The 70,904-nt window shown below is 45.2% G+C and overlaps 2 protein-coding genes across 3 annotated transcripts; both read left to right on the top strand.

Moving 5' to 3' along the window:
• Positions 1-11,336: 11,336 nt before the first annotated feature.
• Positions 11,337-40,372, top strand: Acad9 (acyl-CoA dehydrogenase family member 9). The gene is made up of 18 exons (XM_075950447.1): positions 11,337-11,570; positions 17,380-17,473; positions 19,106-19,207; positions 21,753-21,859; positions 22,623-22,723; positions 23,481-23,559; positions 24,404-24,578; positions 26,324-26,397; positions 28,762-28,837; positions 30,418-30,488; positions 30,684-30,803; positions 34,837-34,965; positions 36,259-36,338; positions 37,009-37,135; positions 37,356-37,433; positions 38,209-38,337; positions 38,953-39,025; positions 39,713-40,372. The coding sequence occupies exons 1-18, from the start codon at positions 11,400-11,402 to the stop codon at positions 39,811-39,813; spliced, it is 1,887 nt and encodes a 628-aa protein (XP_075806562.1). The 5' UTR covers positions 11,337-11,399; the 3' UTR covers positions 39,814-40,372.
• An 11,030-nt stretch (positions 40,373-51,402) lies between these two features.
• LOC142836342 (uncharacterized) lies at positions 51,403-66,579 on the top strand. 2 transcript variants are annotated; one of them, XR_012908048.1, is made up of 5 exons: positions 51,403-51,582; positions 58,863-58,989; positions 59,474-59,569; positions 61,102-65,983; positions 66,280-66,579. XR_012908048.1 is itself a non-coding variant. In XM_075950568.1 (4 exons), the coding sequence occupies exons 1-4, from the start codon at positions 51,580-51,582 to the stop codon at positions 63,276-63,278; spliced, it is 2,403 nt and encodes an 800-aa protein (XP_075806683.1). In that variant the 5' UTR covers positions 51,455-51,579; the 3' UTR covers positions 63,279-66,579. The 2 variants fall into 2 exon arrangements, 1 of the variants encoding a protein (XP_075806683.1); XM_075950568.1 differs by having other exon boundaries at positions 51,455-51,582; positions 61,102-66,579.
• Positions 66,580-70,904: the final 4,325 nt, after the last annotated feature.

Raw genomic sequence — 70,904 nt, 5'->3', positions numbered from 1 at the left:
AAAACAGGTTTACAGAAAATTAGAACACAAACGGAACAAATTAGGAGAGACTGAATGAAGACTCCTAATGACTTTCAAAGATTGTTGGAGACTTTTCCAGTATAGAACATTTCCAGTTGAGATAACACCTGATCTAGGGGCTGGAGAGATGGCTCAGAGGTTAAGAGCAATGCCTGCTCTTCCAAAGATCCTGAGTTCAATTCCCAGCAACCACATGGTGGCTCACAACCATCTGTAATGAGGTTTGGTGCCCTCTTCTGGCCTGCAGGCATACACACAGAGAGAATATTGTATACATAATAAAAAATAAATAAATATTTAAAAAAAAGAAAAAGAAAAAATAACACCTGATCTAATAATTCATTTAAGCAAAACCCTAGATGGTGACAAAGACTTAAACAGTCCCATGGAATTAACAGCTGAAGCTGAGAAAGAATTAACTGTTGTTGAAGAGAAATTACAGAAGGCACATGTGGAGGGTAGATTCAAATCTTAATTGTATTCTAGTCATATTACCTTCCAGAATTTCCCCTACAGGAATTTTAATTCAGAGGGAAGATATTATCTTAGAATGGATCTGTTTACCACATAAACCAAGTAAAAAAGTAAAACTTACATGGAAAAGATCTCTGAATTAATTATAAAAGGAAAATTGACACTTCATCAACTAGCAAAAATAGACCCAGTAGAGATTATAATGCCTTTTACTACTGATGAAATTAGAAAATTATGGGAAAACAATGAACCCTGGCAAAGAGCTTGTGCTAACTTTTTAGGAAAGATTAATAGCAAGTATCCTAAAGTGACAGAATTAACCTTATAAAGATAACTACTGGAATTCTTCATCAAACTGTACATGATGCAACAATTACTGGATCCATCCTATACTGATGCAGGTAAATAAAGGCAGGTTACAAATCAGAAGATTTGAGTCAGGAGGAACAAAGCTTTTATATTTCTGTCCAAAAGACAGGACTATATGATATCGTTCTAAGGGATTTTAAAAGGCTTCTCAATATAGTTACAGATTCACAATATGCAGAAAGAAGTGCCTTGCATAATGAAACTGCTGAATTTACACCAGATGATACAGAATTGACTTCATTATTCATTCAGGTTCAAGACATAATCAGGAATAGGCTTTGTTCCGTATACATAGCACACATCTAATCCCATATGGGTCTGCCAGTTCCTCTAGCACAAGGTAATGAAGAAATTGATTGGTTATTGATTGGAAATGTGCTGAAGGCCTCAGAATTTCATAAAAGACATCATGTAAATAACAAGGTTTAAAGAAAGAGTTTCCTATTACATAGCAACAAGCCAAAGAGATCATAAAGAGATGTCCTGCTTGCTCTTTCTATAACCAAACACTGCTACCTGCAGAAAATAACCCAAAGGGTATTCAAAGGAATGAAATATGGCAGATGGATGTGTTCCACTTTGTAGATTTTGGAAAAGTAAAATATGTACACCACACCATTGACTCCTATTCAGGTTTTCAATGGGCAACTGCTTTGAGCTCAGAAGGCTGTTTCAGTAATCATACATTTATTAGAATCTATGGCCATTACAGGTATACCTACACAAATAAAGACAGATAATGGTTCAGCATATGTATCTAAGAAAATGAAACAGGGTTCTCTTATTTAATATAAAGCGTATTAGAAGTATACTAAACAATCCTACAGGTCAGGCAGATATAGAAAGATCATATTCAACTATAAAGGGTATGTTAAATAAACAGAAAGGATTGGAAAACATCCCCAGAAATAGATAACACAGGCTTTATTAACCTTGAATTTGCTTAATGCTGATGAGAAAGGAACAACAGCAGCAGAGAGATGTTGAATAATAGAAAAAACTTCTCAGTTTAATCAGCTGCTGTATTTCAAGGATGTGTTGACCTCACAATGGAAGCATTGGAGAAGGGGTTTTGTTCTTGTTTCCACAAGTGAAGAAAAGCTATGGATACCATCAAATTAATCAAGATTCAGTTTGAAAAGGAGAAACCTCTTGAGGAAGAGAAATGACAGCTCGACCATAGAGGTGACAACCATACAGGTGGTAAGGAAACCTCATAAGGGTTGGGGCAGGGTTATGTTCTTGTCTTTGCAGGAAAATACTCGTCTTCAAAATGAAGAAAGGCCCTGGATGTTTGGATGCCTAAAAAGGATAAGACAGATATCCCGAAATGATCACCAAGCAAAAAGAATTATGACTTATTAGGACAAGTCATCTTCAGGATAAAAATCTATGAACGGATTGTGTGCTTGTGTGTGTGTAATGTGTCATGATGGGTAAAATGTGGGATGTGGGTAGGATGTTTGCAAACAGCTTAGACATTAAAAATAACCATAATATTACATAGATATATAATGGAGCCAGTCAATGTCTCTATAAAAAAAAGTTTCCAAGAATAAGGTCCCCATGAAAGCCATTATACACACAAGAACTGATGTTTCTATTAGTAGAGACTTTAAACAGGATCCTAAATCCTAAATTTAGCCCTAAACTTCTAATCCAAATACTAAAACCTCATTAACCCATGCCTAATTCCCCTAACAAAACCCTAATTTACCCAAACCCTAACCCAATCTCTAACCTACCTTAATCCTAACCATAACCCTACCCTAACCCTCTAACTCTTATTCTGGAGAGGCGCCAAGGACATGGGAAAGTCCCAGACCCAAGGCAGTCAATGCCTTTAGGAGCCTGACCACAGAAACTTAAACTTGTCAACTATAATTTATGCCTTTAAAATAAAAGGCTAACTGGCAGGTATGCTTCTGTCTGGAAAATGCCCACTTCCCTGCTTGCTGGCCCCACCTTGTGGCTTTAGTGTAAGATGGAGATGCAAACTATCCTGGCTTCAGTGACATTTCTCTTCCTTTCTCAGCAGTATCGCATGCTGCTTACAGGGAGATTCCAGCAACAGAGGAAAGCAGGTGGTTGCTGTGGCAGAGACATAGCCTAGCCTACAGAGTGAGTTCCATGCCAGCTGGGGCTGCAAAGTGAGAGCCTCCTAAAAACAAACAAAAACAAAACCTCTGTTGGAGATTTCTATAAAGAATCTTTCATTCCCTACCCATGCTGTTTTATGTTTAAGAAATGCAGAGCAAAGCACTTTTATTTTTTGAGACAAGCATATATTGAGACAGATACAGAGACACAGAACAGGCATAGGCAATAGAGACAGTTCAGATCTCTCTCTCTCTCTCTCTCTCTCTCTCTCTCTCTCTCTCTCTCTCACACACACACACACACACACACACACAGAGACACACACACACACAGAGAGAAAGAAAGAGACTTGGCTGTAGTAATCTCTAATAGATTAACTGATCTATTGTGATACTAGCATGAGATCTTGGAAATAAAGGGGGAGAAGTTAGGGTTTGATAATGATATGCTTGTGTCAAGTTGACAAGGAGTCAATTATGCTTGCTAGTTTGTCAACTTGACACAAGCCAAGATCACTTGGAAAGAGATAACTTCAACAGAGAAAATGGCACCATCAGATTGTCCTGTAGGCAAATCTGTGGAGAAGCTTCCTTGATCAATGATGGTTGTCCTCCTTCCATTCCTGCCTTGGCTTCATTCGGTGAAGGGCGATGATTAGCATACATTAGACAAACACCTTCCTCCCGGAGTTACTTTTTACTAGTGTTTCATCAGCAATAGAGAGTAAGATTAAGGCAGTGCTGATCAATTAACCTTCTAATACTATTTCTCAACTGACGGTGGGCAGATTCTCTACTTAAGAAAACTACAAAATTCCCTATCTTATCCTTTGACTGAAGAGGAAATTCCACATTTCCCGTAATAAGAGTTATCTGGAATTCCTGTCAAAGGGAGCTTAAAATCATTAGCTCTCCAAGAAGACATAAATCTTGCAAGACTAATATGTGAGGTTTAAGCAAGAGTAACGTTAAAGTGTCAATCAGTGACTGCAGAAAAGATGAGAGCAAGCAAAGTCATGGCCATGCTTATTTTAGAAGAATCTTCCTTTGGGAGTGCAATCACTTGGACTGTGTTCTTTTTTTAAAAAAACTCATATTGGTAATTATAGTAGTCTGAATGTAAATGGCTTCTATAATCTCTTAGGGAGTGGCACTAATAGGAGGTGTGGCTTGTTGGAGTGGGTATGGCCTTGTTGAAGGAAGTGTGTCACTGTGGGGGTGGGCTTTGAGGTTTTCTATGCTCAGCATGCCTTCCAGTGTCTCAGTCAACATCCTGTTACCTGCAAGATGTAGGACTCTCAGCTCCAGCACTGTGTCTGCCCGCATGCCGCCATGCTCCCAGTCATGGTGATAATGGACTGGACCTCTGAACTGTAAGAGAGCCACCATAATTAAATGTTTTCACTTATAAGAGTTGCTGGTCATGGTGTCTCTTCACAGCAATAAAAGCCCTAACTAAGACAGTAATGATAAAAGTTTCTATCTCCTCTCCTGATCTCCAAGGGGAGATGTTTTATGAAGACATCCCATTTAGAACTATGCTCCATGGATTCTCTCTCTGCATAACATCTGGCTGCGGGTCTCTGTGTTTGTTTCCATCTGCTACTTGAGGACGCTTCTCTGATGATGGCTGAATAAGCCACGGATCTATGAGTATAATAGAAAATCATTTGGAGTGATTTTATTACTACTTTAGAACAAAAGAACCAATAGAATTTGATTTTACCTTAAGTCTCTGGGCTATCTAGTCTCTGGTTCTGAGTCAGCCACACAGTGTTGGGTATGGGTTCTATCTCATGGAGTGGGCCGTAAGTCAAATCAGACATTGGTTGATTGTTTCCACAAGTTTGTGCTACCACTGCCCTAGAATATTTTGCAGTCAGGAAACCATTGTAGATCAGAGGTTTTGTGGCTACATTTGGTATATACATTTCTCTTTTGGTATTCTATAGAGTAACTTCCTGTATAAAAAGACACTAGAACATAGGGGTGAAGGTTCTATGTAGGTATTAGCTTGAACTCTTCATGGGTGTTGTCTTAGCAAGGGGGCTTGCTGTCAATTTGTGGAAAGCAACCTATTGTCTTGGAAACAGCTTGGGTTGTTTGGGGATTTCCATGGGACTTCTTTGTCCAACAACTCAACTGGATGTAACCCAGTCCCAGTACTGTATGCTTTGTTTGGTGACAAGAGACAGCCAGTTAGGACTCTGTCTCCCCATTACTTGGAGCTATCATTAGGATCACCTTCCTATATTTTACTAAGTTTCACTATGCTAGGTGTCTTAGTCAGTGTTCTATTGCTGTGAAGAGTCATCATGACCATGACAACTCTTATAATTGAAAGCACTTAATTGGGGCTTGCTTACAGTTTGAGAGGTTTAGTCTATTATTAGAATGGCAGGAAGAAAGGCAGCAAGCAAGCAGACATGGTGTAGGAGGAGCTGAGAGTTCTACATCTGGATTCATAGGTAGTAGAAAGATCAAATGTTTCTGATCCTGGCTTGGGCTTTTGAAATTTCAAAGCCTACCCCCAGTGACATAGTTCCTCAAACAAGGCCGCACCAACTCCAACAAGGCCAGGAGTCTTAATCCTTTCAATTAGTGCCACTTCCTTTAAGCCTAAGGGAACTGTTTTCATTCAAACCATCACACCAGGTTTCCATACCACCCCTCAAATGCCCCTCAATTCTAGTTGTCTCTCCTGTTATTCCCTACCCATTTCCACCATATCTTGTCAATCCAGCCCCCCGAAACCTCCAGTCCACATAAAAATCTATTCTATTTTTCTCTCCCAGGAAGATCCATTGTGTTTCCCCTGGTCCCTTCCTCTATACCTAATCTCACTGGGTTTGTGGATTGTTACTCTGTTATCATTTATTTAATGGTTAATATTCACATACAAGCAAATACATATCTTATTTATGTTTCTGGGTCTGGCTTACCTCATTCAGGATGATCTTTTCTAGTTCCATCCATTTGCCTGCAAATTTTATGATTATTTTTTTAATAGCTGAGTAGTACTCCATTGTGTAAATGTACCACATTTTCTTTATCCATTCTTTGGTTAAGGGACATCTAGGTTTTTTTTTTTCCAATTTCTGGCTATTGCGAATAGAGCAGCAATGGACATAACTGAGCAAGTGTCCTTGTGGTAGAGTCTTATAGGTATATTCTCAAGGGTTGTATAGCTGGGTCTTGAGGTAGATTGATTCCCAGTTTCCTGAGGAACTGTCATATTAATTTCCAAAGTGACTGTACAAGTTTGCACCCCCACCAGCAATGGAGGAGTGTTTCCCTTGGTCAATATCCTTGGCAGTGTGAGCTGTTACTTGTATTATTGATCTTAGCCATTCTGATAGGTGTAAGATGGAATCTCAAAGTGGTTTTGATTTGCATTTCCCTGATGGCTAAGCATGTTAAACTTTTCTTTAAGTGTTTCGCAGCCACTTTAGATTCTTCTGTTGAAAATTCTGTTTAGATCCGTACCCATTTTTAACTGGATTATTTGGTTTGTTGATATCTAGTTTCTTGAGTTCTTTATATATTTTGGATATTAAACCTCTACTGGATGTGGAGTTGATAAAAGACATTTTCCATGCTGCAGGCTGCTGCTTTGCCCAACTGATACGGAGTGGACAGCCTGTCTTGACCCTGATTTTAGTGACTTTAGTGAAATTGCTTTGAGTTTCTCTCCATTTAAGTTGATGATGGCTACAGGCTTGCTGTGAACTGCTTTTATTATGCTGAGGTATGTTCCTTGTACCCCTCATCTCTCCAAGCCTTTTGCCATGAAGGAGTGTTGGATTTTGTTAAAGGCCTTTTCTGCTTCTCATGAGATGATCATGTGTGGGTTTTATTTTCTTTCAGTTTGTTTATATGGTAGATTACATTTGTTGGTTTTCATATGTCAAACCATTTCCGCATCTCTGGGATGAAGCCTACTTGATTGCAGTGGATGATCTTTTTTATGTGTTTGATTTGGTTTGCAGGTATTTTATTGAGTGATTTTACATCATGAATGAAATTGTTCTGTAATCCTCTTTCTTTGTTGGGTCTTTACATGGTTTAGGTATCAGGGTAACCACGTCACCTTGGTGGAGTTTTCCTTTGATGGGTATGCAGTGTCTTTCCCTATCTCTTCTGATTAGTTTTGGCTTGAAATCTATTTTGTTAGATATTAAAATGGTTACACTAGCTTGCTTCTTAGGTCCATTTTCTTGGAATATCTTTTGGCAATCTGAGGTAATGTTTATCCTTGATGTTGAGGTGTGTTTCTTGGGTGTAGCAAAAGGATAGAGGGGGTTTGCACCTATTCTGTTAGTCTGTGTCTTGTTTTAAACTTTCTTTTTATTTACTCTTTGTGTCTTTCACTTCATGCATCTTGATCCCATTCATTTCTGCATCCCTTCAAATCCCCCCTCTAGGGCTGGAGAGATGGCTCAGTGGTTAAGAGCATTGCCTGCTCTTCCAAAGGTCCTGAGTTCAATTCCCAGCAACCACATGGTGGCTCACAACCATCTGTAATGAGGTCTGGTGCCCTCTTCTGGCCTGCAGACATACACACAGGCAGAATGTTGTATACATAATAAATAAATACATATCCCCCTCTGCACTTGCAACCTTCCCAATAAAAAAAAAAGTAAGAGAAAAAAAGGAAAAGAAAAGGAAAAAAATCTCATCATGGAAGCTGTAGTGTGATGCAGTGAGTCACACAGCAGACCCTTTTGTCCATACATCTTTTTTTTAAAATTTATTTATTTATTATGTGTACAACATTCTGCTTCCCACACACCAGAAGAGGGCGTCAGATCTCATTACAGATGGTTGTGAGCCATCATGTGGTTGCTGGGAATTGAATTCAGGACCTCTGGAAGAGCAGTCAGTGCTCTTAACCTCTGGGCCATCTCTCCAGCCCTTGTTCATACAGCTTTACTTGCAAGTGTTCATTGCAGAGTCATTCATCTGCTTCCCGGCCTTTGGTTTCTAACACACTATCGATGCTGGGTTCTCACTGGGACTCCTCTTGGATATCCTGTTGTTGCTCTGTGTTGTGGAGATCCTGCAGCTTTGGGTCTGTAGGACTGGTCCCTTCACATGCTCCAGCAGATCACAGATGGGGCGGATGTTGGGGTGGGCCAACTCATAACCCTGGTTCTGGGCCCCGGTAGTGGCAGGGTTGCCCAACCTGCAGGCTCTCCCTTGTCCTCACCACCAGGGGGAGCTCTCCAGCATTGCCCTGGCTGGTTCACCCCTTGCAGCACTAAGCAAAGGGCAGGGCCAGTTCTCTGCTCTCAAGTCCTCAGGGTCTGCTCTCCCACACCTACACCATCAGCGCCAGTTCTTCTGTGTTGCCCAGGTGAGGTGCAGGGACCAATCTCCAGAGTGCCGCAGCTGGTGAAGGGCAGGGCCAGCTCTCCCACCCACCAAGGGCAGCCGGGGTGGGGTGCGTCTCTCCCCTGCGCACATCACCATATGGCAGATGAGGGGTGGCGTCAGACCTCCGATTCTCAGTTATTGGAGGTCCATTCACCCAAACGTCCGTCTATAGGGTCAGCTCTGCTGTACAGCCCAGGTTAGGTGCAGTTCCCACTTTCTTGAGTGCTACATCTGGTAAAGGGGGGGTGTCAGATCCCTCCCCTACCACAGGCGGCAGGGGCAGGGGTGGGGGGCATCTTTCCCTCTTCCGTGGCAGATGAAGGGAGTGTGGCCAGGTTTCCTGCTCTCAAACCCTCAGGGCCAGCTCACTGGTGCCTCTGCGAACAGGGTCGCAAACAGGGCAGTCTCTACTGTACTGCCCAGACAAGGGTCCTGCTTTCCTGATTGCAACTGAGTGATGTACCTGGTGTGGTGGGGGCAGCTCCCACGTCTATTGCTGGAGGCTAGGAGCTAGGGGTAAGGAGGGACATCTTTCCCCGGCCCACACAGACTAGTAGTAGGGAGAGTCCGCCAAGCTCACAGCTTCAGGGCTGGCTCACCCACACCTCCACCAACAGGGTCAGCTCTGCCATGCTGTCCAGACAAGGCGCAGGGCCAGTTCTCCTGAGTGTTGCAGCTGGTAAAGGAGAGGTCAGCTCCCTCGCCAGCTGAAGGCAGTAGGGCGAGCGGGGAGGGCATCTTTCCCTTCTTCCCACTGTGGCACTGCAGATGAGGGAGGCCATACCAGCTATGACCATCTAGAGCCCGTAGGGCTGCCTCAGTTGTGCCCCTGTCAGCTCTACTGTGCTGCCCAGGTGAGGTGCAAGATCTGTTTTCAGGGGTGCTGCAGCTGATGACATGTTGGGTCAGGTCTCCCACCTGCTACAGGTGGCAAGAGGAGAGGGGAAGAAGGGCATCTTTTCCTTACCCACACCACCACATGGTAGACACCACATGCTTCTCCCATTCTTATGTCCTTAGGACCTACACCCCCGCAAACGGGGTCAGCTATAGTGTGCTGCCCATGTGAGGTGTAGGACCCTCTCTTCTGAGTGTTGTAGCCCGTGAGGGGCAGGACCAGTTCTCCCTAGAGCTGCGGCCAGCGAAGGGTCTAGCATCTCTGCCTTTGGTGGTATCAGGAGCCATGTACATCAATGGAGAACACCAACAGAGCCATGGACTCCCAACAGCAGCCCAAGCCCAGACAGCACTAATGTATCAAAAAAAAAAAAGCAGTGCGTGAGAGAAAGACGCTATAGGATAGAGCTCAGGTGGGAGGGAAGAGGAAAGACCAGCCTCTGGGGACAGGAGCTGCAAAAGAGAAGAGAGAGGCAGAGAGAGAGAGAGAGAGAGAGAGAGAGAGAGAGAGAGAGAGAGAGAGAGAGAGAGAGAAGGGGGGCAAAGAAGCAGAAAGAGACAGAGAAAGGAAGAGACAGGAGTTGGGCAAGGCCCACCTTTTGAAAGGGAACATAGCACAGGAGGTGCTCTTAGTGGCTGCAGCTGAGGACATTTCCTGTTAGGACCTCAAGGGCAGGCCAGTACAGATGCCTGAATACTAACATCACCACTGTTCTTGGTAATGAAGCACCCACCTCAGGCTGCTCCTCACCTATTTTGTTTTTTCAAATATGCCCCTTCCCACAGGACATGCACTGGGGGAAGGAAGGTTGGAGATCTTTGTGATCTTTTGGGAATGGGGTCAAAGTAAAAAGGGGGACCACAGCATGTGTTCTGCTACATGAGATGAAAATAAAATATTTAACTCTTGTATAGTAGTAAAATATAGCATGATAGGTGTCCCTTTTAAATAAACCCTAGCAATAAGTATAACCCTAAAGGCCAATCCCTAACCCCCTGTGCTAACCTCATGGAACCCCTTAGCCCCCAGCTGACCTTAAAACCCATTTGCCTTTGGTGGCTACTGCAGTAATGGCACACCATGACCAAAAGCAACTTGGGGAGGACAGGGCGTGTTTACACTTCTACATCAGAGTCAGTCATCAAATGAAGTCAGGGCAGTAACTCAAGCAGGAACCCGGAGGTGGGAGCTGACCCAGGGGCCCTGGAGAGGTGCTCCTGACTGACTTGCTCCTCACACTTTGCTCAGTCTGCTTTCTTAGAGAATCCAGGACCACCGGCCCAGGGATAGCATCACCCACTATGGGCTGGGCCTTCCCCGTCAGTCACTAATTGGGAAATGCCTTTCAACTGAATCCTATTGTTAAGAAAAACCTCTCCACTGGCGCAAAGAACTCCAATCAAACCAGATTAAGACACATTAAATGTCCGAGTTTAACAGATGGCGGACTCCCGGGTGGCCAGTAGGGGCCAGGTTCACTGGTGCATAACCCAGGGCGTGGTGGACTTAGGAAACTGTATGCCTTTAGTGCTTCATGTAATCTCTCCTACAAAACGGGATCCCTCCACTAACACAGTTAAAAGGATTTGGTAGGGGTGGGCTAATAAAATGGGGGCGCTTGTCGTTTTATTATACTCATTTGGTAATATCCTAAGTCCTATATTAAGCGAGACAAGAACAAAGAAAGGCTATGTTTCTAAGTCTATTTGCCTAAATCAATTCTTCTGCTTAAGGGCCGTGATGAGAATGAGCACACAGGCTCCCGTGTTTTGGGAGCCCAGATGGTACTTTATTTAGCAACTTGACTTCTGAGTATTTTCGTTTTCTTCTTGGGAAAATAACAAGAAGAAAATGCCTAGCCTGTTTGGATGATTAAAAGAAATTACAATTTTTAAATTACATACTTAGAAATTACATACAGCAGTGTTTGACGCAGAAGACAGCTCATAAACGCATTCCGGACCAAACTGTCCAACAGCTTTAGTAAAGGTTTCCTCCTCAGAGCCTCCTCTGGGATCATCTTCAGATGGTGCAGTGCGTGCGTCCTCAGACAGCGCGGACTAGCTTCCGGTTGCGGAGGGCTTTTCGGCCGGGGTAATTGCGTCATCAGGAGGCGCGGCGGCGAGACTTCCGGTGATCTGAAGGTTGGTGTGAAGAGAAGCATGTCTGGCTGCCGGCTCTTCTCTCGTCGGGCAGCGGCTGTGGCCGCGGCGGCGACTGCAGCGCGAGCTTCCCGGGTGCCCAGGGTCTTCACGGCGACGAACCGCCCTCTGCACACCAGTCTGCGGAGCTGCTCCTTCGCCAAGGAGCTCTTCCTGGGCAACATCGAGCAGGTACGGCAAGTCCTGGCTGCCCTCGTCCTCTGCTTCCGCTTTTCGTTGGTACCCGGCCGGAGTGTTTAAAAGACAAACACCTGAGAGGCTGAGCTCGGGGATATGGGCCTTTGATCGGGTCGCCGAGGTTTTTGTTTTGAGGCAGGATCTCAGTAAGTATTAGCCCAGGCTGACTCTGGACTCATTCCGTACACCAGTCATGCCTTGAATTCGTGATTCTCCTGCCTCAATCTCCAGAGTATTGGTGTGCAGTTGTGTGCCATCACACCCGCCTTCCTAGCTATTCCTTGTCAAGGAAATGTCTGGACTCCTGGAAGAGGTGATTACGAAGACATCTCCTTTTTCTGTCTGGAAATGTGATTTCTAAACAACACAGTCAGTGCCGCTTCTCTGGCTTCCCTTCAGCTCCGAAACTTTCCCCCAGGTTCCGTTCCCTTTGCAGAGCTCCACAGCCCAGCTTGTAGCAACCTTCAGGCCTTCACCTTGAGAGTGAGAAGGACTGTCAACGAATTTGAGTTCGCTTCTTTTAACTATGTTCCCTTTAGAACAGTCTTCTCACATTGACTGACTGACTGTATTACAGCAGAATCTAAGACACGGACTGGGGTGGCTGCCCTGCTACAAAGTTCAAAGCTAACGTTGAAGTGAGGGAACCATTTTTCCCACAACTTGTGACGGAGGGTGATGTGTCTTGAATTCTCGTGCCTTTCAAAGGCATGGGGAAAAAAGGGTCATTGCCTACCCTCTTTTAATCTTTAAATCCCCTCCCCCATCACATCGGCTTTGCTTCCAGTTTTACATTTATGTAGTTGATGAGAATCCCAACGGGTAGCTGTCCTCCCTGGTGTCATCGACACCCTACTACTATAGTGAATTGTCTACCCCTAGCAAAAGCTGGCCTGGCCCTTAGAGCTCAGCTTTCTCACTTATTCAAGGATAATGCTGCTTCTTGAACCTGTGCCTTCAAGCTTTGTCCCAACAGCCAATAGCCATCTCAACATCGCCGGATCTAAGTAATTGCTTGTCGTTCCTATTTCCACCCCACCCACCATTGGTATCTGATGCAGGGAAGTGCTCAATGCTTGTTCTGAGAAACCATTTTCTCCTTTATCTCCTTTTGTTAGTTCTTTGGCTTCTCACCCTGTAGACGTTGGCCAGTGTCTCTGGTGGCCCAGATGAAGTCGGGTTTTTTTGTTGTTGTTGTTTGTTTTGTTCTCTTTCTTTTTTTTTAATGTAGAGGTAGTGGTTGTGTTGATTGCTTGTTTTGACAAGGTTTTGCTGGAACTCAAGATCCTTCTACCTCTGCCTTCCTTCCTGAGTGCTAGATTGCAGTCGTATGCCACACCTAGCAAACAGGAAGTTTTCTAAAGTTCAAGTCCATGTTCTTTCTTTTCATTTACAGCCAGTCCCTTGATGAACTAATTCAGTGTCCTAGCTTTAAATCCACCTCTATTATTATGGTTCAAATTTAGTTTTCCACTCAAGAGTTCTTCCCTTAACCCAAACTCTCCTCTTAGATGTGTAATAAGCATCTTTGATAAGCATGTATAAAAATTCTCCCCTGTGTGGTCCCCCCCCAGTCTTGCTTTTTCCAGAAGCCTATTTACTGTAATAATGGAGGCTCTGATTTGACACATTCTCCAGTGACACCCTGATTCTTCTTATTGTCATAGTCCTCATTGAATCCTATAAGTAAATCTTTCTTTGTCTAACTTCAAGTTTTATTCCGAACCCGACTTCACTGCTCCTTCCTGGATCTGTCAAACACAGTTCTCAAAGCACGTCTGGGCCTTGATTTGACAGTGTCTGTGATACTTTAGAGCCTCGGGGGTGGGGAAAGGGAAAGTGTCCCAGTTACCTGTGCCAATGACTGCCACAGGATCAAGCCGGAGGTTGAATGGGTGAGGTTTATGTGACATTAGCATTAGTTACAGCTGCTTGGCTTTTGTAATTGACTTCTACAGTAGAAACACTTGAATAACAGGTTCTGTTGCTTTACGGACTTGAAAGATGACTTGAAAGATATGGATTGAAATTAAGCTCCCCTCCCATGCTGTCCCTCTTTCAGTTTTGTCTCTGGTTACTAGTGGATGCTTTCCTCCTGACTCCCATCATCTCCCCCTGAAGTTTTATTTTATGTTGTTTGTTAGGGTTTTGTTGGTTTTTTGTTTTGTTTTGTTTTGTTTGAGGAGGTTGTTTTGTTTGGTTGTTTTGTTGTTGAGACAGGGTCTTGTCGTGTAGCCCTGGCTGGCCTGAGATGCACTATGTAGACCAGAGTGGTCTTGAACTCATAGGAGTTTGCCTGCTCTACCTTCTGAGTGTTGGGATTAAAGGTGTGCATCACTGTGCCTTGACCCCTGAAGTTTTTAGCACTTTAATTATGTCTGGAGACCAGCTACCTGCCAGATATTCTGTTCTTGCCTAGTCTACTGGAAATCAGAATCACCCTCCTCTCACACAGCCATTTGACCAAGACTAAGTGACCAGTTGGGTTGTGAAGGTGATGGTTTGAGCTTCTGCACTCCTAGGAGTTGGCAGCCATGTTCCGAGAGCTGCAGACAGATGAGAGGAGCCATGTTTCCCTTTGAGTCGACCTTGACAGTGGAATGCTGGTGGGTAGCAGCATATTCCTTTAATAGAATAGAGACCAACTAGCCTTTTGTCCTTGGCCAGAGAAGCACAAATAGATTCTGGAGCATTGCTCATGTGGAGAATCAAGCACTTGAGTAATAGGGTAGCAGGCAGGGAAGAGTGAGGGCTCCCCTGTGATGAGGGGAGCCAAAGAGATGGGAGACTCCTGAACCTGGAAACTTGTGACCTGTCCCTGTTCAGCAGCTCTGGGTCCAAATCAACATCCCATATCAAGCAACTGTAGGGATGATTGGACCTCAAATGGTCACAGGCCCTCAAGCCATGTGGGGTGATTTCAAAGGCCAGCAGGGGACCCTGGCTAGTAGAAGTCATGTCATTCTTCAGGAGAAAAGTGTGATTCTTTGAAAGAAGATGGCCCCCGGAGGTTGTGGCACTATTAGGAGGTGTGGCCTTGTTGGAGGAAATGTGTCACTGTGAAGGAGGGCTTGAGGTCTCATATATGCTCAAGATACCACCCAGTGTGACAGTCCACTTCCTGTTGCCTTCTGATCATGGTGTAGCCAGCACCATGACGGCCCACACACTGCCATGCTCCCCGCCGTGATGATAGTGGACTGAACCTCAGAACTGTAAGTCTCCAACTCAATTAATTGTTTTCCTTGTAAGAATTGCCTTGGTCATGGTGTCTCTTCAGAGCAATATGAACCATAACTAAGATAAAGAGAGTGGTCATGAGAAGAGCTGGAGTCTCACACAGACATGGTTACTTCATGGCGCAAGTATGTCCTTTCTGACCCTTACAGCTACTTTCTCTGATGAACAGGATTGTGTGTAATGTAGGAGAAACTGCACTAATAGAGGACATGAAAGTTGCTCAAATCTTAGCCACATGTAAAGAGTGGCTAAGCTCAGGTTGCGTTTTTGTCCTGTGACCCTGCTACCTCACGTGTTCAACACAGGGAAGCAATATCCAAAACATAGGAAAGAGCTGCTCAAGGGGGCCATATATGGTGATTGGAATATGCTCTTACTGGGGAGCTTTCGAGCTCACACGAAGACTAATGTCCGTTTTATTGAAGAATCTGCTCATCTATTGTTTTGTACAAGATTCTCAAAGGATCTTGAGGAAATGTGACCTGCACATTGTTGGTGAGAAAATGGAAGTGCTACTGGAAACTGACCTCAAAAATTAGTAAACAGCAGGGGGTCTAAATGGAAGTCCCAGGCTCCTTGTTTATGGGGACACTCTCCACCCTTGTTATTGATGAGGAAACTTGAAAATGAGGATTCAACCCACCTGCATGCGGAGGAAAAATTGATGCAAATAGTCTTAGACATAAACCCCATGCCTGAAGTGTCATATGAGTTTTTTCTGCTTCTCTCCTGGGACCCGGTGTGGAAGACAGCACATTTCCCTCCCTTCTGCTAGTCACAGCAGTGATAGGGGCTGGACATCCAGTGTGACTGCAGTGATAGGGGCTGGACATCCAGTGTGACTGCAGTGAGAGGGCTGGACATCCAGTGTGACTGCAGTGAGAGGGGCTGGGAATCCAGTGTGACTGCAGTGAGAGGGCTGGACATCCAGTGTGACTGCAGTGAGAGGGCTGGGAATCCAGTGTGGCTGCCGTGAGAGGGGCTGGACATCCAGTGTGACTGTAGTGAGAGGGCTGGGAATCCAGTGTGACTGCAGTGAGAGGGGCTGGGAATCCTCTGTGACTGCAGTGAGAGGGCTGGACATCCAGTGTGACTGCAGTGAGAGGGGCTGGGAATCCAGTGTGACTGCAGTGAGAGGGGCTGGACATCCAGTGTGACTGCAGTGAGAGGGCTGGGAATCCAGTGTGACTGTAGTGAGAGGGGCTGGGAATCCAGTGTGACTGCAGTGAGAGGGCTGGGAATCCAGTGTGACTGCAGTGAGAGGGGCTGGACATCCAGTGTGACTGCAGTGAGAGGGGCTGGACATCCAGTGTGACTGCAGTGAGAGGGCTGGGAATCCAGTGTGACTGCAGTGAGAGGGCTGGACATCCAGTGTGACTGTAGTGAGAGGGGTTGGGAATCCAGTGTGACTGCAGTGAGAGGGCTGGACATCCAGTGTGACTGCAGTGAGAGGGCTGGGAATCCAGTGTGACTGCAGTGAGAGGGCTGGACATCCAGTGTGACTGCAGTGAGAGGGCTGGGAATCCAGTGTGACTGCAGTGAGAGGGCTGGACATCCAGTGTGACTGCAGTGAGAGGGCTGGGAATCCAGTGTGACTGCAGTGAGAGGGGCTGGGAATCCAGTGTGACTGCAGTGAGAGGGCTGGGAATCCAGTGTGACTGCAGTGAGAGGGCTGGGAATCCAGTGTGACTGCAGTGAGAGGGCTGGACATCCAGTGTGACTGCAGTGAGAGGGGCTGGGAATCCAGTGTGACTGTAGTGAGAGGGCCTGGACATCCAGTGTGACTGCAGTGAGAGGGCTGGGAATCCAGTGTGACTGCAGTGAGAGGGCTGGGAATCCAGTGTGACTGCAGTGAGAGGGCTGGGAATCCAGTGTGACTGCCGTGAGAGGGGCTGGGAATCCAGTGTGACTGCAGTGAGAGGGCCTGGACATCCAGTGTGACTGCAGTGAGAGGGCTGGGAATCCAGTGTGACTGCAGTGAGAGGGCTGGGAATCCAGTGTGACTGCCGTGAGAGGGGCTGGGAATCCAGTGTGACTGCAGTGAGAGGGCTGGGAATCCAGTGTGACTGCAGTGAGAGGGCTGGACATCCAGTGTGACTGCAGTGAGAGGGGCTGGGAATCCAGTGTGACTGTAGTGAGAGGGCCTGGACATCCAGTGTGACTGCAGTGAGAGGGCTGGGAATCCAGTGTGACTGCAGTGAGAGGGCTGGGAATCCAGTGTGACTGCAGTGAGAGGGCTGGGAATCCAGTGTGACTGCCGTGAGAGGGGCTGGGAATCCAGTGTGACTGCAGTGAGAGGGCCTGGACATCCAGTGTGACTGCAGTGAGAGGGCTGGGAATCCAGTGTGACTGCAGTGAGAGGGCTGGGAATCCAGTGTGACTGCCGTGAGAGGGGCTGGGAATCCAGTGTGACTGCAGTGAGAGGGCTGGGAATCCAGTGTGACTGCAGTGAGAGGGCTGGGAATCCAGTGTGACTGCCGTGAGAGGGCTGGGAATCCAGTGTGACTGCAGTGAGAGGGCTGGGAATCCTCTGTGACTGTCATACTTGTTTTTCCCTTTTCAGAAAAGTGTCTTCCCCTTTCCTGAAGTTAGTCAGGATGAGCTTAATGAAATCAATCAGTTTGTGGGACCACTGGAAAGATTCTTTGCTGAAGAAGGTTTGTATGGTTTTCTTTATCATTGCCATTTCCAGTATGTGGCTAATTGGATTGCTTACATTAGAAGCACCTTGGTGTTGTTGTTATTTTTTTTTAATCTTTTTATGGTTTATTTAACTTTATTTTATGTGCATTGGTGTGAAGGTATCAGATTCCCTGGAACTGGATTTTCAGACAGTTGTGAGCTGCCATGTGGGTGCTGGGAATTGAATCTGGGTCCTCGGGAAGAGTAGTCAGTGCTCTTAACCGCTGAGCCATTTCTCCAGCCCAGGTGTTGTTGTTATTAAGTTAAAAATAGTTCCTACTCACTGGGCAGTGGTGGCACATGCCTTTAATCCCAGCAGAGGCAGAGGCAGGTGGGTCTCTGTGAGTTCAAGGCCAGCCTGGTCTACAAGAGCTAGTTTCCAGGACAGGAACCAAAAACTACAGAGAAACCCTGTCTCAAAAAACCAAAAAAAAAAAGTTTCCATTTATAATAGAACATTCAGGAATCACCCAGTTTCTGTGGTAAGGAACTTCTTTGAAATGTTTCTACCCTGCTGCAGGCTAACACTTGTGTATGACATGCTAAAAGTGAGAACTAGAAAAGATGAATGTAGCTGAGGCCAGGCGGGTCAGACTTGCTAATCACATACTGTGGTAAAGGCTGTCTAAGATGGCATATTTGTAAGGTTAAGTCTAGATCTTTGTACTGGGTGTTTTATGAATCATCATGATCTGTGGCCCAGCACTTTCTTGGAGACTTTTTGCTCTTCTGGTTTCTTCCAGGGTAACGTCCTGGATAACTCATGTAACACACAGACAGGATACTGATATCAGTACAAGCCAGCTGACCAACATGCACTGGTGCATGTATATGTGTTATCGTATGCGCTGTTGTGTGTGTGCAGCCATGAAGGTACAGATACAGTTAGATTGTGAGGATTCTCGTGCCTCCTTTTATGACCTCACGTTACCTAGCTTCCACAACCTCTTGAAACATTTCGTTACTTACTTCTCTCATCACTGTAACGAAACTGCCTGGAAGAAGCCACTTAGGGAAGAAGGGGTTATTTTGGCTCATGTTCTGAGACTGTAGTTCATGGAGCTGAAAGTCTGGTGACAGAAGCAGATCTTTGTGACTGCTCCATCTCACACCCAGTCAGGACCAGGAGAACAGATGGTTCTGAGCTGGTACTCAGCTTGCCTTCTTGTCTCCCCTTTTAATATAACCCAGAACTGTAGCCTATGGAATAGCGCTGCCCACAGGGGAGGGTCTTCCCTCCTCAGTTAAACATTCTGGAAACTTCCTCAGAGACACACCCAGAGGTTTGATTTCTAAGTACCTCCAAACTCTGCTAAGTTGACAGATGAGTTGAGCCATAATAAAACCCTCCAGGAATCTGTGTCATGCTACACTGCTGTTTTACATGACCCTGGTCACTCACACCCAGGTCAGGAGAAAGACTCACTCAGCACCAGTGACTTAACACAGTTCTTATGAGCTTGATGGCATGACTCCAGCCACTTCAGATTGCAGACGTTTTCTGCCCCTGATATTGGTATACTATACAGAACCACTCTGTATACTTCTGTTTGTATGAACATAGCTTATTTTTTTTCTTGCTTAATTAAGATATTTGTTTTTCTCAGTGGACTCTCGAAAAATTGACCAGGAGGGAAAAATTCCAGTTGACACCTTAGAAAAATTGAAGAGCCTGGGACTTTTTGGGATACAGGTCCCAGAAGAATATGGTAAGTTAGGACAAAGGCCTTTCAGCAAGAGCTTCTCACGGTGGCCTTTTTCTAAATGCAGTCTTCCATGGACTTGAGTGCTGAACGGTGTGTAAAGCTGTGGTTTTACAGCTTTCACCTGCCTGCAACCTCCAGGTATTACCGGCACCTGAAAGGTCCTTGAGGTGTGGAATAGTACGCCAGGAACCCTTCTGAGTTGGACTGCTTTCCCGGCTCTGGGCTGCTTATTTGGAGATGTGCTATTTGGCATATTTCCCAGATCACAACTAATGATGCCATCAGGTCTTCTAGTTCCTTACCTATTGTGTCCCCAGATACTAATGTGTAAACCCCCTTCTACAGCAGAGGGTGGGCCCTCAAGTATACAGAATAGGTCCATAGTAGTGCCGAATCTGGAGCTGGTCCGAGCTGGGACACAGTGAAAGTCCAAGGAAATAAGGGTGGTGCCTAATTGCCTGCCTTGGCATCTTAACCTTGTTAACCTGGCTGAGTGATGGGTTTAAAACTGTTAACTAATGTGCCTTCCTTGAAACCTTAACATTTCTCAAGCACATTACCAAGTATGTGGAAGCTTTACTGTCTGCAGACTTCCTAAAGTATGCCCAGTGCCCAGGGCAGCCAGCCCTACATCTGTGGCATCAGCACCCTGCTTCTTCACAGAAATAGCTCGCTTGGCCTCTACACGAAACCGTTAGAGAGGCAACTCACCCAGTGGGCATCAGGGCTGTGTTCCCAAGGGACAGATGCCACCATCGTGTGCAGCCACACCAAATAGAGTAGAAAGAAGGTGAGAGGGACTGCAGCCTCGCTTCGTTAAAGAAGGAGAAGCAAGTGTTTGATCAAAAAAAGATGGGGAAGGGCGGGTGGTTGTGGCTGGAGGATCAGGAAGTGGGAATGCATGGAGGCCTGACATCATCAAGATATTTCCACAGCTGCGGAGGTAGCCCACCTGGGTGTGGAGGCATGCCGCCTCCTCAAGGGGGCTGTGCACTCTTATCCTCGCTAGATGGCTTGGCTAGTTACTGTCCTGAGAACTGTGGGTCTTACTTCTGTAAAGTGGATGTGGACACCTCTGGAATGTGAAGAGTAAATGTAAAGTCTATAAGTTCATTGATGTTTTTAGACCCTTTGTCTTTTAGTGCTAGAGCGGCAATTCCCAGAGAAGACCAGTTTTATACTTCAGGAAGTATTGGCAATGTCAAGGCACATTATCGGTTTGGACGCTGTGGGCATAGAGAGATTTGATATGACATCCTGTGGGTGGAAAACAGAAAGTTGCTCAACATAGGGCAATGCAGGGATGGTTTGCACAGCAGAAAATGAACACTATCTCAAGTGTTGCTCATTGTAGTGCAATGCAGGGATGGTTTGCACTGCAGAAGATGAACTCTATCTCAAGTGTAATGCAGGGATGGTTTGCACTGCAGAAGATGAACGCTATCTCAAGTGCAATGCAGGGATGGTTTGCACTGCAGAAGATGAACGCTATCTCAAGTGTAATGCAGGGATGGTTTGCACTGCAGAAGATAAACGCTATCTCAAGTGCAATGCAGGGATGGTTTGCACTGCAGAAGATAAACGCTATCTCAAGTGTAATGCAGGGATGGTTTGCACTGCAGAAGATGAACGCTATCTCAAGTGTAATGCAGGGATGGTTTGCACTGCAGAAGATAAACGCTATCTCAGGTGTAATGCAGGGATGGTTTGCACTGCAGAAGATGAACGCTATCTCAAGTGTAATGCAGGGATGGTTTGCACTGCAGAAGATAAACGCTATCTCAAGTGCAATGCAGGGATGGTTTGCACTGCAGAAGATAAACGCTATCTCAAGTGTAATGCAGGGATGGTTTGCACTGCAGAAGATAAACGCTATCTCAGGTGTAATGCAGGGATGGTTTGCACTGCAGAAGATAAACGCTATCTCAAGTGTAATGCAGGGATGGTTTGCACTGCAGAAGATAAACGCTATCTCAAGTGCAATGCAGGGATGGTTTGCACTGCAGAAGATGAACGCTATCTCAGGTGTAATGCAGGGATGGTTTGCACTGCAGAAGATAAACGCTATCTCAATTGCAATGCAGGGATGGTTTGCACTGCAGAAGATGAACGCTATCTCAGGTGTAATGCAGGGATGGTTTGCACTGCAGAAGATGAACGCTATCTCAGGTGTAATGCAGGGATGGTTTGCACTGCACAAGATGAACGCTATCTCAAGTGTTGCAGTGCCGCAGCAGAAGAGCCTTGATCTGGTGCCACCTGGATTGTAAATGTCTTTTGGTAGAAGGGGTTTGCGACATACTCAGTGGCTTACTGTTTGTGTAGATGTCTATATTAACAACTCAGCTTCATATATGTTTTCTTGCCTCAGAAATCTAAAGATGTATACAGAGATACTCTGGATAAGATTATAGAGGATAGTTTCCTTATGCTACTTTTTGTTTTTTAATTTTCTTTTAAAGTTTCTGCTGTTACTTTAAAATTAGAAAAATAAAATAAATCCCTTTCCCCAGCTGGAGAGTCAGCTAGACTGGTCTGTCTTCCTTAGGTGGCCTAGGCCTCTCCAACACCATGTATGCCCGGCTTGGGGAGATCATCAGCATGGACGGCTCCATCACCGTGACCCTGGCGGCACACCAGGCTATTGGCCTCAAGGTCAGTTGTCTGAGGTCCTATGTTTGGCTTTCTGGGGGAAGTAGGAGACAGGGGACTGCTCCTGTGACATAAATGGGTTTGATCACTCAGGGTCTAGCAGAGAAGCCCAGCTGCACTTGCACATGAGACAGGCTCGTGCTGTCTTTGGAAATGCACCCTTTCCTGTCCTGTCTGCACACACTCCCTGCCTGCTCCCTGAAATAAAACATGGTGTTGGGAGGGACAGCTTCAAGGGCACACAGTCCTCAAGGTTTCCCATTATCCGGGGCAGTTCTGCTGTACACAGGTGAAAGACAGTTAAATGGACTCGGCATTCAGCTTTGCAGCCCAAGATTAGGTGTCCAGACCGCAGTGATTTAGCAACAGGGTTGGAGTTGGGGAGCACAGCTTTGAAACTGTACATTCCCATACTGGGTGAAGTTCTAGCACCCCCTGTATTCACATTCCATCATCCAAACCTTCCTGTCCATAAAGGAGAAGTCCTCAGCTTGTAAATCATACCTGACCCATGGTCTCCCAGGATTGCCCTGAGGTAAGCAGGGATGAGAATCCTAGGTGTTGGCTCCAGAGCTACCACTGTGGCTGGACCTTGTGCATAAGTAGTGGGCCTTTCCTCAGCAGGTTGGCCTTCTAAGCAGCATCTGAGGCTACTGCCTCTGAACTCATACTGTTTTCTCTTGAGTGAAGTAAATATTGTCAACAGAGGGGCTGCCCTTAAAGACACCTCACTCTCAACTTCAGTTGGTCTGTGTGTTTCTTTTAGGGGATCATCTTGGTTGGCACTGAGGAACAGAAGGCCAAGTATTTGCCCAAACTGGCATCTGGGGAACACATCGCAGCCTTTTGCCTAACAGAGCCAGCCAGGTCTGTCTCCTCAAAATGTCACCTGTGTACTTGGCACCATCAAAGGTCCCTGGGACATGGCACTTGTGTGGAGTGGCTGGTTTGTATTTCCTTCTCTCTGCAGCCTTCAGAATCAACAACTATTGATAGGATAGCAATCTTCTCTCTGGCCCATTGAGACTTACAGATGGATTCCTACAGCATCTACTAAGTCAGTGTTTGTGGCTCACAAGCCTCATTCAGACTTGAGTGAGTCTTTCAGAGCACATGGGTGGATGGCAAGTCCACATTTCCAGATTAGGAGCTGAAGCTCAGAGAAGTTGTAACCAGTCAAGGGTCACACAGCAAGGACGAAGCAGGCCTGGGCAAGACTCAGATTCTGTTACAAGTCCAGCGGGGCCCTGTTTAATCGTGTTTCCCTTCACCTGAAATCCTGAACAGGCTTCCTCCTGCTGTGGCCGAACCCACACAGGGACTCTGCAAAGCCCTTGTGGAGCCCATTTCCGTGTGGGGCTTCTGCCCAGCCTGTCTCCACTACTGCCCTTTCACTTGCTGTCCACACAGATCTCATTGGTACAAGTTTTACTGGAATGTTCCCTTCTGCTTCCAGACTCTGACCATGTTTCTTGTTCAAGCATCAGAGCGCAAGTGGAACAGACATGGTTTTTTTGGTCTGACTCGGTGTTTTAAAGGCCTGTCTTATTTCCAAGCCCTCAGAAGTATTTTAATCTTACTCACAGTATTGTTCCCCCTCGGTCACATAGCTCTGTCTTTGCAGTGGGAGTGATGCTGCCTCCATCCAGACCAGAGCTACGTTAAGTGAAGATAAGAAGTACTTTGTCCTCAATGGCTCCAAGGTATAGCCATGACCTCAGTGCCCTGTCTGCTCTAGCAGGCCACTGACTCTGCGTGTCCATCTTCTGTACATCACACTGGCCGTGTGCTGCTCCTTTACCTGAACAGCCGAGGCACCGCTGAGTGGCTGGTCAAGACCCTCAGTGGCAGAGGCAGGACTGGAGCAAGGCCGTCTGACCCCATAGTCTCCTTGATTCTGTGCTCACAGCTGCTCTCGTGTGTTGATTTTCAGTTCTGGTTCCACACAATTTCAAAGACGTAAAGTGTAGTGCGGTGCACTCATGGCCCTGGCACCCGCTGGAGGAGTGCACACTCCCGGCTGCCAGTCCTTCCTCTGCTGGGTGGCAGCTGCGAGGTTTCATCAAGGACTGCTTAAGGATAGAACACTGAAATGCCGTTGGCAGTTGGGGGAAAGGATAACAATGGCCTCTTACCTAGTTAGCGTTCAGATTTCCTGCTCATCTCTTACTAAAAGTAAATAATTCCCGTCCGTTGCAGTCCATAGAGCGCTCTCCTCATCCCCACTTTGGCTCCTTTGGCTGAGAAGTAGATACAGTACATAACACTTGTACCCTTGTGTCTGTGCAGCAGTGATGAAAAGGTCTGTCAGTGGTTGGGTCTCAGTGGAGCTCAGAGGCCATCTTAGTGACTTCAGCTATGCTCCAGCCCTGCCCTGCCCTGGAGAGACCTAAGCCGCGTCTGCTCCTGTGCCCATTCACACAGGCTTGGCTTATATGGGGCTTTCCTCCCTGTCTTCCCTGATGCGGAACATCTGCGTGTTGGCCTGAAATTCAGTGGGTGGGTGGAGCTGAGGGGTGTCTCTAAGGATCTTCTGTTTTTCCTCAGGTTTGGATTACCAATGGAGGGCTGGCCAGTATTTTTACTGTATTTGCAAAAACTCAGGTGGTTGATTCTGATGGTTCGATAAAAGACAAAATCACTGCATTCATAGTAGAAAGAGACTTTGGCGGAATCACTAATGGGAAACCTGAAGAGAAATTGGGCATTCGAGGCTCCAACAGTAAGTGTGGCAGACCCGAGAGACACGTTCACTGTCCACTCTGATAACGATAACGGAAAATGACATCTAATTGCTTGTGGTTTCGGTTAAGCATGTCCGCATAATCAAATTAAAAATGCAGTCACAGCCTATGCTCCTTGGTGCGTTCAGCACTGTTGATTCTAGGTCAGTGAAGTTGGTTGGAATCTCAGCCTTGATGGCACAGTAGTGGATGTCACACAACCACGGTGTCTGGAATAAACATCCTCTGGCAGGCCAACCCATCTCTTTTCCTGGAATCCCTTCCTCTCTCTTCCTTCCATGCAGACCTGCCTTTCCTTCCCTGGTCAGCCATTGCTTCAGTGGAGGCTGGTGTCCTGTTTGTTGCTCCATTCACCCAGTACGGCCACGGCATTCTTAAACTGTTCTCGTGTAGTTTCAGAGTGGCCACCCTACAAGGGATTGTGTTCCTGGCACATCAAGGCCCACATTTGTGTGCCCTGTGTCTGTGGAGCTGAGCATTTCAACAGTGTCACTTCCCTGTTGACAGCTGGGAAGCTGGTGCCACAGCAACATGCAGGACCCCAAAAGAGGGTCCAGGAACATAAGATGAGGTCAAAAATCTTCCCCGAACCCAGTAGAGTATTCTTGCAAAGAATGGCCAGATCCTCTAGCCCATGTAGCCAGCCCTTCAGTGTGACCAGCAGACAGAGAGGTCATGTCTTGTGGGCATTTCATCTCCACACTTTGCCAGAGCAACAGCTGAGTGAAAATCATCAGGTCAGCTTATGGCACTTGGCCTGATGGTCCCTTGAACCCTGACCTTCCGTATTCTTAGTCTCTCTCTCTCTCTGGTTTAACCAGCCAGGAGTTAGGTTGTTTGTGTAGCAGAACATGCAGGCGGTGCTGCAGGGACTATTGTGCTGGGGCACTGTCCCAACCCTGCCTCACCTGTGAGCCTCACTGTGTCACTCACAGGGACCAGTGGAGCCTGTGTTTCTTTCAGGATTGCTGGTGGTCCCTGGCTACAGTGGCCCTGTCTGTCAGACGCTTCAGGATTTAGCTTGCAGCTGTAGGATTTTATTTCTTTGGTGGATGCTTCGGTCTGAAGGGTGCTGATGAATTGGTTTAGATTACTGTGTGTCTGCACACATATGACTAGCTTCATTCCATCTGCTAGCACCGCACCAAGCTGGGAAGATGCTACCCCATATACAGGGGTATGACTGTGTTAAATATAGGGAACAAGAATCCTGTTGAATCTGGGTTGGAAGAAATGCTGGTGTGCTCTATTTGCCTTTCTGTCTTTGACTATTTTGGTCCTCTCAGCCTTTGTTAAATGTTACCTTAGAAAAGTCTGGCATAGCCTTTCAAAGAATGATAGCCGCCCTTGCAGCCATGTCTCTCCGTGCTGTGCTGTTTATTTCCACTGGTCCCTGTGAGTGACACAGTGAGGCTCACGGGGTGAGGCAGGGTTGGGACAGTGCCCCAGCACAATAGTCCCTGCAGCACCGCCTGCATGTTCTGCTACACAAACAACCTAACTCCTGGCTTGTTTATTTCATCATAGCACTGATCATGTGACCACGTTCCTGCATTTATTGAGTGTCTTTCTGGCCAAAGGATGAGCTCCGTGAAGGCAGGAACGTGGTCTTTCTTCCCTGCTCTTCAGGATGCTAAGAGAGTGACTTAGTCACAGGCCTAAGGGTCAGGAGCTCACTGGTTTGCATGTGTTAGTCACCATCTTTCAATTCCACGTGTTTTAGCTTGTGAAGTCCATTTTGAAAACACCAGAGTGCCTGTGGAAAATGTCCTTGGAGAAGTTGGAGGTGGCTTTAAGGTGAGTTGAAGGCCAGTCTCATGTGAGTGCTGTGCCTTTTCACGTGTGAGTCTCGTGTTCTGCTCTGTTTTCTCTAGCACGTGAGCCTGTGCTTTATCTGTGACTGTGTGTGTGTGGCTCTTAGGACATCAGCACTGTAGAGACCGGAGGAGTGGCTTGCCCCTAGAGGAGGGGTCTCACTAGGATGAGGAATCTTTATCTTTTTCCTGTGTGAGGAATGGATTTCCCTTCCCTAGTAAGTGTGAAAAACAGAAGTCCAGGTTCCAAGAAACTAGCACCCTGTGTCTTAACTCCCTCCCTAAGCTTTTCCTCTTATAGTCAGGTTTATATTGTAAAGATTTATTTTCCTGAGATTAGAGTCTTACCATGTAGTTCCAACTGGCCTGGAACTCACTGTAGACTACACTGGCCAGAAATCCACCTGCCTCTGCCTCCCTAGTCCTGAGGCGAAAGGCGGGTACCACCTATTCAGTTGGATTTGTTTATTTCTATTTTATGTTTGTATGTGAGTGTCTACATTTGTGCATGTGAATTGCATGTGTGCCTGGTACCTGCAGGGACCAGAAGGTTTCTGATCCCCTAGAGCTGGAGCCACAGGTGCTGAGAACTGAACCTGAGTACTCTTCAAGAGCAGTAAGTGGTCTTAGCTCCTGAGCCATCTCTCCAGCCCCAGATTTATATTTTATTGAGAAGAGTTTTATGTGACATTTAATTTGCCGTTTTAAATACACATGCCTATCATTTTTAATATATTGTCTGTTGTACTTCTCGTGCCATGCTTCCAGTTCTACCCCCATCTTTTGGCAACTGCTGTTTCCTTCTGTTCTTTGGGTTGTGGATGGTGAGCATTTCGTACGGCTGGATCGTACACAGCGTGAGGTGTTTTGTGGCTGCTTTCGCAGCATATTCTCAAGCCATCGTCCACGGCTCAGCATGAGTCCGCATTTCCTTCCTTTGTGTGGGTGAATAACCATCTACGGCTGAGTAAACCACATCTTACTCATCGCTTCATTAGGCTGAATTGTTGTCGCTTTGGGGTTAGCACTGTTGTGTTGTGAGCTTTCATCTTCAAGTTTGTGTTTGGAAAATAGGCTCGCAATCCCTTTGTGTGTAACTGTAGTATCAGAATTGCTGGGTGTATGGAGACTACAGTAGGTCTTTGAAGACCTCTTCCCACGGTGCCTACAGTGTCCAGGAGTCCCCATCTTTCCCAGCTCTTGTGTTGCCCATTTTTAGAACGAAGCCTGTGGCTTCACTCAGTTTCTTCCCTTGAGAGCTCTCTGGTTGGTGAGGAGACCCCGTGACTCCGGATGAGGTGGCACAGCATGTGAACCAGAGCTGCGCACCTGTTCACTGTACTGGATCAGATAGAATGAAGGGCAGGGGAGGAGGCATCAGCCAGTGTTGTAGGCTCCTGGCTGCAGTCACCAGGGTCATCTCTGTGTCTTGAGAAAGTCACAGCTCTGCTCTGAACACAGACACCTGCTTCATCTGTAAAATGTGGGTGCTGACCACAAAGCACAGCTGGAAAGTTCTTGCTGCTTGCGGCATACTTACATCAGTCTGGGTTTCTGTGCCTGCCCATGGACCAGGAGTTCTGACAGGTGCATTTAGAGTGTGAGCAATGATGTTTTCTGTGGTCAGAGCGAGGCTAGTGATGTTGATGGGAAAGTACAACAGTGACTGAGCCTCCAGAACTGTTGATTGCCTTGGCGGGCTACTTAGTCTAGGGTTAGTAGCCCGCCTGGCAGTTCAGTTATTCCAGGGTCACGGAGAGGCACTACCTGGAAGATAAATGGGCTAAGAAAGAGGAAGAAGGCTATGCAAGGTTTGTCAAAGCCTCCGTTTATTAGGGACGAGATACAACCTTTTATAGGGTAAGGAGTTGGGGGATGGGCACAGGGTTCTGGGCTCTTGCTGCGTGGTTCACGTTGGTCACATGGTCCTCGTTGGTCACGTAGGCAGGAGGTTATCTTCGGTCAAGTCACTGTAGGCCAAGAAGTCACGATTCGACACACCTAGATCTTTAGATAGTTTGGAATGCGGGGTGGGTTCCGCTAACAGATAGCTCTCATTAACAGCCAATTTGGGTGTGGGGTAGGCTTTGATTCCTAACACAATTATGGGTGTGGGGTTCTCTGCCGACTCCCCAGGGTGATGGTTCCTGTAATGATTTTAGGAGGAAATTGGCTCCTGACACAGAACTGCTCGTGTCTGCCCTGGAAACAGGCAGAGGGATTAACTTGGTCTGGATGCTGGCATAGAATCCTATAGACACGTGCCTTTGCTTTCTGAGCACAAGATGGTATGGCTGGCTCCCTCGGCCTCCTCAGTGCCTCTGAACCTTGTCTGCCCTCCCTGCAGGTAGCTATGAACATCCTCAACAGCGGGCGATTCAGCATGGGCAGTGCTGTGTCTGGGATGCTCAAGAAACTGATTGGTAGGTGAATAGTTACTTAACTCATGCTGTGACAAAATACTTTACAGAAACAACCTTAGGAAGGGGGTGGGTGATTTTGGCTCACAGTTGGAATGCCTGGTCCATCTTGCAAGTAAGGTGTGGCTAGGACATCTCTGGCTATGGCTGCTGGAATGGGAAGCAGTTGACCACGTGGGAAGTTGGGTAGCAGGAAGAATAGATGTGTGCTCCCATGGCTTCCTCCTTTCTTCCTCAGTCCGGAAGCTCAGCTTACGGGCTGATACTGCCCATATTCAGGGTGGTTCTTCCCACCCCAGTTAACCATCTCTGGAAATCCCTCACAAACAATGCCCAGAGCTGTCTCCTAGTATCGTGATTCGTGCTTCTAAAGCCAATCAGGTTAACACCGAAGATTAATCTCCCTAGTAGGTAAGTCAGGAGCGGGAACCCTTTGCAGCACCAACTGCATACCAACAAAGTCTCTGTCGTTTCTTCTGGGTAGGCAAGGCTGAGGTAGGCCATTTGGACAGACAGCTTAAGTTTGGCATATGGCCTTTGATTTAGACCAAATGTACTACTTCCCCAGAGGCTAGTATATTTCAATATTCCTCTGCTTTATTTACACACTAGTCAGGCATTCTGTCAGAAGCATAAAGTGTTGCTACTCTATCCATGACAAGCATGGCTGTTTAATGAACGCCAGTCCTTGAGCCAGGCACTAAGAAAACATTAGCTCTGATCTCACCAGAGCCCCATGGCTCATTGGGCATAGATGTGGGCTGGGAAGTCCTGGAAGCAAGCACAACCCTGTGTGTTTTGTGACTGTTAGAGTTTACAACAATGTAGGCACACATTTGGACTCTTCCCTCTATTTGGTTAGTGGAGAACTGAGGCCCAGAGAGGGCGGTGGTTTCCACAGGCCCCTGCATCATGACCCAAAGGCAAATCTACCTGTTATGCTCATGCTGAGCCTACTCGTTAGCATGCTCTGTGGCTCTCATCAGTGAGAGTTCTCACAGGCTGGAAACATGTGAGTGCAGGAACAATTGGAGACCAGCTGCTACTGGTTCACACCAGAGGGCATATTTGGAAACAAGTTGTAGGCAGGCAGAACTAGAAGTACTGGTGCCGGGGTAGTAGCTGAGTGTCCCTCTGAGGCTCTGAGAACCTGGCACTATAAACAGCTGTGCACATTGAGGCCCCAGCCAGAGCTCTGACGTGAAGGTACCCGTCACGTTGTGGTTGAGTGTCTGTGGGCCCTCTTCGCATCTTTCTTGGATGCCCTGTGCACCTGGCTTACACCCGATGCCTGCAGCCCTCCTCTTTGTATCTCCAGTTTTTCTGTGTGGAGGGTGGTATGTTAAGGGAGATGAGTGTCTCCCCCCACACCTTCACAACTGACTCAACCTTCTCTGCTCTTACCCTCCTGCCTACTGCCTATAGGCCCATGAGGACCAAGAATGCCCCCTCCAACCAGCTACCAGAAAGTGGGAACCAGAAATGCTGGTCTTAGGAAATACTTTCCAGAATTCAAAAACCTTTTTTTGTGTTTGTTTTGTATTTTTTTTTTTGTCTGTTTTGACAACTCTTTTCTTCTTCAGAACTGACTGCTGAGTATGCCTGCACAAGGAAGCAGTTCAATCGGAATCTCAGTGAATTTGGTTTGATTCAGGTAAAGAGGTTTTCAGTTGCTGGTTCGCTGCGCTATGCCTATGGGCAGGGACATAGGATGAAATCTGTACAAGGCGTTATTGCCACTGGGACATCAAGGCTTCTGATGTAATTTGCTTCTTGGGAGAAGAGTTAGGAGATACAAACCTATGCACATGCAAATTGCTTCTTGATTTTGTTTTCCTGAACATGTCAGGAAAAGTTTGCGCTAATGGCTCAGAAGGCATATGTAATGGAGAGCATGGCCTACCTCACCGCAGGGATGCTAGACCAGCCAGGGTTTCCCGACTGCTCCATCGAGGCCGCCATGGTGAAGGTAAGCCCAGCTCAACTAGAGCTAGCACTTGGGGGAGATGCAGCCTTTCTGATCCGCGGCATTGTCTTCCTCCTCCTGTTAAGTGAGAGAGCGACTTGACTTAGTATTTGCACATGTGCAGCTTCCCGGGTTAGCAGGGCCCTAGGGTGAGGTTGGGAGAAGTGAAGCCGAGTGTGAGTCTGCAGGACTCAGTGTTTCCCACGGTGGACTGTGCCCATTTAGTGTGAGTCTGCAGGACTCAGTGTTTCCCACTGTGGATTGTACCCATTTAGTGTGAGTCTGCAGGACTCAGTGTTTCCCACGGTGGATTGTACCCATTTAGTGTGAGTCTGCAGGACTCAGTGTTTCCCACTGTGGATTGTACCCATTTAGTGTGAGTCTGCAGGACTCAGTGTTTCCCACTGTGGATTGTACCCATTTAGTGTGAGTCTGCAGGACTCAGTGTTTCCCACTGTGGATTGTACCCATTTAGTGTGAGTCTGCAGGACTCAGTGTTTCCCACGGTGGACTGTGCCCATTTAGTGTGAGTCTGCAGGACTCAGTGTTTCCCACGGTGGACTGTGCCCATTTAGTGTGAGTCTGCAGGACTCAGTGTTTCCCTCGGTGGACTGTGCCCATTTAGTGTGAGTCTGCAGGACTCAGTGTTCCCCACTGTAGACTGTGCCCATTTTTACTGATTGATCCTAGTCGTAGCAACAGAAGGCACAGATGTCAAAACTATATCCATGTAAATTAACTGGGCTCCCCTGGGGAATGACATTTTTTCAGATTTAATAGCCTTTCTTCTTGGTCAGAATTTTGTTAACAACATGTTTAATGAGGTAAAAAGAAGGCACTGGTTACAAGAATTGTATTTCTTTGGTGTGTAAAAGGGCCAAGTCCTGAGTTCCTTGAATGTTGTTTTTCTATCCTAAGGGGATCCAGAAACATTGCAAGTAGAAAATGCTTTGGTGTTCAGGACGGGCCCACGTTTCTAACCCATGTTCCTGGGCTTCCTCAAACCATCCCTTTTCAAGGTGGCTCCTTCCTTTGCTGCAATAAGGATTCTCCTAGCTTTACCTCTGGGCCGTAACTTTGTCAGTTAACAGGGTGGGGTAACATTGGTACTGCTTCAGTTGGATACCTAAGGGTTAAACAGGCAAATCTGGGATCACAAGTAGACAGAACCTGGTCCACAGCATACAGCAGTCACTGTCTTTACCTCTGTGGCATTGGGTGCTTCCCGCTCTTCTGTTCAGCCACCTTACTACTGGACCTATTGTCTTTGGGCCATCACTGTCAGCTGGAACTGTCTTCCTCGGCTCCACAGAGTTTTCTCATATGCTTACTTTAAGAGTAAGAGCCTGTAAGTTTATTTTCACAACCCTCTAGCTTTGTTCTGTTTTTTTTAAAGTATTTTTTAATTTATTTTTTGAGAATCTCATATAACCTATTTTGATTATATACTTTCCTTCAAACCCCCCTAGGTCCTCCCCCACTTCCCTACCCACTCAACTTCATGTTCTTTCCCTCCCCACGGAGCCTGGTTTGTGTTGTCCACCTACTGAGCACAGGGTTTGGGTGGAGAGTGGGTGCTGCGCCAGTGTTGTTCCATTGAGGAAACTGATTTCCTCCTCTCCCAGCAGCAATCAGTTGCTTCTTGGCTAGGGGCGGACTCTGCACCCACTTCCCTTTCTCTTTGTTGGGATTTTGTCTGGCTTGAACGTGTGTAGGTCTTGTGCCTGCTGTCATAGTCTCTGAGTTTATATGTGTATCAGTCCTATGTGTCTGGAAACTCTTTCCTTAAAGTCATCTACTACCCCTGGTTCTTCTAATCTTTCCACCTCCCCTCTGCATCCATCCATCCCTGAGCCTTAAGAGTGCAGCAATGATAAAGGCATTTAGGGCTGAGTGCTGCAGGGTCTCTCGCTGTCTTCACATTGCCCAACTACCCCCCTTCTAATTAACAATCAGTGAGCTGAATAATCCACAGTAAAAGGTAATTGTGGCTTTATTTACTAAGTTGCTTACCATGGAGCTGAAAGGACAAAGAGATCAGCCATCTTGGGTTTCCTAAACTGGGCAGTTTCCAAGGATATGGGTACTTAAAGTGTTAAAGTCAGGAAGACCTGGGAAAAGCACAAGTTGGCCATTACCTGCAAATAAGCATTGGCGCCTGGACTCAAATCCTGAGTTTGCTAGTTCCTAACCATGTCACCTAGAATAATTCACTTAGTATCTCTAGTTCCTAACCATGTCACCTAGAACAATTCACTTAGTATCTCTAGTTCCTAACCATGTCACCTAGAACAATTCACTTAGTATCTCTAGTTCCTAACCATGTCACCTAGAACAATTCACTTAGTATCTCTAGTTCCTAACCATGTCACCTAGAACAATTCACTTAGTATCTCTAGTTCCTAACCATGTCACCTAGAACAATTCACTTAGTATCTCTCGGCCTCCATTCTTATCTATACAGTGGAGGTCATAAAATTACCAACATAAAATTACTGAGAAAGCTAATGATGCTAAAACTTACAATGCCTAAAATAACATGTCATTTCTTATTAGTTTTATAATATCAAGGTATAATCAAGATAAACAGTAAAATTCTTATAGAATAAGCACAAATATGTATGTATGTAGATACCAATTTGCTGTTGCTTCTGTTTGGGGTTCTTGTTTTGAGGTTGGGGAAATTTTCTTCTGTTTTGTTGACAATATTTTCTGTTTTAGACCTGGGTTTCTTTTCCTTCTTCTATTCCTATTATTTGTAAATTTGGTCTTTTCATGGTGTCCCAGATTTCCTGGATATTTTGTGCCTGATTTTTTACATTTAACATTTTCTTTGTCCATTTCTTCTGTGTTGCCTTCAACGCCTGATATTTTCTCCTCCTTACCTCGTACTCTGTTAGTGAGGTTGTTCTGAGGTTTTGTCTAACTTCCTAGATTGTCCATTTCCAGTTTATTTCAGTTTGGGTTTTCTTTAGTGGTTCTGTTTCTGCTTTCATGTCTTGAGCTGTTTTCATTATTTATTTATTATTTTATTATTTATTAATTTATTATTTATTATTATTTATTTATTATTCTACTCTTTGTGTTTTCACATACTCTGTTAAGGGGTTTATTCATATCCTCTTTAACGTTCTTGTCTTATGCTTCAGCTGTGTAGAATTTCACAGAGTCTACTGTAGCAAGGGTACTGGATTCTGGAGGGGACACATTGTCTTGACTATTAATTTTTCCATTTTTGTTCTGGTGTCAAGACATTTGTAGTAATGATAGTTGAGGTGTTGGCATCTGGTCTTGTCTTTGTTGGGTAGGTGTTCTATTTCTTAGTTGCTCTTGTCCTCTGGATCTTAGGAAAGGATCTCTAGACTGCAGGTTGGCTGTGGTACTGAGTGATTCTGAGGTAGAAAGTATTTCTAAGAATCAGCAGCTGACTTAAAGGAATGGGAATGGACTAGAAGGTCGGGTTGAGAAAGGGTCTTTTCCCAGCTATAATACAGGTGACGACCCCACCTTAAATTGGCCTCTGGACTTGAATTCCTAAGAGAAATGCCGGAAGATGTGACAGCCCAGAGAAATGGGCACTGGGGAGTCTGCTGTGGTCCAACTGGTGCCCAAGAGCTGACCTCTTCCACATGCTAACCTAGAGCTGAGTTTCTCTATCCATAGGATGTTCAGTAGACAGTGGCCAGGAGAGCAAAATGGAAGCCCCTGAGGGTGACAACAGTGGCCGCACTGCCTAAGCAGGGAAATCTGGGTGAATTACAAAGCACAGGAGTTGGCACAAGAGGCATGACAAGTTATGTTGGGGATGGAGCACGCAGGCTGGTCACTGGTCCAAGAAGGCGAAAGAACTTGCCTGTGCTTACGTGGAAAGTTCCTCTGAACCACTCATCTCCAAGCTCAGGTTTTCCACATGTTCTCCAACTGTATTCTGGGCTTCAGCTCCCCAGAGCTTAGGTTTTGCTCTTAGAGGACCCAAAGGGGTGCCTTGGTTGTGGAGCAGTCCCACCAGGCTCTAACCTTGTCTGGGTCTGGGCAGGTGTTCAGCTCCGAGGCTGCCTGGCAATGTGTGAGTGAGGCTCTCCAGATCCTCGGGGGCTCGGGCTACATGAAGGACTACCCCTATGAGCGCATGCTGCGGGATGCCCGCATCCTTCTCATTTTTGAGGTGAGTATCCCTGCTGATCCTGCGTCCCTGTACACCCCTTAGTGATACCCTGTGCTCCTCTCAGCCTTCCTAGCCCTGAGAGATTGCTAAGTCCCCAGAAATGACCTAAAATGACATAGCAGGCTGTCCTCTGGCTGAACCCTCAACCACACACCAGTGCTACCCTCTCTGGCTTTGTAGAGGAGTCAGGCTGAGAGAGCCCAGCAGCCCCTTCAGAACGCGCTCCTGAAGGCCTTTTCCACTGGGCCCATAGCTTCCCAGTGACTGCTGTAGTTCTGCCAGGGCAGGACTCCAGTCCCAGCTCCCGCTCTGCTTCCGTCCCACTGTCTAGGCTGTGCTTTCATTTCACTCAGTGAGCTGAAGCTAAGCTGACTCCTGTCGGCTCCAGTAGGAGGTCTCCCTGGTCGTGGGCCCAGTCAACATCTCTGCCTTATCAGCCAAAGTCTATTAGCAGAAGGGTTGGCTCCTCGAAGAGCCAGGCATGTCTAAGTTATTTTGTCTGGAGGTTGCCTCTCTATTGGCCCTTCCTGCAGGGAGAGGCCTGGATTCCTCAGAGTTCCTGGCAACGTGGTGTGGTCCAGCAGGGTTTGCTCTTGGGGCCATAATTTACAGAAGGGCGAGGAAGTTTTAATGTGAGGCAGACTTTGTTCAGAGCTGGGGGCAAGAACCACGAGAGCCTCCATGCCCAGCTTTTCCTCCCAGGGAAACTTCTCTCTCCTTGGTGCCAGTCCAACTACAGGATGGTGCTGGGCTGTGATGCCTACAGCTTCCTGTTCTATAGTAGAATTGTATTAGAAGCCTAGTAGCTGGTGGGTACTGTTCTTGCATGGAGAAGCAGTGTGTGTGTGTGTGTGTGTGTGTGTGTGTGTGTGTTCCCCTGAGGAGCTTCAAGCTGCTACTGCTCAGCTGTCTGTAGCTTCCCCAAGGATTCTGATCTAAGATAACCCACAGAGCCATGGGTTATCTGTTCCACATTTTGTGTGGTCATCACATCCCTTCATTGCCCAGGGAAACCTGGCTTCAGTTTTAATAAGGTTTCTGGGACCTAGAAAAAGGTATGGACTATGCAGGACAGCTGTGAGGTAAGCGTCCCAGTGGGAGGCCATACCCTCTGGTCAGCCTTACTACCTTTCCCATGTGTTGCCTAACACAAAGCCACAGCCTGCTTCTGTGCCTTGTTCCCAAGCCGCTTCAGTGGCAGCCTCTATCATCTGGACAGTAGGTAGTGGCTGGATCTGTCCAGTCAAAGACTGCACTGCTGGACTGCTTTGACCTTCACACTTCTGGCTGCAGGGAACCAATGAGATTCTTCGGTTGTTCATTGCCCTGACAGGCCTGCAGCATGCTGGACGCATCCTGACCTCAAGGATCAAGTATGTGCTATTTTCCCATCTGTTATTGGTCCCTACCTGTCAGCAGAGGCCAGAGAAAAGACTGCCCAGTCTTGGAACAGTGGGTGGGTGGTGCAGCCTGCACACAGGCTCACTGCAGAGCTGGCACAAGCAAGTACAGTATCATTTGCACAGTAGTGACAGGGTCCGGAAGGCAACACCTCTAACTTCCCCCTCACCAAAAGCAACAGGAAGGGCAACCTGCCCAAATTGTACTCATTGCCTTTGGAGTCACATTGTCCTCCAGGCACATTAAATTCTATCATCCCTCCCTTGCAAATGTTCTTCTCCCACACTGGAGGGTACCTGGTGTATGGAAATGTTTATTATGTTGACTGGACTGCTGAGACATCCAGAAGCTAAAGAGTGAGAGGTGCCCCACTAACAGGTTGTAAGTTTGAGACTAGTTTCTCTTCTCTGCCCCTCTACCCCCACTGGAACCCACATACAGGCTGCTAATAGGACTTTGTAGACTACTTTACTGTTTGAAAGCTGGCCATACAAAAGCTTCCCCTGCCAGGAGGATAAAGCCACCCTGCGTGGAGCCCACATGCTCAGCTATAGAAAAGCCCAGAGTTCCATGGTGCCATACTGTTGGTCAGTGAAAACAAGCTGTAGAGTCTTAAGTCACGAGAATGTGCACTTCCTGCAGAGAGCTTAAAAGAGGCAATGTGACCACAGTCATGGAGACAATTGGTCGAAGGCTTCGGGACTCGCTGAGCCGAACCGTGGACCTGGGACTGACAAGCAAACCTGGCGTTGTACATCCCAGTCTTGCAGTAAGTATGCCCAGCGCCTGTACTTCACATTTGGGTCCCCTCCTGCCAGATATTCCCAATCCAGAAGGCTGTGGGTAGCATCTGGGATCCTCCAGGACAGTTGGTAAACTCAGGTGCCCCACTCCATCTCTTCCCTTCACTGGACCTCCAGACTGAATACTAGGTGGGTCAAGTGGAACATCATGGGTAGAGATGCCAAGTCTATCTTCTTTACTGACAGGACAGTGCCAACAAGCTTGAGGAAAATGTGTATTACTTTGGTCGGACTGTTGAAACCCTGTTACTCCGTTTTGGAAAGGTAAGTGGGTCCTGCGTGGGCATGGGATACTGTAGACAGAGGCTGCTTGTTCTTTCTTGGGCCCCATACCTGAAATAATCACACAGAAACTATATTAATTACAATACTGCTTGACCAATCACTTAAGCATATTGCTAGCTAGCTATTAAATCTTAAATTAACCCATTTCTATTATTCCGTGTATTACTACAAGGTTGTGGCCTAATGGTAAAGTTTTGGCATCTGTCTCCTTTGGCAGCTACTTAGCACCTCTCTGACTCCACCTTCTTTCTCCCAGCATTCAGTTTAGTTTTCCCTGAGCCTTACTGTATTCTGCCCTGCCACAGGCCCAAAGCAGTTTCTTTATTAGCCAATGGTAATAAAACATATTTACAGCATACAGAGGGGAATCCCACATCAGGATACTGCCTCCCTACTTATACTCCTATGCGGTCAGTAGCCATGGATCCACTTTGGGCTCATTGCCCACCTGTGAGTCCAGGCCTAGAACATGGAACTGCTGGCCAGCACTGCCCGTGGAGGGGTTCTGCTGAGTGAATTATTCACAGTGTTCTAAGTACCTTCCAACCAAAGAGTGCCTCTCTGGAATACCTGGAGGGCCCACCTACCTGAGGCTGAACTCAAGGAGCTAATGTCTGTGGGGAGTCTTGCTGAAGGTGATGTTGAGTGCACTAAGCTCCAGACAGGTTTCTGAGACCTGTTTAAGCCTTGACGTGTGCCCAAGTATAGAGAAGGGAAAACGTCATTGGTCACCACTCCGCACCTCTGTCCCCAGACCATTGTAGAGGAGCAGCTGGTGCTGAAGCGGGTGGCCAACATCCTCATCAACCTGTATGCTATGACGGCCGTGTTGTCACGGGCTAGCCGCTCCATTCGAACTGGGCTCCCAAATCACGACCATGAGGTAAGTTGCACAGCCCTACACAGGAAATAGTAAAACAAAAACCTTAATGAGTTTGCCAGGGTTGTGGCTACAGGGGCAGGCCCTTTATCTACTGTGCTTTAATGAAGCCTGGAGGGAGAAATTGGGTAGTGTGGCTTGTTGGGGAGTCCTGCACTAGAGAGGCTGACCCTCCAGCCCCAAGGAGGAGTTGCAGAGGTGGGTGGATGCGTTTGCTGTGCTGTGGCCATGTCATTGCTGCTCCTGATCCTGGCTTTTAGTCTCGGGCAGGAGGCAGATGAGTGACAAGCCCACCCTCATTCCCTGTACTACACTTTCCTCACCCTGCAGGAGGAAGCAAGTTGGTCACTAGCAACTCCTGTTTGCCAGGCTCTTGACACACATTATTCTAAATAGCCCATGGGTGCACACTTCCCAGAGACAGAAACCATCTCAGAGACCCCAAGGAGCTTGCTCCTGGTCAGGCTGTGTTTGGGTCATGGTGCTATGTAACTTCTGAGCCAGGCGTTTTTGCACACCGGGTATCACACCCAGTGTGGCAATATGCTGGATTCTTTTGAGTTTAAAGGTCAACTTCGGGGCTCTCAGTTGCTGTCCCTTCTGACTTTGGTTCTCTAGGTTCTGTTGGCCAACATGTTCTGTATGGAAGCGTATTGCCAGAATCTCTTCAGCCTGTCTCAGCTGGACAAGTGTGAGTGAGATGGCCTGTGGGAAAGCAGGCGCCCAGTCCAGCCAGCGTCGATAGCTCTTGGTGCCTTATTTCCTCCCAAAGCTTGCTGCCAGGAAAGTGGTTTGGGCTCACAGTAGAGGGCTTGCTAGATCAAGTACATCCCTACATACTAAGGCCTCCTATGTAGGATATGCTTGTGTCTGTTTAGGAGAGATCCTGAAAGAAGGAGATGGCCATTATCCTCGTCTCTTTAGCCATAGACTCTAGCCAAAATGATTTACAGAATTGCAATGTCTTCTCTAGAAGTCTTGGCCCTGGAAGACAGGTTACTTCTCATTTGAAATGCTTTTTCTCTTTAGTAACTGCTTGTCCTTGTTTTGAAATACGACCAGGTTTACCTTGGCATGGCAGTCTGAAGAGCCTAGCCCTGTTGCCAGTTAAAGTGGAGAGGGCCATTACAACCGTTACTGAAGCTGTAGAGCCCAGCCCCGGGGCCTACACGGCTTGCAGGACTGTGATATACTGTGGAGCGTAGAGAAATGACCTTTCCAGGAGCCAGTTAACAAGTAGGGTCTTCTCACATAAGACCTGGGTCTTTGGTTACAGTTAGTCTAATGGGGAATAACTTAGGTAGAAGCACACTCCTTGAACCTCTTTGTATTACCATGTTACAAAAAGGATTACCTATACTCCTTTCTTCTCTTACAGATTCTCCAGAAAACCTGGATGAGCAGGTTAAGAAAGTGTCTCAGCAGATCCTTGAGAAGCGAGCCTACATATGTGCCCATCCTCTGGACAGGACATCCTGAGGCTGGGACAGTGCCCCTGTACCTACTACCTAGCCCAGGTTAACATAATTCAGCATCTTCAGAAGACCGAATCCTTGATCCTTGTGGACTGTGTCATTTGTATACAGTAAAGCAATAGTATGAACAACTATTGCTCTGCAAAAGAGTGGTAGGTAGGTGTTGACCTGTAGGCCCTGCGTCTAAGAGATATCGTCTTGTGAAGGGAAGGAAGGAAGGAAGGAAGGAAGGAAGGAAGGAAGGAAGGAAGGAAGGAAGGAAAGGCCAAATTGTTGAAGAAAGATGGAACCAGATTAGTGGTGGCTCCTATGTGTGGTTACAAATGATCAAGGATCTCTGTGGAAATGGCTCACTCTGTGGCACAAAGTTCACAGGGAACTAGAGTGTAGGTAGCCATTCCTACTAAACCGTACACTGAAGAAGCAAGCTGAGTCCATACCACCTACTAAAACCGCTTATAGTCTGTGTAAGGAATGGAAAAGAATGTAAAGTGTCACTATTCATGTCCCATCTCCCAATCATGAGGGTGTCTTAACAATAAAAATGTCTTCTTGGGTATTGTGGAGATCTGTCACTTCCTTTGTTAGGATTATTCCAAGAGGTTGGTTAGTTTTATTTTAATAGAATGTTATTTATTTGATAGTTTGGCTCATGTAAATAATGTATCTTGGTCATATCTACTCCTAGCTCCCCCTTTTTATTCCTCTGGCATCCCCAACATGCTCACCTCCCTACTGCTTTTTTTTTTTTTCCCAACCCACTGAGTCTAATTAGTGCTGAATGAGAATGTTGACTTGTTGGCTTGCTCTTGTGCATAGCTTCTTTCCAACCCTCTCTTTAGCAACGTTCTCTGGGCCTTGGAAGGGGGTTGATGTGAATTGAGAGCCGAGAACCCAGCAGTCCTTTCTAAATGCCTGAGCTAATAAATAAGTTTTTCACCTTCATCAATAGACTAAGCAAAATGCCAACTTAATTCCTAAAATGTACCAACTATTCTACATAATTCTGTCATAAGACTAGAAAAACACTTCAAGAATCTGTACATCTGGTTCTAAGCACTTACCATAAAGTACAGTAATTTTTTTAATGTATTATTGGAAGGCATAGATGAACAGATCAGTGGGACAGAACAGCCCCAAACTGCCCTACTTAATCTTGTCTAATCTTGTCAATTGATTATCAAAGACGTACAGACAAATCAATGCAGAGAACAGTCTGTCCCACAAATGGCTACAGAGTAACTATGGAAAAAGTGATCCATAAGGAACCCAAATGGATGAAAACCGTAAACAGCATCTTAAAAAGGCCTTATGGTAGAAATCTCATGGACCAAATTGTAGAAAGCAGTCTATATAGCATTGTGTTCTTGCATAGAGCATGATTGAGAGCACACATCCAGGAACATTGAGCTGTTGTACCACCGTGGACCAAATATTAGAGATGCTAGAGCAGAGACCCTTTCTAGTATCTCTGGAGTACTGGTACTCAACCTTGCTAGTGCTGCAACCTTTTAATACAGTTCCTCATGATGTGGTAACCCCCAACTATAAAATTATTTCCGTTGCTACTTCATAACTGTAATTTTGTTACTATCTTATAGCAAATTATAATTGAGTTGTAATATAAGTATATGATATCTGATACATGGCCCCTCTGAAAGGATCATTTTTTGGACCCCAAAAGGGGTGGATACCCACTGCTCTAGAGGGAGCATAGGCCTGCTGACACTTAACCATCCGTGGACTTCAGAATCGAGGTGAGGACATACAGCCCCAGAAAGAGATGGGTATTGGACCATCTGTGATTCTGGGAGATTCACTTTGTCTTAGTATAGACAGCAGAGGCTCCTGAGGACTGACTGCTTTCAAGGATTCAGAGTAGTTTATCAGAATAACTTAATACAAAACTGCCCTTCAGCCCTCCACTCTGTGGTCCTCTGAAAGCTCCCTGCTTCCAGGGAGTCCGTGGATGGTTTTGCATTCTGCCAAAACGGTCCTCAGACTAACCAGAATCTGCTGGGAAGCCCTTGGTTGCAGCTGTAAGCATAGTCCAATGACTGCCGGATCCCTGGCATTCCACTTGAGGGTTTTATTAGAAGATTTAGGTTCATGTCCATAAAACTTGTACACTCTGTTGTGGTTGGATATCCTTTTTTTTTTGATAATTCACCCCCCCCCCCATACACACACACCTTGGTTTTGACTTTTCTCTTGCTTTCTTGTTGAGTCTTCTGGTGGTGCTGCGGATCAAGCCCAAGACCTTGTGTGTGCCTGGCAAGCACTCTACCAAACATTTCTTAAGTTACAAATACGATTTTTAGGAATGGCAGGGGACACTGAAACAGCGTCTGAATCCTGTAGGTGTGACAACATTCATACAGAACTTAGAGATGACAGATAAAGCCTTTACATAGCTTGGGTGCTCACTTATCGAACAAGGGCAAATGGTTCAAGAGAACAAGCCAGGAACAAGACTCTGGTACTAGACATGCAATGAATTCATTTTATAATATGAGGTGGTATTCTATGTGGAGAACAGTCATGATAGACATGCCTTCAGTTTTCATTGAGGGAAGTTATTAAGGATACAGTAACCAAAAGTTTAAAAAAAAAGCCACAAATCTTGAGATCCAGCCACTTATATCTGTAAGGTTTACAGGAGAGCAAGACTAATAAGGCCAAAGAATAAAGCTTTACTGGGGCTTGAACTGCTGTGTGTCTCTGTAAAGGGAGAACAGTGCCACCAAACGGGAGTTTGGATATTTATGGGATCGTTTAAGTTGGGTATGTGTCTTAGGCGTTTTATTGCTGTGAAGAGATAGATACCCATGACCATGACAACTCTTAGAAAGGAAAACATTAAATTGGGGTGGCCTGCTTACAGTTTTAGAGGTCCATTATGGTGGGGAGCATGGCAGCGTGCAGGTAGACACGGTACTGGAGAAGTCCTATATCTTACAGACAACCGGAAGTCCAATGAGACACAGGGGTGGGGGTACCCTAAGCATAAGAAACCTCAAAGCCTGCCTCCACAGTGACACGTTTCTTCCTACAAGGCCATACACAGTCTAACAAAGTCATACCTCCTTATAGTGCCACTGCCTATGAGATTATGGGGGCCAATTACATTCAACCTACCACAGTGGATGGTGGTGGGAGAGCATTAAAGGGGAAAGGAGCTGCTGCAAGCAAAGAAACTGCCCTAAATAACTCTTTAGGAGGGGACCTCTGGTCAAAGAGATAACAGGGTACATGCGAGTTTAGATAACATGCGAGTTTAGATAACAGAATGCAGTGGTCTTGGTCGGATTCTGACACTTGCAAAACTTGTAGTTTATTTACCCAAAGGCCCTGGTTCCCTCTTGAACAGGGACCTGGGCCAACCTACCAGCATCATCCAGCTAGAATGACGGGAGAAGCCAGTGAAAACCACGTGGAGGTCCTGGTGGATAAAGAGGGTCCCAGGCAAAATGCCTTTCCCCCACGCGAGACTTCCAAATAGCTGTTCCCCCACAGGTGCTACAGTCCTGAGAACGGTTTAGCTCCCGGCTACTCACAAGGGCACAGTGGATTTTGACTCAAACAATTTGCCCTCTTTCAGTTTCCAAAGGGGCACTTATTTTTACTCGGCTGTTCCTCCAACAGCCCTGGAAATGAGGTCTTAGAGGACATTTTGAGGCAAACATGGTAGATTCTGAAATGTGAGGGTATGCTGACTAGATTTATTTCAACCGGACACAAAACAAGAGAGGAGGGCACCTTGACTGAGGCATAGACTGGGCTGTAGGCCTGTGCAGCATTTTCTTTTGTGTATGTGTGTTCAGTTCTTTTTTCATTTTTTAACTCATTTTACATACCAACCACAATTCCCCCTCCTGCTCCCCACTCTATCTCCCCCCACCCCATCTACTCCTCAGAAAGAGTAAGACCTCCCATGGGGAGTCAACAAAACCTGGCACATCAAGTTTAAGCAGGACCAAGCTCCTCCCTCCCTGCATCAAGGCATACCACCCTAGGGGATGGGCTCCCAAAAAGCCAGCTCATGCATCAGGCATAGGTGGTCAAGTCGGGGGAGTGACAGAGTGGAAGAGCAATGGAAGGGTTATCTTAATAGTGGGGGCCATCATGGGGTTAGGGGGAAGAGCAATGGAAGGGTTATCTTAATAGTGGGGGCCATCATGGGGTTAGGGGGGAAGAGCAATGCAAGAGTTATCTTAATAGTGGGGGCCATCATGGGGTTAGGGGGGAAGAGCAATGCAAGAGTTATCTTAATAGTGGGGGCCATCATGGGGTTAGGGGGAAAGCTGGTGTTAGGAAAATTTCCAGGAATCTGTAGCACAAATAATAAAAACACAGAGACAGATATTGGGGTTCAACCTGAAGATCAGGAAAGCAAAGCAGTCAAGCCACCAGAGAGCTCTTACCTCTTCGAAATCTTAGGACTGAAAAAAGAGCAAATTCCTGTCTCGTCCCACCTTATATTCCTCTCCAGTGCTGGAATTAAAGGCATGTGATTAAAGACAAGTGCTGGAATCACTGGGCGAGCTCCATTTCCCTTTTAGACAAATTCAGTCTTGGCCTTGAACTAACAGAGATCCCCCTGCCTCTGTCTCCTGAGTCCTGGGATTAAAGGTGTGTGCCACCACTCCCTGGCCTTTAGTGGCTTAGCTCTGCATGCTGATCTGCAGGCAAACTTTATTTGTTAAAACATAAACAAAATATTACTTTTGTTTATGCATTGCCCCTTTTGTCTAATAAAAAAGGCTGTAACTAATATAAGAAAATCTATATATAATAAGCACAATAACTATGTACAATATATACAGGCAATAAATGCATCAACAATGTCTAGTTCATTTACATTTGACAAATTCAGAAAAAATACTCCATTATCCTATCCTGGTGAGTCCAAAGTATTATACATAATTCACTTTCTATTCTAACTTGTGTTATCAATTCAAAATTATATTTTCATCTCTCTCAACTTTATATACATTTCTTTAGTGAATTTCCTTTTTGAGTCTGTTAAACAAAGAAAACTATGTAACTATCTAGTCTTCAACCACCTCAGAGACCTGAGAAAGAAACAATATTAAATGAGTAAGGGAAAAGTGTGTTCAAGCAACTTCCAAAAAAAAGTGAGAAATGACAAAAACAGCTGGCTGCCTGGACAGTAACCCAAGGTTCCTTTGCAACATTGGGGCATCCATCTTTGGTCCACAATCCTAGAACACTGGACAGACTTTTCTATGAAACGGGATTTTTGAAGGACTATTCTTCCTTTTCTTGACAACGTTTGGCAGTCTTGTGTCCTGCTTTCCAATTAAGACAGCATACAGTCAGCATAGAGGCAAGAATGCTTTCTTGTCTAATTGCTTTATTTCTTCCCTGGCATCAGAGCTACCCATGCATCTGGCATCTCTCATATAAAAGTGGTTTTGTGAGATGTTATTATTTACTTGCTTTAAACTAGAGGAGCTTATGGCCCTCATCATGTTAAACTAACCCAGAACTGTATTTTACCTATGTGAAGAAGCATGTTCTGTTGGCACCAGTCATCGTACCTGTCTTGATGTGCGCCGCCCCTGCATGCGAGGTCTCAGACATTTCCAAAGCTTTCCGCCCAGTGCAGGGAACCTGTCTTCGCTGTTAACACACTAAGTGGCTGTAAGTGCTGTCTGCCTATGTCCAGGTTCTGCTCTGAGCTAAGAGCCAGCTCTACAGAAGCAGAGAGACCTGAGCTCGAGCAAAGGACTCATTAACCTCCCCGTTGAGGAAGCAGCCCTTGGTGTGAGCGGTTTGAGCCCAACACGGAAGCATGTGCTCTCTCCAGAGCTTCATGGGCGACACCATGGCCACATGGTGGCTCACAACCATCTGTAACTCCAGTTCCAGAGGATCTGGTGCTCTCTTTTGGTGTCTACGAACACTGCACATGTGGTGCACAGACATAGCAGGCAAAGCACCCATACACAAAAATCTTTTAAAAAGGAAAGAGTCAGTAAAAATTAGAAAATATCGAGATAAAGACAATTGACAAAACTTTAAATAGTATAACCTCCAAGGAAAAGGTTAAAATTAATAAAATCCTTCCTGAGTTTTTCTCCAGTTATGGCAAGATTTTTACTACTTATTCCTGGTTGATTAGCATAGAAACAACAGGTTTTTCCCAAAGGCACACATAGTCCCCCCCTATTTCATGAGAAGTAAGTCTAAGACTCTCCTGTAGGGGACCAATCTGTTTTTTTTAAGACTTTATCTTTTTGTTTTTGTTTTTTGGTTTTTTTTAAATATTTTATAGTTTATTTAACTTTATTTTTTATGTGCATTGGTACAAAGGTGTTAGATCCACTGCAACTGGATCTTCAGACAGTTGTGAGTTGCCATGTGGGTGCTGGGAATTGAACCCGGGTCCTCTAGAAGAGCAGTCAGTACTCTTAACCACTGAGCCATCTCTCCAGCCCTCTAACAGTTGTTTTTATTCAGAAATGGAATCCTCTAGTACAGTGGTTCTCAACCTGTTGGTCATGACACCTTTGGGTGTTGAATGACTTTCACAGAGGCTGCATAAAATTATTGGAAAACACAGATATTGTGTGTTCATTGTATATTCATAACAGTAGCAAAATTACAGTTATAAAGCAACAATAAAAATAAATTTTATGGTTGAGGGTCACCATAACATGAGGAACTGTATTAAAGGGTCTCAGCATCAGGAAGATTGAGAACCACTGATCTAAGACCTCTAGGTACTGATCAACCTGTCTACTTGGTTTCTTAAAGTTTCTACCCCCCATGATAAAGGCTGATGTGCTTATGGTCCTTGAGCTAACTATGCCTGCTCTGTCCAGGAGTAAGATGAGGATCGGCAAAGCTCTTTCTTTCCTCTGTAGTCCAGTGCCCATATTAAAATATATTCTCGCCGGGTGAAGGTGGCGCATACCTTTAATCCCAGCACTCGGGAGGCAGAGGCAGGCGGATCTCTGTGAGTTCGAGACCAGCCTGGTCTACAAGAGCTAGTTCCAGGACAGGCTCCAAAACCACAGAGAAACCCTGTCTCGAAAAACCAAAAAAAAAATATTCTCCCTTTTCTCTATTAAATAGGTATATCTGGGGCAGAGTGCTTTTAACCTACCCAGAAAGGCTATCTATAAAAAACTATCAAGTACTTGTATCGTCCCCTGGCAAGCCAGATCTCAGTGAAGTCAGTTTCCCAGAGTTCACTGGGTTGTTAGCCTTTGCTCATTTGGATCTCTTCCTGGATAAGGGCTCTCTGTTTTGGATTTACTTGAGCACAACTCTGGCATTTGACCAAAGTATCCAGATTAGGTTATTACATACCTTGGTCTAAGCAACTCAGATAGTTTTGTGGACCCCAGGTGAGAAGCCTGGTGAGGTTGGGTTACCAGAGTCCTGCCAGTGTCCCCTTTGATATGTTCGTAGGCACCTCAGTGTTTCTGAGACCTCACAATGCCCTCTTTTGGCTTCTGAGGACACCCGGCATGCATGTGGAGCACAAACATACATGCAGACAAACACCCATACACATTACATAAATAGGTTAATAAAAAGAGACACTAATACTAATTTTATAAAAACCCACAATGCCCTCATCTCAAAGCAAAATAGGGACAATTACAAGAAAAAATAGAGGCAATATTACTAATAACCCCACATACAAAAATTCTAAACAAAAATACACAGTAAAAGTTTATACAACAGAACATTAAAAGAATTATCAGCTATGGGCTATTGTGATGGTGCAGCAGGTAAAGGCACTTGATGCCAACCCTGCCAACCTGTTCCACACTGGGAGTAGAGAACTGACACCCACAAGTTGTCCACTGACCTCCACACGTAGAAGGAGCAGCGGGCTGCGTTCCTGCCGCCCAGCTCCCGGCCTCCTGGCTAGCTTATGCCCAGAAATAATTACACTGAAACTGTATTCTTTTAAACACTGCCCGGCCCATTATTTCTAGCCTCTTATTGGCTAACTCTCACATCTTGATTAACCCATTTTTAATAATCTGTGTAGCACCACGAGGAGGTGGTTTACTGGGAAACATTCTAATCTGCATCCACCTCAGAGAGGAGAGCTATGGTGTCGAACTCACTTCCCTTCTTCCCAGCATTCTGTTCTGTCGACTCCACCCACCTATGTTCTGACCTATCAGGCCAAGCAGTTTCTTTATTAATTAACCAATGAAAGCAACACATTGACAGATGACCCACCTACATCATCCACACATGTGCCTTATCATACATACCCACAGACAGACAGATAGACAGACAGATAAATTGTAGTGAGTTTTTAAAAAATAATCCTTAATGATCAAGTAGTATTTATTTCTGGGGTGTAGCAATGGGACAACATATGTAAATCAAAAAAATATTCCACATCACTTTGAGAGAATAAAGTCTAAATTCCTGTAATCATTTCATTATGTGCAAAGCAGCATTTGACAAAAAAGCTCTCCTAATAGACTCAACACAAAGATTGAATGATTAAAGAATAAAATGAAGAAACAGAATGAACAGAAATTGATCAAAAGATTTGAGAATAAAACCGTGTAGTAAAAAGATGTCATGGGGCCAGAGATGGCGCAGCAGCTGACAGTGCTGCCGCTCTTGCAGAAATGGGGTATAATTTCTTAATCAAGAAGGTTCCTGTTGGTATATTCTACAAAAATTCTCATTAATTTTCAGGCAGAAAAAGGCTAGGGCAGGGCTGGCTAGGGCTGCCGCCAGCCACAACAAAAAATGCCAAATAGTCAATCTTATCTCAGTTTTGATTTTGGATAAGTATATAGGCAAAATCATTTGTGAAAAGAATACTGTATGACATACGAAATTTTGCACAGACTTACTTATTTTAAAGTTTAAGTTGTTTAAAGATGCGATTTCAGGTCTAAATGAAGCTTGCTGTTCTTAATATAAAGCATACTTTTCAGAGAAAAGCAAAAGGTCAAAAACCATAATGGAAATGATGCTGTGTGACTGTAGAAATATCTAAGATTTTAAAGTATGTATTTATGTGTTTATGCATGAGTTTATATGCATGTGTAGAGTACAGAATATGTAAAAGACATATAATGAAAGCAGAAAATCTAACATATATCTATCAAATTAAAAAATGAATGTGGCCTGATAGTAATTATTCAGATTTAAAAGTACACACATAGTACCAAGTCCTGGTTAAGGCAGACAGCAAACCGCACATGTTGAAGGAATCTTCATAGAATCTATTACAACGGGAAAGACAGGATATTTAGATATTGAACCACAACTTACCCAAAGTGGAGGCACCGTGAACAGCTATGTGGAAGTCATGCAGCAGGTATGCATGAAAACATGACACCATCTCAGAGATGGCTGTGCTGGGAGCTGGCTACTCGTTTAAGCTGACCCCCAGTGAAATTCAGGAAATCCTTAGGACATATGTTAAAAACATATATCCCACTAAACTGTAAAATCTAAAAGAAGAAGATAAATTTCTAGATGCAAATGAGTGACTAAAATTAAACCAAGATAAGATAAATAATTCGAGCATATCTATCCCAGCAGACACTCCACATGTCTGTGAGGCACTTGTTTTCATAGTAAGATATTGTTTCAGGCACAGCAATCTCATCCCGCCTGCATCAGAAAAAAAAAAACTCCTACAAATAACCCCCCCCCCAAAAAAAAACCAGGCAAAAAGAACGTTCATGCCTGTGGGGTACATTATATGTGTCCTCAAATTTCTCTTGTGATCAGAAATGAAAATGTATGTTGGTTCTTGATTTTTAAATTTTTCTCACATTTTTTTTTTTTTTAGAAAAACATTTTTCCAAATTATTTTAGGCCCTCTGCAGAAGCTGGAGAAGAATTCTGCCGAAAAGACCATTCCTAGTAATGAAGCCTATCTTGTTCCTGGACACAAAGCCCGCTCTCTTGATCAAGGTCAGTATTCAAGCCCTAAGAGGACCACACAGGTGGGGTGGATCACATGCTCTGGAGTAAGGATTTGGGCTTTGGAAGACAGGAAGACTTGTGGGATTCCAGCCTTGTTTGGGTAAACTCCTTGACTTGGAACAGTTGCACCTCATTAATAAGAAGAGGCATACTGATCCTGGATGCAGAAATGTCAGCATGTCTTCGCTCCTCCCTGCAGCCACAAACTAGGCAACATGCTTTTTCTGTAGCTCCCATCAGACGGTGGTGTCCGCTTCTGTGCTTCGCAGCTGAGTTGGCCTCCTTGGGCCATAGCTCACATAACCTTGTGTCTATTGAAGTGCATTACTCCGACACCTGGACTGGAATGGTCTCGAATGCTTTTCATCTTTCTTTCAAGACACCTCAGGCTGCTGGAATGATGAGCTATCGTGAGGAGTTGGTAAAGATGCCTTGGCTGATAGCCAGCTCACCCTTCTGCGGCTGTGCCATCTTGACAACCGCTCACTTACCAGATGCACCAGAAGTGGCCCGGCTGAACCTCTATTGCAGGGCAACCCAATCACCAACAAATAAGTTTTGGAGTGGGGCAGAAAAGTAATGTGCCCTTATAGGCACGATGCCATGACTTAACGGTATTTTAATTGTAAATTAGGTGGCAAATGGTAGCTGCTATGAACGCATTAATTTCCCTTCCCACTAATTAAAGTTGGATCTCTTGGTAGATGGTGTTGAATTATACAAGATTCATTCATTCACATACAGTCATTTGTGCATATGGTTGGCTTCTTAAATCTACACAGCACTCCACATCACAGGAGAACACAGATGTCCACAGCCTGTCAGTCAGGTCCAAGGCCAAACTGAAATCAAAACAAAACGAGTTTTGGCTTTAATACATTTGAGCTACAGAGAGCAAGTCCGTAAAAGGGTCAGGAAACACAGGCTTCCCTCCCATCCCCACCTGTGGACCCCTCCTGGCTGGAGCCCCTGCTCTCTTTGAGGACCCTGTTACTCCCATGCCCTGGGCCTAAGAGAAATATTGGCAGGGAATTGTATTACTTCACCTCTGACATAAATGGGAGAAATTCTCAGGCCCCTCGCCTCAGAGGAGGAATGTGACCGGCCTGAACTGAAACCTGCTGAAGACTTGATGAATCTTGACAATTTAGTACAGTAACCAAAATTTATGTGTGTGTGTGTATGCACAGTATTTCTTGTATATATACCCAGTATTTCTTGTAATGTGTATATATACATCAGTAATAATACATGTGTATATGTACATATGTATATATATATCAGTAGCAGCAATTCCGCATAATGATAACATTTTGGATATACTGAGTGTTACTCCCCCTTTTAATATTGAATATTGCTGATTCAGGGGATTGCTTCCCATTTTAAAATTTAGAATTCGGGAACAGAATTCAGGAAAAAAAATTGTCACAAAGTTCTTTTCTATTGAGAATAATATACATACATACGATTCATAAATCGGTATGCTCTTATATACAAGATTAAATACAAATGTCCCCTTTTAGGGTCAGCTTTACTACGATTTGTCATTCCAGTTTCCTAGCTTAATGGGGCGGGACCTGAATGTCATCCAATCAGTGGCATCCCGATAGTCAGATCTTCCAATCAGACGTTCAGAAAGGGTGGCGGGGGCGGGCTTTCACGTTTTGTTTCTGAAGTCCAGGATCTTGGAATCCTGCTCAGGCTGGGTCTCTTCCGGTGTGGACGCTCGCTCGGCCCCGCCGCATCCGTTTGCCCTGCGTCTGGCTGGTGCCGGGCCATCACGGGAGGACTCGGGCGCCGCAGACGCCGGGCCACAATGGTGAGTGTGCGTGGCTCCCCGACCCCGGAGGGAGGCTGTGTGGAGCCGGTGGGAACCGGTTGCGGTCGCCCGTCGGGGAGGGAGGACGGAGGGCACGGAGAGCCAGCTGCCGTGTGTGTGCGTGGCGCGGCGAGCTGAGGGACCCGGCTCCCGGAGGGAAGCTATGGCGGCCCCGCCCTCCTCGGACGGCTCTGGGGGTGGCGGGGTCGAGTCCCCCGTGGGTGTGCTGGAGGCCCCTGTGTCCTGCCGCGCCCCCGAGCTGCTGGGCGGTGGGCTCCCCTTGCTGGGCTGGGGGCGAAGGCCGCTCTGACGGGTGACTCCCTGGAGGGCGGCTGGCTCCCCGCTGGAGTCCTCAGCGCTCCGGTCCAGCAGCCCGAACTGGGTGGCGATGACCAGGATCGCCGGGGTTAGGGTATGTGCCAGCCTCGGTATGGGTTTCCCGCAGTGGAAGGAGCTGTGTTCTGTGTGGTGGCCGGTCCCTCCTCCCGTGCGTTCCAAATACACGCGAAGCAGAACCTCACATCCAGACGCCTCCTCTTCTCCCAACCTCGCTTCTCTCATGGGTGGCGGAAGATTCCTGAATTTGCATCTCCCGACTCTATTTCCAACTGCTGACTTTAAAAATAATAGCAATATTAACACCTATTTCCCATGCAGCATTTCAAGTAGGCATAGGTTTTGGTTGATTGGTTTTGATTTATTTTTTTCCTCCACATACCGGGTGACGCTTTTTAAAGGTTTCCTCTGGGGATAGTTCATATAAAATCAACGGACGCTTTATTTTAAAAATCTTAATGCCTTTCCTTTTGTCTTCCTTAGACATAGGAACCCAGTCAGAATGCTTAGGCGTTGAGCTTCCCCTTTGGGGATTTTACATAGTGATGGGTCTGCCTGCCCTCATCTCGTTCTCCGCCCCTTTCGTTGCCCCGGTTTCAGAGATGCCTGACAGCATCTGCCGTGTCTCTGGTGTCTGAGAGCATCCAGTGTATATCAGTGTCTGGGCTCCGTCATCTTAGCAGCTGAGGTTTGAGCATAGATCGTACTGGGAGCCGCTAGATGTCTTGAGCCTCGGAAGAGGCTCGTCTGATGGGCTATTTCAGCTTTTTGGTAGTATTCTGTGCTTAGGATGCGGGAGGTCTTCTGTTTGCTTAATTAAATCTTTGGTGCAAGTGTGTTAGAATGAATCTAGGCTGCCAAGTAATCCTGGGAAGTGTGTTCTGTAAACCAGTCCTGGAGATGAAGGGGTCTCCGCTTCCCGGTCCTTTTGCCATTACTTCTGGAGATGGACGTGGTAGGGCTCCTGGGCGTTCTTGTACCCAGTTTTTCTTGCTTCGTTGTTCTATTATTATCACTTCTTTTTCATTTGTTTAATCTTCAGAGCAGGACAGGTCCTTGCCAGCCCTGGTGCTCCTGTGAGGTCAGAGAAGGACTTGCAGGGAGGGCTGGATTCTGTCCTTCCACAATGTCAGTTCAAGGGGCCAAGCTTAGGTTGTCAGCTGTGGCAGCAAGGGCCACTGAGGTGGTTGATTACTGAGAGCAGTCATTGAAAAGCAAGTTCTTTAAATAAAGGAATAGTAAAAAGCATCTTTTTAAAAACAGGTAAGTCTGTTTTCTGCGTTTACCTTTGTCAGCATGAAGCCTGTCAGCAAGGCAAAGCTGTCTGCAAGTCTGCCTTTCTCAGCAGGGGACCCTAAGAGAAGAGATGCCTGTTCAGGCCTCAGCCCGAAAAACCTTTTTTATTTATTTAGAGTTTTTAAAATTTGTACCATCAGCAAGTAACACGTATAACTTTTGTACCCCAAGTTATTGTAAAACCAAAATGTTCCCAAGGTCAAACAGACTTTCTAGCTCTGATTGGACGGATCTGGCAGCTGTAGCCTACTGGGAGGGGCTGGCTGAGGTCAGCTAAACTGTCTGACCCCGTCATAGAACTGAGAAGAATAAATCTGAGTAGGAATTATAGACCAAATGGCCTCTGTATCAATTAAGAATGACCAAGACTTACCCTCTATCTGGATGAGCTGCCTGGGCTCCTCCTTGGTAATCTCGGTGGCTTTTTGGGGGGACAGAGGTCTTTGGGCAGCATCGGCCCAGAAAGATCCAAGAGACTTTTCTCAAGAGGAGGTACTTGGGGAACTGACCTGCCTTGGCAAGGCCAGGAAAGGCAGCTTTTTTTCAGTGTCCCACTTTTCCATGGTTTTGGCAGGGTTCTGGCGAATGGCAAACTGAAGGGCAGAAATGCGCCCGATGATCATAGTTGAGCCGCAGTCCAGGGGAAGTCCATTGCCCCATTTCTCAAAGCAGACGTGAGGGGTGTCAGGAGCTGCAGCTGCAGTTTCTGCCTGTCACAGGAAGCTTTTTTTTTCACTAAATACCTCAAATGTTTTTCAGCAGATCTCTCTCTCTCTCTCTCTCTCTCTCTCTCTCTCTCTCTCTCTCTCTCTCTCTCTCTCAGAAATTTGATGGCTATCATTGAATTTGTTAAGTATACCTGATTTTTTTTTTAAACAAGCTTTACTTGTTTTAAGCTCAATCTTGACATGTTCGGAAGACTAAAGGTTGTCCCTGTAAATGAATTACATTTGTACTCACCATAAGTTATGTTCTGAGCCCCTTAAAAGACTAATCATTTATGCGGTAACTGACCGTAACTTGCATGTCTTAATTATCTTTAACAGTTTACAAGTTCTTGGCTTTTATAAGATTAGGATTTTGCAGTTTTATTCCCGTTAAGTTTGAGCCTGAAAAATTACAATTGGAGATTTAATCGAAGCTCCTTTAGCATCAAGATAAAACTTTAAACCATAAGTATAGTTCACAGAGACTAGGAACCTTGCTTTCCTGGTCCTTTCTCTCTCTCTCTCTCTCCTATTTATTTATTATGTATATAGTGTTCTGTCTACATGTATGCCTGCTGGTCAGGAGAGGGTGCCAAATCTTATTACAGATGGTTTTGAGTGACCGTGTGATTGCTGGGAATTGAGCTCAGGTCCTCTGGAAGAGCAGCCAGTGCTCTTAACCACTGAGCCATCTCTCCAGCCCCCTGGTCCTTCCTTAGTATACCTTTGTAGAATGTCATAATTTCTTGTATGAGTCAGTTTATCCAAATAGCTAAAGCTTTAAAAACTTAACAAAGACAAAGAGGCTGACATACATCTTCAGGTTAGTTTTTGCTAGCCTGAATGGACCTTAGGAATTAGTAAACCTTATTCATCAAACATGTTCCTTATCTAAAAAAAAAAAAGTTTTTAGAAGCCTGGTGTCTAACACAGCTAGCAAAGACATAAGTAGTTAGACATACATCTTTAAGTCGGTTTCTATTAACCTGAGTAGACCTTGTAATCTTAGGAATTCATAACTCCCAATCATCAAACATGGTTTAAGTCCCAGGAGCCTCGTTCCTGCTCTTGTTCTCATCCGTTATATTTTACCCTCAAAACAAAACAATCTCCATGCAAAAATCCATCCTGACCCTAAACATCTCGGAGGCCTGGTGCTGCATTTTCAATCTCAGCTAGGACAGTGACAAGCAGGGGCTCAGGAGCACACGGAGTTTTGTGGGTGCTGCCTTAGTTGGTTTGTATCACATGGTCACCTTAACCAAGATCCCATGCCTGCCAGTCTCTTGGTGGCTATTTATTCCAAAGTGAGCCATCAGGCACACACTTTTTTTTGCTTTTTATAAACATCTATTTTTCTAAACAAGTGTCGAATCCAAGTTCCATAGAAGTGTGTTTTAGCAAGTTGAGATTACCTATGTATAGATTTTTTTCCCTATGAGCCCTTTCTGTTATAAGTTTTAAGCTAACTTTTTATTACAGATCTTAAAAAAATACACCAAGCAAACGTAAAAATCCTGAGATACGAGAAGTTTGTACAATGGTCTTATAAATCTTGAGATGAAGTTTGTACTTCAGCGAAAGTCTCAGAGATAGAAGAGAAGGGAGTGTTCAGAAAGTTCAGTAAAACCAAGAACGGGGTGAGGTGAGCAGCGGTAACCCTTAGTGGGCGTAGTTCACTCTAGTGTTCTAAAGCACATGGCGTCTTTCCCTTTTCGGGACTGTTTCTCTTTGCTTTCCTTCTCTGTCATAGAGTCAGGTGGCCAGCCGGACCCCAGACATAGAGACTTTGGAGGAAGCTTTTAAAAGAGCGTGCTTGGGTCTGGAGAGACGCCGTAGCTCAACTCTAGAGCCCCTCTTTTAGTAGAACAGTGTACAAAACCATTTTTAGTATTATCTATACACCAAAGAGATTTGAATCTTTAAGAATAAATCCCATGGTCAGAGGGAGGGGGCCAGAGCAGCTTAGAGCAAAGAAGCCCAGAGGATAAGATTTTTTGGGACAAGCAGAGAAAGCTTAGAGAAAAGGGGACTTTTGGATCATTTGTTTGTGTGGTGGCAGAAGTTGTCACAAGCTGAGAATTTGGCCAATTTCTGGCCATGGAGAATGATTGTCTAGTCTGTACGGAGACCAAACTATTTGCAGTAGGCAGTAGGGCTTTAATGGGGTCCCCGAGTCTAAGGAGGAAAGAGACTAGAGGAGGCAGGTGAGGGGTCTGTGTAAACGGAAAAGCCGCGGGTGGCGATGGGTGCTGAGAGACAGGGCAAGCAGGACAGAAGACATCTTTCAGAAGTGAGTGAAGAGGAGGTGGGAGAGGCTGAGGGGAAAGTGTTGGGAATAGGAATTCTGTCCGAGGGAGGTTCCATTATCTTAGAGACACAGGAGGGCTTAGAGAAGCTGCCTGAGTACCTGCTGGACTTCTGTAGAGTAGGCTTCGGAGCTGAGAGAATCAGAAGGATCCAGAGAGGACACAGAGCAGGCAGCTCCTGGAGGAGGGGAAGAGAGGAGAGACGGGTGGTCAGCCATGGCTGGAGAGCCAGCTTCAAGAGGAGCTGAGACACCAGGTGGGGAGGCAGCCAGGAGTAGAGGAGGGGAGGAAGTGTCCAGGTGACAAGAGTTTTAATTTGGGATGTCCCCAGGTGGACCTAAAGACGTGTCAGAGAGATGCCCGGATCAGTGGAGGAGTGTCCTTCCTCCTCATGATGGTCCACACCCAAAAGGGCACAGGGAGGCTTCTGGACAAACTAGTCCACCACTAACAGTCCTTCTGTCTGTCCACCACTAACAGTCCTTCTGTCTGTCCACCACTAACAGTCCTTCTGTCTGTCCACCACTAACAGTCCTTCTTTTTTTTTTTTTTTTTTTTTTTTTGGTTTTTCGAGGCAGGGTTTCTCTGTGGCTTTGGAGCCTGTCCTGGAACTAGCTCTGTAGACCAGGCTGGTCTCGAACTCACAGAGATCCGCCTGCCTCTGCCTCCCGAGTGCTGGGACTAACAGTCCTTCTGTCTGCCCACCACTAACAGTCCTTCTGTCTGCCCACCACTAACAGTCCTTCTGTCTGTCCACCACTAACAGTCCTTCTGTCTGTCCACCACGAACAGTCCTTCTGTCTGTCCACTAACAGTCCTTCTGTCTGTCCACCACGAACAGTCCTTCTGTCTGTCCACTACTAACAGTCCTTCTGTCTGCCCATGAACAGTCCTTCTGTCTACCCATGAACAGTCCTTCTGTCTGTCCACCACTAACAGTCCTTCTGTCTGTCCACCACTAACAGTCCTTCTGTCTACCTGGCCAAAGTCCTGTTTAGGACGCGTCACCAGCACTGCCACTTTGGGGGAAGGAAAGCTTTGGACCTGACAGTATTTACACATTTTGCACTATCTTTACAACGTTGTAAATCGTGTATTTATTTTAAGTTTAGAAATAAGGATATTCGGGCTGGAGAGATGGCTCAGTGGTTAAGAGCATTGCCTGCTCTTCCAAAGGTCCTGAGTTCAATTCCCAGCTACCACATGGTGGCTCACAACCATCTGTAATGAGGCCTCGCGCCCTCTTCTGGCCTTCAGGCAAACACGCAGACAGAATATTGTATACATAATAAATAAATATTAAAAAAAAAGAAAGAAGGATATTCCAACACCCAAGTTTGCTGCAGAACGTTAATAATTACTGATTTTTAAAAACGCTATAGACTTGATCATGGATATTGAGCTACATTTACAACTTGGGAATCTTCCCTCAGTTGTAATGGTCACCTTTTCATGAGTAAATATTATCCAAAAGGTGGAATAAAGACACCAACTCAGTGCTGAGAAGAGATGTCTTTAACACATACTAATATACTGTTAACATAAAAAAGGAGCCACAAGAATGTAGGTTGCAGAACCGCTGACTTTAGAGCGCAGTTTTGAAGCAGATGAAAGGCAGGTTTGTGGTAAAGAGTAGAAACAATCCCCAGGCCTGCAGGGTTAGACTCTGCCTTAGACTCCAGGGATCTGTGTGGAGATTTGAGCACGAGCTATCCTATTGGGAATGTGTCTCAGGGAATTGTCACATTGCCCATTCCGAAGTGCTTGAGAGAAGGCAGGCCTGTTAGTGAGTTTGTTAAGTATTTTAGCAAGTAAAAGTGGAAGAAGCAGTGCCTAACCATTACATTGCTTTTCTAACTCAGCACCTTTTCTCAAAGGTTTGTATTACATGTAATTACCTGTGTATGTATGTGGAGCATGTACGTACCACAACACACATGTGATGGTCAGAGGCTATCGTGTAGGAGTCAGTCCTTTCTACAGTGTGTGTCCCTGGTATTGAACTCAAATTGGTAGGATTGGTAGCAGGCACCTTTACCTGCTTGAGCCATCTTGCTGGTTATCAATATTTTTTATATTGGAGGCAAAATCAATTATGATTAATTTACTTATAGAATTCAATTAAAATATTATAACATAGTATCATACTTTGCAAAAGTAATGTTGTTTAATTTTTGTTTCAGTTTTTCAAGGATGTGTAGGTGTATACTTGGCTGGGCTGGAGCTTAGTTATGGATCAGTTTCCTAGCTTGTGTAAAGTCCTAGGTCTGAGCTACCACCCCGCCCCCAAAAGAGGTAGCAGTGTTTCAAAAAGTCATAAGCATGTCCTTTTCACCCGAAAATAGACATACATGATCTTATATTAAAAGAACTTTAAAATGTAAATACTTATGTTGATGCCATTACATTTAATTTTTCATAAAAGCATAGTATCTACCCTGCTTCTGTGGACTTTATATCGTCTTTACTCGAGAGTTAGGTGATACAATAGAAATGCCACTGGGGCAAAATGTCTCCATTAAGACCACTCCCCTGTGTGAAGGGTAGTTCTCCCTAACTCCTTTATCCTGTGTCAAATTCAAGAACGGGGTCAATGGCCACTTGGTCATTGTGCTGCCTGTTTTTATTTTAGGAACCGTTGACCTTCAAGGATGTGGCCATCGATTTTTCTGGAGAGGAATGGGAATGCCTGAACTCCGAACAGCAGACTCTGTATAAGGACGTGATGCTGGAAAACTATCGGAACCTGGTTTTCTTGGGTGAGGCTCACTCGGCAGAGTTTCGAATTCAGCATTGCATTTAGTTTCCCTGCATAGCTGAGTATATCTTGGGAGCCTATGATTTCAGGAGAGAAATGGGGGGAGGCGAAGAAATTGAAATAGATAATATTCATATTTTAAAATCTTTATCCTTTCCATCTCTCTTCAGGTAATATATATCCCAAATTAAAATTAGTGGTAACTATAGCAGCCAAGTGGCATAAACTGTTACAATTTACATCTTAAAGTCCAATTATTCCCCTTTACCTGTGATTGGGTAGTAGACAAAAATGGAGCTAAGAATCTTTAAATTGTAAATATGTTACTGTATATCTGTAGTGAAATAACATTTGGAAAATGATGTTATAGAGTAATATTATATATCTTTTATGTATCTTTTTCATACTGAACCTAATTCTAGGCCAGATATGTTAGTAGTTACGAAGAATCAAATAAGTGTCATGTTCTGTTTTCTACTGACCAGGTCTTGCTGTGTCTAAGCCATACCTGGTTACCTGTCTGGAGCAAAGGAAAGAGCCCTGGAATGTAAAGAGGCAAAAGACCATGCTCTTGTTCCCAGGTCAGTAGGAGTGACTGAAGCACAGCCCAAAAATGCGGGATCCAGGATTTGAGGAAGCAGGCCTGAAAGATGTGTTATGAAGTCTGTTCCAGTGGCATTGGCTTTCCAAAGTGCAGCTCTGTTTGTCCTCCCATTGCCACCGAAGGGCACTTCCTGCTGTGTTCACCATCCTTTATATCCTCCAACCCTAGTCCTGCAGTGATCTCCTTTACATTCACAGTGCTCCTCCAGCCTAGTCCTCCTGCAGTGATCTCCACATTCACAGTGCTCCTCCAGCCTAGTCCTCCTGCAGTGATCTCCACATTCACGGAGCTCCTCCAGCCTAGTCCTCCTGCAGTGATCTCCACATTCACAGTGCTCCTCCAGCCTAGTCCTCCTGCAGTGATCTCCACATTCACAGTGCTCCTCCAGCCTAGTCCTCCTGCAGTGGTCTCCATATTCCCAGTGGTGGCTGAAATCCTCCCCTTTCCTATGAGGAGCTGTATAATGTGACAGTTATTACATAATATTTGGTAGCCTCAGAAAATTTGTCGACTTTTTCAGGACCTCTTGGTCAATATAGTATATTATATTAATATGCTAAAAAAGTTTTCTATTAACATTGTTTATATATTTGTTTTTTCAATTTTCTCAGAGCTGTTTATTAACATTTTAATGGATTTTCTGTGATTTTTTTTCTACCAAACACTGACTGCTAATGATTTACAGGTATATAAAGACAAAACTGAGAACTCGTTTTCTATAAAGACACTTTGAATTATCACTTGATGGTTTAGGATTTTATGGTACAATGGTTCTTTTTTCCTTCTTTTTTTTCTGTCTTTACAGTAGGTTCCTTTATATTCCTTAATATTAGCAGCTTTACCTGTATTTTATTATTAAATGTCTATTATAAATTCTGTATATTGCAGGACAGTGTAAGGTGAAATTAAAATAAGACTGAGTTATGTATGTGTCTATTACCAATAAAATTGTGTGGGTTTTTATTTGCCTGGCTAAATAGTGCCCCTATTGCTTATGGCGGGGATGTTTTCTGACTGGGTTGTGCTCCTTGGTCATTTCATCCTGGCTCAGTGAATATTCTTGACAGTTACCTTACTGTATCATCTGTGTCTTGGCAAATCTGCTTTCATGTCTAAGAGAGACAGTTTGTTTAAGGTAGCTTTTGAGAAGTTTCAGTTTCATTTCTTCCTTAGCTTTTTACCATGATCAAAACCACATAAAATTAAATTTATTGTCTGAAAGATTTTCTTATTCTATTTTATACTGTTAAATCCAAATTGTTGGGTAACACATCTCTATGAGCTTTTCATTTACAAAAGAAAAATTCAGTATTTATGAAGAAAAAGGAGTGTTTATTTTCTTCCAGAGTCATTGTGTTCAGTATCAGTAAAGCAATGAAGGCCATAGATTTTTCCATTCTGCTGTTTGCTGTTTTGCTAAATTTAGCATGATTTTAGATGTTAGATATGTAAATTGTATTCATCAGAGTCTAATGAGTAAAATAATTTTTTTGTCTTGATTTCTTTCAGGTGTGTTTCCTCATTATAACCAACACTTTTCACCAGAGCAGAACATAAAGTATTCATTCCAGGAACTGATCAATGGAAGCCATAGAAATGGTGACGTTGACAATTTGTGCTCCAGAGAAGAAAGGGACCGTATAGAGGGGCATGAAGTTCCGAAGACGTATTATAATGGGTATAACCCGTGTGTAATAACTGATGGTGGGAGAAGCTTTGCTCCCAGTAGACAGCAAGAACCTGAAATGGCTCAAGAAAACCCTCAGGCTCTGCCTGTTACTTGTGAACAGCCGTGTGCTTCCGTCAGTAAGCATCAGAGTCAGTGTGTGAACTGTACCTCTCCTTTCAAAGATGGTTTGGGACGTACAGAGAGGGGTCTGGCCCATTCTTCAGTTCCTGACTTCAGCAGTTTCAAGTGCAGCTTTGGGTTAAGCTTTCATTCAAACCTTTTTGTAGATGGGGAACTTAAAAATGAAGAAAAAAATTCTAAATGTAATCAATTTGAGAACTCCATGATGAAAAATTCCTTAATATATAATCCACAAATAGGTCTTTCATGTGTCAAAACGCAGAATTTCCATAAATACGGCAGATTCTTTACACATCCAGTATCACCTAATCAAAATTCAAGTACAGATATTTTAGAAATCCAGTATATATGTAAAGAAAATAGGAAGGCCTTTACTGAGGCGTCTGCCTTAACTAATCACCAGGGCGCGTTTATTGGAGAGGCGATGTATCAGTGCAATGAAGATGGCAGTGACGTACGCCATGAAGCAGATCCTGCGGATCAGCAGTCTGCTCGTTTCCCAAAGGACTTTTACAAATGCTACAGATGCGACACCGTCTTTCATCAATACTCAGAACTCATCATTCACCAGTATATCCATATTCAAGACCAGATTTCCAAGGGGATGGGTTGCAACACAGCTTTCAGTAAAAGTTCCAGCCTTGCTAAAAGTCATTCCGGAGAAAAACCCTACAAATGTAAGGAATGTGGCAAAGCCTTTACCTATTGTTCCAGCCTCAGACAGCATCATAGGATTCATTCTGGTGTCAAACATCACAAATGTAAAGAATGTGGCAAAGCCTTCTACCACAAGTCACTCCTTACGCAACACCAGAGCATCCATGCCGGGAAGAAGCCCTACTGCTGTAAATTCTGTGGCAAAGCATTTAATCAGAGATCAACTGTTACTCAGCACCAGAGGATTCATACTGGAGAGAGGCCCTACCATTGTAAAGACTGTGGCAAAGCGTTTCACCAAAGGTCAAGCCTGAGCCTACACCAGAGAGTTCACACTGGAGAGAAGCCCTACAAATGCAAAGAATGCGGCAAAGCCTTCAACCGTAATTCTCTCCTTACTCAGCACCAGAGGATTCATACTGGCGAGAAGCCCTACCATTGCAAAGATTGTGGCAAAGCTTTTAATAAAAAATCAAGCCTTACTCAACACCAGAGAATTCATACCGGAGAGAAACCCTATTCTTGTAAAGATTGTGGCAAAGCTTTTAATCAAAGATCAAGCCTCAGCCTGCACCAGAGAGGTCACACTGGAGAGAAACCCAATAAATGTAACGAATGTGGCAAAGCCTTTAACCGTGTGTTTTTCCTCACTCAACACCAGAAAATCCATACTGGCGAGAAGGCTTACCACTGTAAGGACTGTGGCAAAGCTTTTAAACAGCGCTCGAGCCTCACCCAGCACCAGAGAGTTCATACCGGGGACAAGCCCTACCACTGTAAGCACTGTGGGAAGGCTTTTACTCAGAGGTCAAGCTTTACTCGGCACCAGAGAATCCACACCGGAGAGAAGCCCTACAAGTGCCAAGACTGTGACAAAGCCTTCAGCCGCAACCTCCTTCTGATCCAACACCAGAGAATTCACACAGGAGAGAAACCATACCACTGCCAAGACTGTGGCAGAGCGTTTAATCAAAGATCGAGCCTAACGCAGCACCAGAGGGTTCATACTGGGGACAAGCCCTTCTGTTGTAAAGACTGCGGCAAGGCGTTCACCCAGAGGTCAAGCTTTAACCGGCACCAAAGAATCCACAGCGGAGAGAAGCCCTACAAGTGTAAAGCGTGCGAGATCACCTTCAGCTGCAGCTCGCGCCTCGCTGAGCACCAGTGCGCTTCCTTAGGCCGCTGCTTCCAAGACACAAAGTTCCTCCAATATATATGAGTTTACTGTTCTGTTACCACCAGCTCGCAGACCATAGGATTCATTGTTAAACATGTGATGTGTTTTATATAAAAGATACTTCTTTCTGTTGTTGCAATACCTTACTGGATTCCCAGAATATCACATTCTGGTTTAATTGAGTAATAGTTTTCTTTCTTGTCATTTTGTCAACTGGTTCTGTGTTAATTGCATTCTCAGATGTATTTCCCATAATATAAACATAAAACATATGCTGTTACACAGAGAAACCCTGCCTGGAAAAAAACAAAAAAAAATACATTGTCCCATGTATACATAAAACTGTCCACCAGACTTCACACTAGAGTAGTCTTTGGCGGGCGCCATTCAGAGTCTTCCTGTGACTTACAGTCCCATCTCTAAACTGTGTAGCATGGAGCTTGGCTGTCTCCTCCAGTTGTGTTGATCATCTCTTCTACAGCAGTTAAGATGATATTATCCAGTATATAGCTGCTGCATGCTGGATCCACACTTGTATAAAGTAGAATTACACTAGGGGAGGGCTGCTGTGCGACGGCATGCGTGTGAGGGTCAGCGGGTAGCACTCAGTCCTCTATCATTTTGAGTTTGGGAATGGAACTCAGCCCAGCTCGTCAGGCTCGTCTGCAAACTCCTTTATCTGAGTCATCTCTTCCGTGGTGGGACTTTAGGGTCTAGGGTTTCTCTGGCTCAACTAGAACGGCCTCTGTGGCGCGGAGCCCTGCTGTCGTCAACCCTGCATATGAGAAAGGCAGGCCACCTACAGCTTCAGCACAGGGCTGATCATCCCCCTGCGACTTGAAGACGTGACCATACTTAAAAATGAGGACGTTCAGAAAATGTAGGGGAACGTTTTTATGCTGAGATTTCAAAACCGACCCATAGAGCTACAGGCCTTTTGGGGTAGTCTTTCGTGTTCTCCAGATCATGTCTAGTTAGGTGTCGCTGCTAGAAGGCTGTGTGTCAGCGTCCTGGTGATGAGTGCGGAATCTGTAAGGGCAAGGGAATAGTGGCAGCACACTGGATCTGATACATTATCAGGAGGGAGAAGAGCTGGGAGGAGTGAAACTTAGACAACACCTAGCCCAGAGCGGTAAACAACTACTCAACTCTAGACTGCGAGTGTTGTTTGCCTCGGCCGACGGAGGACCAGTCCTGCCACACTGTGGAAGGTTTCTATGGGGCTGCTTCATTCTCTGTGTTGGCCCAGAGTCCAGGGTCACTGCCAACTGTCTCACTGCACCTAGGACCTGCCAGATTTTTAGGGCTTCGGGTTGCACATTGGTTCAGGCTAACAATAGGTCAGAAAGGAGTGAATGATTCAGAATTCCTTCACAGAAGCATTTTTGGTCTGTGGAGGAATCATTCCAGTTTTCTGGTACTCAAAGGAGGAAACATGTGTCCACCTGCAGGCAAAATATACTCAACAAATAAATTTCTTTCCATAGGTCTTCTTTCCAAGACAACAGCAAGAACAAACACAAAACTGCCATGGCTGGAAACTTCTAGAAAACTTCAGTGTAAAATAAGTGGACAAATAATTGAACTTATGAGTTGATGAGCATGAAGAAGGGAAGGAATGATTGACAGATTTGAATTTGTTTGGAAAAGATTGATTTATTGTATTATACATTCTGATGCACTTCTACAAGGGCATTTTCTCGAAGGGTTCTTGTTTCTATTTGTGTTGCTTTTTCCTTGTTGGAGGATTTAGACGCTAATAGAATTATCTTAGAGAAATTTGAAGAGTTATGTGAACTCGGCTGTTGTTTTATATTATGAAGTGATAAAGTCATTGTAGTTTTCTGTCTGTTGCTGTGATAGATAACTATAACCAAAAGCAGCGTGGGGAGGAAATGGTTGGTTTTAGCTTCCTTTTGCATGGAGCAGTCTATCATGGAGAAGTCAGGATGGGAGCTAAAGCAGGAGCAGGGGATGGAACCGCGGAAGAGAAGCTCACTGGCTTGCTCCGCCTGGCTCCTGCTCATCCAGCTTCTCTAAACATCCCAGGACTATCTGCCCTTGGGTGGCACTGTACGCAATAAGCTAGGTTCTCCTACATCAGTCAGCAATCATAACCATTCCAGACACGGTTAGAGCACTGTGATCTGGGCCGTTCCTCAGCTCCTTGGCCGAGACTCCCACTCTCCACATGACTCTTGGTGTGGCAAGTTGAGAATAAGAACAAACAAGGACGGTACAGTGTAAGGTGGTGATTAGGGAGGGCAACAGAGTAGCTACGGTAGCAATACAGTAACCAGGAGCCTGCATCCTAGTTCGGGTTCCACAGAGATGCTCAGAAGAGGCCCGCTCAAGGTGAGACCAACCAGCAGTCTCCCCTCAAAAGAAGAAACAAGAGGTCAGTACACTTGGTGGATACACTGGCCTCAGACTTTCTCAGACCCCAAAGAAGACAAGTCTGTTTGGTGGGATGGCCCCTTGATTTCTCATTAAACCTGTGTCCAGAAATGTTCTCTCAGATACTCTACGTTTTGATTCCTGAAGGTCTGGTGACTGCTCCAAATACAAAATAACAAGCACAAAGGCAGTGAGATTTCCTTTGACTTTAGGAATTCTCCTTTGTCCTAGTTATGGTGTTTAGTCCTTAATTCTCTGCATTAGCAAGAAACGAGTGATGTGGAAACACACAGCTGGTCCTGACGTCTGTAGGGCTCACCATGCACGGTGAAACAGTACCCAAATTCTAGGTCTTACGGTAAGTGTTGTGGTCCTGACGTCTGTATGGCTCACCATGCACGGTGAAACAGTACCCAAATTCTAGGTCTTACGGTAAGTGTTGTGGTCCTGACGTCTGTATGGCTCACCATGCATGGTGAAACAGTACCCAAATTCTAGGTCTTATGTTAAGTGTTGTGGTCCTGACGTCTGTAGGGCTCACCATGCACGGTGAAACAGTACCCAAATTCTAGGTCTTACGGTAAGTGTTGTGGTCCTGATGTCTGTATGGCTCACCATGCACGGTGAAACAGTACCCAAATTCTAGGTCTTATGTTAAGTGTTGTGAACAATATGAAGTTTCCAGCTCACAGTTTCACAACATGCTGTGAGCACATAATGCCAGGTTAAATAGACATTTTGTGCACGACTGTCTGCATCTTATGGATAGGTGCCTACAGCAGATTTTAAGCAGAGTGATTTAAGATTTGCAGTGGTCACTGAGAACTGAGCCTGTGTTCTGAGAACAGATCATGTGCACGAGCCTTGTGCTGTGCTTTTTCTCTACTGTAGCGCTGCACATGGGGCCGTGAACACCAACAAGGACCCTGCTTACAATGCCAGTTCATGAGTGTCCCCTCAATTTCCTCAAATTCATGGAATTACAATGCCTTAGATTGGGGTCCACGTGTATCTTCCTCCAAATGCAAGGTCCCCAGCATAAGCCCACAAGGAAGTGTGTGTGTTTGCTTTGGTGCCAGTGCCATGCTGCTTTTTAAACTTGAGAATTTTATAACTATGTTTTGATTACATTTTTTTCTTTTTAAAGTCTTTTTATTGCACTATACATTTTTCTTTGCTTCTTTCTCTTCCTCCCCTCTCCCCTTTTACCGTCTCATGATCCCCATACTCCCAATTTACTCTGGAGAGCTTGTCTTTTCCTCCTTCCTGTGTTTTATGTCTAAAAGCCACCTATGAGTGAGTCCATATTTGTCTTCCTGGGTCTGGGTTACCTCACTCAGTATGGTGTTTTCTAGTTGGTCACGTTCTTACTCCTCCTTCTTCCCCAACTGCACACCATTGCCTTTAGGAGGATATAGTATAGTTTGAAGTCTGAAATGCTATTTCCAGCGTTACCTTTCCTACTCAAGATTGTGTTAGCTATTTGGGGGCATTTTTTAAAATAAGTTTTAGGATTTAAAAATATTTCTATAAAGAATGTCATAAAAATTTTGATTAAAATTGCATTAAGTCTGTCTATCACTCTTGGTACTATGGATTCGGCCCAGCCGTGAGCATGGGAGGTCTTTCCTGTCTTTAGTGTCTTGTGCACTTTTGCTGTACAGGTGTTTAACATGTTCAGTTAAGCTTTGTGCTTGTGTTCATATACATGTGAGCATGGGGAGGCTGGATGTAAACTTCAGGTGTTAGTTCTCAGGTGCTGTCTGCCTTGTCTCCCTGGTGTGAATTCAGCAGGACGAGGCAGGTGTTCAGAAGTGCAGTCTTCTTCCCCGTGCTAAGATGCGGGCACACACTACCACGTGCGTACTTTCTCACATGGGTTCTGGAGACTGAATCCAGATCTTCATGCTCTCATGCCCAGCATTTTACCAACTGCGCTCTCTCCCCCATACCGGGTACGTTTCTGAAGATGTCATGGGTGGAGTTTTTCTGATTTCTAGTTCATGAAGCTTGCTGATTTTGATTCTTGCTTCTTTGCTAAAACTACCAGATGTAAGAAGCTTCTGGGTCTTTTGGGTGTATTAAGTATAGTATATGTCCTACAAATCAGTTACTTAAGTTCCTTCTGTTAGACCCCTTTCATTTCCCTTCATGCTGTAACTAGGATTTCAAAAAATTGCTTTGGTCAAGCGTGGCTAGAGTGGACGCGTGTCTCCTTCCTGATTTTAAACGAGGCGCTTTCAGGTTTTCCCCATTCGGTGTGATACTGGCAACAGTTTTCAGGTGTTGAAGTATGTATGATCTTACTAGTTTCTTCAGGAGTGTTGAATGTTGTCAAAGGTCATTTCCAGTATTGCTTGGAATGATGATATGAGCTTTGTCCACATTTCTGTGTGCTATCAGTACTTACTGATTCGTGAATACGGAACCAGTTTTCATTCCTAGTGTGAAACCAAGTAGTCGGCATATGATCTTTTGCTGTGTTCTTGCATTGAGTTTGCAGGCATTTTGTTGGGGATTTTTGCATCTAGATTTGCCATGAAGGAAATCGGTTTGTAGTTCCTTTTTTCCCTCCCTATTAGTTTTTTTCTTAGCAGAGGAATGAGTCTGGAAGTACTCTCATTTTTATTTTTACAGACTATTTTGAGGAACATTGGTGTTCAGGTTCTTCAGATGTCTGGTGGGATGCAGCAGTGAAGCCATCTTCGTCCTGGTGTCTTCATGGGCAGCTGCTACTTCTTCCATCACGTTGTCCATGATAGATTTCTTTAGTTTCTTAGACTCTTGCAATGACTGTGTGTCTAAAAGAACAGTCCATATTTTTCAATCTATTGAAACATTTTTTAAGCAGAGAGTTTATTGTTTATTGCTTTATAAATAATACCATTCAAAATTTTCCACTTCTTCCCCTCCTCCCATTTCCCTCCTGCTTCCTCCCCTTCCCCGCCCCATCCCCCTCCAGTCCTAAGGGAGGGCAGGGTACCCTGCCCTGTGGGAAGTCCAAGGCCCTCCCCCCTCCATCCAGGCTTAGGAAGGTAGGCATCCAAATAGAATAGGATCCCAAAAAGCCAGTACATGCAGTAGAGACAAATCCCAGTGTCATTATCATTGGCTTCTCAGTCAGCCCCCATTGTCAGCCACATTCAGAGGGTCCAGTTTGATCACATGCTCGTTCAGTCCCAGTCCAGCTGGCTTTGGTGAGCTCCCATTAGATCAGTCACACCGTCTCAGTGGGTGGACCAACCCATTGTGGTCCTGACTTTCTTGCTCATGGTCTCCCTCCTTCTGCTCTTCAACTGGGCCTTGGGAGCTCAGTCCAGTGCTCCGATGTGGGTCTCTGTCTCTATCTCCATCTGTCCCCGGATGAAGGTTCTATCATGATATTCAAGATAGTCATCAGTCTGACTACGGGACAAGGCCAGTTCAGGCATCCTCTCCTCTACTGCCCAAGGACCTAGCTGGGAACATCCCCGTGTTGAAACATATTTGTTAATTGTCTGTGTATTTCATAGTATCATAGAAACTTGGATTTCAGTAGTATCAGTTTTATTTGATTTCTTAATTGTATTCATTTCCAGTTTTCTCTTTTACTTATGTAACTTAGGCTGTTTTTCTACGTTATCTTTTCAAGCAGGTAGCCTTTCCTTTCTTTTAATCCTTCATGATTTTCTCTTTTCCCAGTTCATTAATTTGAGATCAGAACTTAGTATTTCTTTCTGTGGGTGTTAGGTTTGGCTTATTCTTGTTTTCACAGCCTTGAGATAGCATCATTAAGTTATTTACTTACTGTCTCTTTAACTCATTACTATGTAAGTTTCTTTCCTAGAACTGCTTTTGCTGTATCCCACACACTCATATAAGTGTTTTTTAATTTTCATTTGATACTGTGAAGTTTTTAATCCTCCCCTTTCTTCAGTGAACCACTAATCATTCAATAGTATATTATTTAAGTTTCATATATTAGTTTATTTTCTCTTAGAGTTGATTTCTCATTTTATCCCAACACGATCTGATGAAGTATAAGAAGTTATTCAATATTTTTTTATTTGTTAAGATTTGCTTTAGGGTCTGATATAAACTACTTTGGAGAAAGTTTCATTGGCTGCTGAGTTCAATGTGTATTCTGCAGCTATCGGGATATTCTTTGTGTGAGCGTGTCTGTGTCTAGGATGTTTGGTCTTTGGTTCAGTTTAAAGCTTGCTGATATTTTGTCTCGATGCTCTATGTATTGATGAGAGCAGAGTGTTGAATTTCCCTACTGTTGTATCTGTATTTATCTGTTCTTTATGTCCAATAGTGTTTGTTTTATGAAATGATCCTGCTGAGTGGCAGCTCCCCCTCTCCTCACCATCCTCTGGGGTACACACTGCTAATATTGTGTTTCCATTCCAGTCGAAGGGTCTGTAATTTCTAGATTTAGTCTGATTGCTGCCCAACTGGATGGTGGTAGCTCAGACTGAGGGGCTTCCAAGTGGAGCCTGATCTTGAACTTGAAGATCTTCATGTAGCCCAGGCTTTTCACACTTCCAAGGGATGTGCAGATTTTCCGACAGAGTTTATCTTTGGGATTTGTTAAGACTACAGCTCAGGTTAGACCCTTAGAGCAGTGGTTCTCAGCCTTCCTAATATTGCGACATTCTTGCGCTTGAAAGGAGTGGGGGGCAGAAGCTGTGCACTGGCTCAGTGGATTGATACACTACGTCTTCAGAGAAGTCTAGTTGGTGACTGACCAGGACTAATAAGATCTGACAGCAAGACGAAATCTTGGAAAACACTTAGCCTGCTAAATTTGGTCACAGCTAGAAACTTCTGCCAGATCAGAGAGAGCCAACCTGAGGCTTCCCAAGTACTCATGGGCCAGACTTTATCCCTCAAGAGCAGGCATTACTGCCGAACACTGCACAATTCTTCACTCTGCCTACTGACCCCATCTTGTAAGGCAACTGAGTGACCATGGCAACCGCAACGGCATGCTCTGCTCTGGGTGCACAGGGTGAGAAGAGGGCAGAGGATGGGCCCACCGGATCTCAGCTCAGACAGCTGCTCCCATTTGTAGAGCGCTGAGTCTAAGGAGGACTAGGTCCCAGCTCTCTCGACCTCCTGCTTCCAGGACCTCCCAGCGCAGAGAAATAGCACAAGGCCCATTGCCTAAGGGATAACTGCTGCTCACTTTTTAATTTTGCTAAATCCTTCCCCAGAGAAATGAGGTTCAAAACAAAACAATAACCTCGTTGTACACTGAGTGTTAAACTAATTAAACTGTTAGTGAAT

The sequence above is a fragment of the Microtus pennsylvanicus genome, chromosome 16, assembly GCF_037038515.1.
Source record: "Microtus pennsylvanicus isolate mMicPen1 chromosome 16, mMicPen1.hap1, whole genome shotgun sequence".
In the NCBI taxonomy this organism is placed as follows: Eukaryota; Metazoa; Chordata; class Mammalia; order Rodentia; family Cricetidae; genus Microtus; species Microtus pennsylvanicus.
Note: the sequence above shows the minus strand (reverse complement) of the source record. Positions and strands in the feature narration are given on the sequence as shown.

Coding starts and splice junctions, on each gene's coding strand:
- LOC142836342 (XM_075950568.1), top strand. Junction 58,990..59,473: donor TCGGAACCTGGTTTTCTTGG/GTGAGGCTCACT, acceptor TCTACTGACCAG/GTCTTGCTGTGTCTAAGCCA. Junction 59,570..61,101: donor GACCATGCTCTTGTTCCCAG/GTCAGTAGGAGT, acceptor GATTTCTTTCAG/GTGTGTTTCCTCATTATAAC.
- Acad9 (XM_075950447.1), top strand. CDS start 11,400: ATGTCTGGCTGCCGGCTCTTCTCTCGTCGGGCAGCGGCTGTGGCCGCG. Junction 17,474..19,105: donor AAGATTCTTTGCTGAAGAAG/GTTTGTATGGTT, acceptor TGTTTTTCTCAG/TGGACTCTCGAAAAATTGAC. Junction 24,579..26,323: donor GGGCATTCGAGGCTCCAACA/GTAAGTGTGGCA, acceptor CACGTGTTTTAG/CTTGTGAAGTCCATTTTGAA.